The sequence below is a fragment of the Chiloscyllium plagiosum genome, unplaced genomic scaffold, assembly GCF_037043375.1.
Source record: "Chiloscyllium plagiosum isolate Xiang-an unplaced genomic scaffold, Cpla_swu_hap1 HiC_scaffold_16, whole genome shotgun sequence".
Lineage (NCBI taxonomy): Eukaryota > Metazoa > Chordata > Chondrichthyes > Orectolobiformes > Hemiscylliidae > Chiloscyllium > Chiloscyllium plagiosum.
In genome coordinates this window covers 2,021,678-2,093,766 of record NW_028270154.1, presented here as the reverse complement: position 1 = coordinate 2,093,766, position 72,089 = coordinate 2,021,678, and positions in this window count along the sequence as shown.

The window sequence follows — 72,089 nt, the reverse complement described above, 5'->3', positions numbered from 1 at the left end:
CTATATTTCTACCTTTGTTAGGAGGCCTATAGTCAATTCACATTATTATTCTGCCCTTTATTGCATTTTAACTTCATCCACACTAATTCCATATCGAGAATTCCCGCACCAAAACCCTTCCTCACTGTCACACTACTTCCATCTTTCAATAACAACGCCACCTTTTATCTTTTGCCTGTCCCTCCTATCGATTGACTACCCCTTGGTATTCAGTTCACGGCCTTGGTTTCTAACTCCCCTTGTTTTTGAATAAAGATGTCACAGTAACGCTGCAATCTGCTGAGACCCTTTCAAAATCAAAGGAAATTTCAAATGTTATGATGCCTACATTTATGAGGGGCATAGAGAGGGTAGACAGCAATAAACGTTTCCTCTTGATGATGGGATCAATGACCAAGGTTGGGGGGGGGGGGAAGGGTTAGAGGGGATGTGGGAATCTGATCTCACTGTCTGTAAGGGTGGGAAAGGAAGAAATCCTCAGAACTTACGGAAGTATTTAGGTATACATTGTGATGCCAAAATATACATAACTCTGGGTGACATATTTGAAAATGGGATTAGAATGTCTAGGTTGCTGTTTTTGATTGGCGGAGACTCAATGGGCTGAAGGCCTTTATTTGTGCTGTAGACCTTTATGACCCTAATGGAATGGCAAGTGCGTTGACTATCTGTACCATCATTTCCTTCAAAATCCTTGGAAGCAAGTCGTTTGGTCCTGGGAATGTGTCAGCCTTTAGGCCCAGTAATGTTTCCCTCATAATGGTGACTGTTGTGAGCTCAACCTTGGTTTTTAAAAGTATTTTTAAGACCTTTTTAAGTCTTCTATAGGAAAGTCAGTCACAAAATGCCTGTTCGATGCCTTCACCATTTTTTTTGTTTTCCATTATCCACACAGTGTCCCCAGAGGATCACTGGAGCTGAAATTGGAGCCAGGTCCCTGTTCCAGGTTCATCACCAATACCAAAAGCAATAAAGGGCAGAATATTAATGTGAGCTGACTATAGGCCTTCGAACACATGTAGAGATGTAGGGGATAATATTGGCCAAAGCATGTTATTTCTCTTAATCTTTGAAGTATATTACAAGTACTGTTTATTCCAGATCAGGCGAGATATGTGTCTGTTGGGTTCTCAGCTTTTAGGTTTCATTTTCCTGCAGTGCATCGTGCACTCCGCTGCATGCAGAGAAAGCAAAGCAATGTCCAATAAACAAACTTTAATGTCATTCACTTTGAATTGAATTTGCTGCTACTGTATTATAATTCATAATCACATTTCCAATTAGGGTCAAACAGTGAAACGATCAAACAATTCCAATGCAAATGAAAAGAAGAAGCATTTTTAATAGAGATTCTGATGAAGAGTGACCAGACTTGAAACATTAACTCTTCTTTCTTCCCACAGATGCTGCCAGACCAGCTGAGTTTCTCCAGCAATTTCTATTTTTGTTTCATATCGCCAGCGACCACAGTTCTTTGTTTTATTTTAATAAAAAGGACTTGCTTATAAAGGACCAATTATGCAAACGTTAGTACAGCTGTCACAAAGGCTGAACTGATATTGTGCTGACACTCTCATAGGAGACTTACTCCAGATATTGAAATGTTCAAGTGAAAGAATCAGGAGAGTGGTTATAGGAATAAGATGTTTCAGTTATGAAGATAAATTAGTGTTCACCCTGACTGCAACAGGAAAGGTTAATTGGAGAAACCAATTTATAAATGATGAAAGATTTTGAGACAGTAAATGATGAAAGATTATTTCCATTGGTCAGAAAATCAATAATGAGGGGGCATGGGCTCAAGGTAATCACCAGGAGTACAAAGGGAGAAGATTAGAAACCATTTTTCACACGGCAGAGCTCGGGAACATTGGATGTTGATCACATAGTTATTGAGGTAAAAAGTGCAGACAACATTTAACAAGAGTGGAAAATAACTGTGAATCAAATATAAAAGGTACAGAGACAGTGAATGAACATGGGAATAGTATGGATTGTTACACTGTAGTCATGTGAGCACACATTGGCTGCAATGTTCCCTCTTGTGTTGTCACTAATGTAGAGACAATGTTCACATTAAGCACCTATTGATGGCACTTCATCACGTCACTCTAGCGTGTGTGTGGCAACCTTCATGGCCAAAGCTCCAGAAACTGGGCACGATGTCAGCGGGAAATGTGCTCTCTCGAGGTGACACTGATGCGGAATGTGATGGGGCCAGGATGATGAACTAGGCCGTCTGTTCAGTGAGCGGGTGGGGGTTTCTTGAACACCTACAGTAGCAATTTAACGAGGACCTTATATTCCCCTGGATTGGGTGGAGTGGGGAACTAGCAGATGGAATGGTCAATGATCAATGACATTGAATTGCAGCAGCAAAGCAACCCCAGGGTCAGTGACACGAACCCAAAGATTCTGACTTAACAAACAGTTAACGAGCAACACGCTCACAGTTACCCCAGCGATCAAGAAAAATCAATTGGTCAGCATGGAGGTGTAGAAAACGCAAAAATCATTGTCAGTGTTGGGAGAAACAAGTTTTAGTGTCAAAAAAATCAAGTGAATGGAGTGATCAGCATTGACAAGCTTCTTCACTAATCCTAGAGCCACAGCAACCTAACTGGCTCAGTAACGTCAATCCTTCCCTGACCTCCTGCCATTGCTCTCTCTCATCTAGACAGTACACATCTCTCTCTCTCACATCTACAGAGTACACATCTCTCTCTCACATCTAAACATTGCACATCTCTCTCTCACACATCAAAACATTACACATCTCTCTCTCTCTCTCACATTTAAACATTACACATATCTCTCTCACATCTACACAGGATACATCTCTCTCTCACACACACATCTACACAGCACATATCTCTCTCACATCTACACAGTACACATCTCTCTCTCTCACAGATCTACACATTACACATCTCTCTCTCACACCTACACAGTACACATCTCTCTCTCTCACAGATCTACACATTACACATCTCTCTCTCTCACAGATCTACACATTACACATCTCTCTCTCACATCTACACAGTACACATCTCTCTCTCTCACAGATCTACACATTACACATCTCTCTCTCTCACAGATCTACACATTACACATCTCTCTCTCACATCTACACAGTACACATCTCTCTCTCTCACAGATCTACACATTACACATCTCTCTCTCTCACAGATCTACACATTACACATCTCTCTCTCACATCTACACAGTACACATCTCTCTCTCTCACAGATCTACACATTACACATCTCTCTCTCTCACAGATCTACACATTACACATCTCTCTCTCACATCTACACAGTACACATCTCTCTCTCTCACAGATCTACACATTACACATCTCTCTCTCTCACAGATCTACACAGTACACATCACACATCTCTCTCTCACATCTACACTGCGTTCACAAAGATGTCTGTGTTTGTGTAAGTTTGTCAGTTTCATAGGTCAACATCTGTATTCCACTACTATTTATTTGATTTGGAATGTAATGAAGACCAGATAATCCAGTTTTATGTTGCTGATTCAGGGTCAAATATTGATCTGGATAAAAGGTACAATTTCCATGCTCTTCCCTGAAACAATGCCGTGAGAGCTTTAACACTTGTCTAAATGGATGAGATTTCACTTTCTTGTTTTATCTAAAAGATTGCGACTCCATCAGTGTGGCACTCCCTCAGCACTGATCCTCCGACAGTGTGGCACTCCCTCAGCACTGACCCTCCGACAGTGTGGCACTCCCTCAGCACTGATCCTCCGACAGTGCGGCACTCCCTCAGCACTGATCCTCCGACAGTGTGGCACTCCCTCAGCACTGACCCTCCGACAGTGCGGCACTCCCTCAGCACTGATCCTCCGACAGTGTGGCACTCCCTCAGCACTGACCCTCCGACAGTGTTCACTCCCTCAGCACTGACCCTCTGACAGTGTGGCACTCCCTCAGCACTGACCCTCCGACAGTGTAGCACTCCCTCAGCACTGACCCTCCGACAGTGCGGCACTCGCTCAGCACTGACCCTCCGACAGTGCGGCACTCCCTCAGCACTGACCCTCCGACAGTGCGGCACTCGCTCAGCACTGACCCTCCGACAGTGCGGCACTCCCTCAGCACTGACCCTCTGACAGTGTGGCACTCCCTCAGCACTGACACTCCGACAGTGCAGCACTCCCTCAGCACAGACCCTCTGACAGTGCGGCACTCCCTCAGCACTGACCCTCTGACAGTGCGGCACTCCCTCAGCACTGAGCCTCCGACAGTGCGGCACTCCCTCAGCACTGACCCTCTGACAGTGTGGCACTCCCTCAGCACTGATCCTTCGACAGTGCGGCACTCTCTCAGCACTGACCCTCCGACAGTGTAGCACTCCCTCAGCACTGACCCTCCGACAGTGCGGCACTCGCTCAGCACTGACCCTCCGACAGTGCGGCACTCCCTCAGCACTGACCCTCCGACAGTGCGGCACTCCCTCAGCACTGACCCTCCGACAGTGCGGCACTCCCTCAGCACTGATCCTCCGACAGTGTGGCACTCCCTCAGCACTGACCCTCCGACAGTGTTCACTCCCTCAGCACTGACCCTCTGACAGTGTGGCACTCCCTCAGCACTGACCCTCCGACAGTGCGGCACTCCCTCAGCACTGACCCTCTGATAGTGTGGCTCTCCCTCAGTACTAACCCTCCAACAGTGCAACACTCCCTCAGCATTGACCCTCTGACAGTGTGGCACTCCCTCAGTACTGACTTTCCAACAGTACAGGGCTCCCTCAGCACTGACCCTCCAACAGCACAGCACTCCCTCAGTACTAACCCTCTGACAGTGCAGCTCTCCCTCAGTACTAACCCTCTGACAGAGCCCACTCCCTTAGCATTGACCCTCTGACAGTGCAACGCTCCCTCAGTGCTGATCCTCTGACAGTTCAGCGGTCCCTTGTATTGTGAGCTAAGGCACTAACCGTGCATCACAGATGGAACAGCAGAGAAACTGGTCATTCAGCTGGTCCTCTCTGTGCTGCTTATGCCTCATGCATTATTCTTAGAAGGACATGGATATTTGTTTGTGCATCTCTAACTTTCCTTGTTCTGAGTTTGTCTCCAGGGAACTTCTCATGGTATTTAAGCATCACCCACAGTGCTCTGGGTGTAGAGTGATCGATAGGCCAGGTAACGATGGCAGATCTCCTTAAGGAGATCAGTGAACCAGGAAGAATTGTTACAATTAAATAAAAATCAAAAGAACAGCAGGTGCTGTAAATCAGAAACAAAAACAGAAATTGCTGAAAAAACTCAGCAGGTCTGGCAGCATCTGTGAAGAGAAATGAGAGTTAAAATTCCAGGTCGAAGGACCCTTCCTCAGGTTCTACGACAGTTGACAGTAGGTTTGTGTTTGCTGTTTGAGCAGGTTTAATTCCAGATTTTTTTAAAATTCAAATTTCACCGTTCGCCACGGTGGGATTTGAACTATTTAACTTGGAGACTGGATTAATGGGTGACAGTGCCACTATTCACCATCTCACCACTTAAAATGCTGACAGTACCTGCTTCCAAATGTTATCAGGTCCACTATGACAATCCACTCGGTGTCTTTTAAAGGACCTTAAACATTTATTCAATTTCAATCCTGTTGCAGGAGAAGCTGGTACCAAGCAGGAGAAGGGGGTACTGATGGATGTCCTGCCACTCAATGGCAAAGTCAATAAACCCCCTCCCTCTCTGTGGTATCACTGCAGAAAGAGAAAGGGTAAGGCTATGATGGGATGCATCCCAGGCAAAGAAGGAGCTGTAGAGACAGTGGATGCACTGGTAGTCATCTTCCAGGGGTTTCTTGATTCTGGAAAAGTCCCAAAGGATTAGAAAAGTACCGAAGCAGCCCCTTATTGCAATGGGAAGGAGTTTAAAGCAGGTCACTAAAGACTAAATGTTAGAGTCTATTTAAATTAATGTAATAGCAGAGCATTTACACAATTAAGCAGAGTCAGCACAGCCTAATGAAGGGGAAATCATACCTGACAAAAATATATAATTATTGAAGAAGGTTAGATCTGCTGTGCTTTTGCTCCACTTTTTATCTACACTTATGGGTACTGAGTATGGCAAGATCCCAAGGTGTTGCAGGTAGTTCACTGATACAGATAGAGGATAGGCTAACTAATCCAAAACAGAGGGTGTGGGACAAGCTTCTGGGTTTTCAGGATGGAACACTGTAACGAGTGGAGTGTCACTGAGGTCAGTGCTGGGGCCACAATAATTCATTGCTGGGGCCACAATAATTCAGTCCTGAAGAAGAGCTTATGCCCGAAACATCGATTCTCCTGTTCCTTGGATGCTGCCTGACCTGCTGCGCTTTTCCAGCAACACATTTTCAGCTCTGATCTCCAGCATCTGCAGTCCTCACTTTCTCCACAATAATTCATGATGTGGAGGTGTCATGGACTGGCGGGGACTAAGCTCAGAAGTCGCACGACGCTAGGTTATAGTCCAATAGACGTGTTTGAATTTGAAAACTTTTGGAGCGCTGTTGCTTCATCAGGTGAAGTGTATAATTACTTGTAACATATATTAGTGACTTAAATGAGGAAAATGAATGTACGTTTGATAAGTTTGCAGTTGACACAAAAGTAGGTGGGAAGGGAAATACTGAGTCTGCAGAGCGATATAGGCAGATGAAGCAATTGGGTAAAAACCTGGCAGATGGAGCATACTGTGGAAGTCACTATCAAACGTGTGTTCCTTAATAAACCCCGCGGTTGAAGTCTCTGTCATGGCATCTCTTTGGGAAGCTTGTCTTTGGCTCAAATATCTCCTTTACCTTAGACAGCCTTAAACAACTGGTGAATTGGGTTTATAATTTCGCTACAAAAGTCTGAAAAGGGAAAAGAACATAATGCCAACTCTTTCAAAAAGAGCCGATCTTGATGTCTTGGAGCAATGTCAGTCATCTGAGCTCCAGGACATCTCTGTAGGAGCTCCGCAAAGGAGTGTCCTCAGCCCAGTCATCTTCAGCTGCTTTATCAATGACCTTCCCTCCATCATAGGTTAGACGTGCGGATGTCAACTGACAGCTGGACAGTTTTCAGCACTATTTGCGATAACCCAGATTTTGAAGCAGTCCATGTCCAGGTGTAGCAAATGCAGGTTTAAGCTAACCAGTGGGAGGTAATGTACATCCTGCAGAACTGCTAAGCAATGACCATCTCCAGTAAGAGAGATTCTAGCCATCTCCTCTTGACATCATTGAATCCCTGACAGTCATTATTCCAGCAATTACCATTGACCAGAAACTGAACAGGACTAGCAATGTACATACAGTAGATACAAGAGCAGGCCAGAGATTAGCAAGCTTGCAGCACGTCATGACCTGTGTGTCTAATGGCAAGTCTGCCAGTGAGATAGGATGAACTAATGTGGCTGCCTGGATTTGAATTTCCTCATTCAGTAATGTGTTTGTAGCTGTGTTTGTAATTATCCTATCCAAAATACAATCTCCAAATGCTGTGTTGTTTTTAATTTGTACTGAATACAAGTCATATACAATCAGTGTTAACTGGTTGGACTCAAATTAGTGAAAAAAGGCTTCGCTACAGCACAGATTAATGCAGTTCATATATAATTTGCAACAAGTTCAATTTAGGTCAGACCTCACATGTCATTAAATGTCCACAGTGTCTGACAGGTGTGCTATCAAACAAATCTGACAAAGTATAACAGAGGATATTCTGGAGCAGGCAACCAGCAGCTTGGTTAAAGTGATAGGTTTTAAGGAGTGTCTTTGAAAGGAGAAATGACGTGGCAAAGAGTTGAAGGGAGTGAGTTACAGAGTTTTGGATGTAGACAAACAATGATGGGATCACAGGTCCCTGGTCAATTAGAATTGGGCAAGAGGCCAAGACTGAAGAAGGGTGGTTACCAAAGAGGGAATGTCACTGGAGGAGTCTTGCAGAGTTCAGTGTGAATTTGGTTGAATGTCTCCCACTTTGTTGGAGGTGCCCATGACTGCCTCAAGTTGGCCCAGAATGGCTTTCCACTCGTTTGGACTGTTGACAATACCTGTTCATGCTTGAATCTAATGAACCTGCAGCTTCACAGTCCGTACTGATGTAGTACACAAAAACAACAGCAAAGAGATTAAAGCACAGAATATCGGGAACACATTTGCAGATGCTGTTTCTGATCTGTCCGTTTTACAATCGAATGGACAGAAAGGTCAGATATACACGACACAATGCAAATATGCCCCTGAGATCACATGGGGAACAATGATTTATTTTGCAACTTTCTATATGGCAATCAAAAATTCAACATCTGGAATTCCTAATTAGCTCCATGTGGTTAATTTATCTGTCAACCTTCTATTTCAGTAGTGATTATAACATTGCTGCATCATACTGATCTTTGTCACAATTATTTTTTTTAAAAGTCTACTTAACTGAGTACTGGTTGGCATCCATTAGTGCTTGTGATGTTGCTCGCAGCCTAACCACTCAGGTACCATGCTGGTGCAGTAATTGTCGATGTTCACTATAATACATTATTCTGAATCACAACCTAATTGCCCCAGTTCACCATCACTGCAACAAAGACAGGAACAAAACTACTACTTGCAGAAAACTGCTGTTGACAGCTATACTCTGTCCTCCGTTATACATGACACAGTGATGGAATGATCGATTGCAATAAATGTACAACTCGAATCATTAAACTTTCAATGCCACGACATCAGTCAATCAGCTGGGCCTGAGTGTAGAACAGAGTCATCAGCAACCAGAAAGCCAGGTAGCTTCATTAGTGAGATACCCCAGGGGAAAATAAAAATGATTGTCATTTAATTATTGAAGGAGGCAGTCAGTGTACTGAACTTCACTTTGTAAATAATAGTGTGATCCTCAGCTGCTCAGACTGACATCAGAGATTATATGCACCTTTTGTCTGAACATGTGCTGTGACTGCAGCAATAATTTATTGTAATAAATGCATAGTTTTATTAAGCCTCCAACACAAATGTGACATCAAGATCACAGGACGCTCTGCTGTAGAAGCTGCATTGTCGCTCATCTCCCTCGAAAAGATATTTTCCCAGTCTAACTGACCAATAAGGTGAGCATATGAGAAATGGAGGTCATGAAGTGCAGCACAATGAGCACACTGATTGTTTGTAACTTTTTGCCCTTTAATCATTCAGTTAAAAATAGCAGGAGCACTCCTTATCCGTATTGCAATGTAACCCTTCATTATTTTTATGTTTCTGTCAATACGTCACAATTCAGTCTTCAGGTAGTGGTCATTGTGTGGACATTGTGTAAAAGAGATAGATACATGCTTCAAACAATATTTATCTCTGTCCTCTACTGTTAAGGAGAATGTTGACCCTTTTCAAACTGGCTTTAGGGAACGGAATTCCTCAAAATGAGTTTTTCCTTTCTTTAAAAGCAGAGGTGATTGTCTGCAGGGTGAATTGCTAGAGGACGTCTTGGGCATGTTTCCTAATAAGACCATAAGACATGGAAGAAGAAGTAGAGGGGAAATAGAACATAGAACATAGAACACAGAACAGGCCCTTCAGCCCACGATGTTGTGCCGACGACTATAGCAAATGATAGCATATTCATGCAGAGATCCAGCTAATGTCCTGGGGACTAGTGTTCAAATCCCACCATGGCAGATGGTGAAATTCAATCATTAGAAAATATCTGGAATTATGAGTCAATTGATGATCATGGTTCCATTTCAGAAAAGCCCATCTGGTTCACTAATCCCTTAAAGGGAAGGGAACTGTTATCCTTACCTGATCTGGCCTAAATGTGACTCCAAACACTTAACTGCTGTCTGGGTAATTAGGGATGGGCAATAAATGTGGCCGAGATAGTGAACACAAACATCCCGTGAATGAATAAACACAAACAGAAGTAGACCATTCAGCCCATTAAATCTGCTCTGCAATTTAATGAGGTCATGGCTGATCTGATAATCCTTCCACTTTCCTGCCTTTTCCCCATAACCCTTGATTCCCTCACTGATTAAAAACCTAAAATGTGAATCTAATGCTAAAATATCGAATGTAAAAGATATGAGATTATGTACTTTGACAGGAATAATAGAGAAGCTTAATATTATTGAAGTGGGGAAAGACTGCAGAAAGCCTGAGAACGCTGACTGATTTGGGAATCCTCGTTACCACAGAGAGCTGCTGAGGAAGTGTGTTTGCATTTCCATTGGTGGACACAGGATTTAAACTGCTGGACATTAGAGGAAGCGTCTGCATTGGCTTTAATTAGACAAGAGCTGAAAATATGTTGCTGGAAAAGCACAGCAGGTCAGGCAGCATCCAGGGAACAGGAGAATCGACGTTTCGGGCATAAGCCCTTCTTCAGGAAGAAGGGCTTATGCCCGAAACGTCGATTCTCTTGTTCCCTGGATGCTGCCTGACCTGCTGCGCTTTTCCAGCAACACATTTTCAGCTCTGATCTCCAGCATCTGCAGACCTCACTTTCTCCTTTAATTAGACAAGTCAGCCTGCGTTATTCAGTGACAAACTGAGGAGAAACAGTTAAGAACATAACAATGCTCATCTCTCTTACTTCACATTTTAACAATGACACTTTGATTCTCTGCAACTTGTATCATACCATACCAGAAGAGAGCAGATGATGAGGAAGGCAGAGAGGAGACAGGTGCAAGAGACCCCGGGAGAAGTACCTGTCAGGAACAAGTTGAAGCTTTTGGAAACAGCAGAGACTGATGACACTGCCAGTCCACAAGGCGGCCAGGTCTGTCAATCAAAAGTTGGCGCAGAGGCAGAGCGGAAGAGTCGGACATCGCACAGAGCCGTGGTAATAGGGGACTCCATCGTGAGAGGAACTGACCGGGGTTTTTGTGGCAGCAGACGGGATTTAAGGATGGTGTGTTGCCTTCCTGGTGCCAGGGTGAAAGACATCGCGGACAGAGTGCAGGAAATCCTCAAGGATGAGGGTGAAGAGCCAGAGGTGGTGGTACATGTCGGCACAAATGATGTTGGGAAGAAGAGGAGGAACATACTACAGCGAGACTTCGGAGAACTAGGAAGAAGGCTGAAAAGCAGGACGTCCAAGGTGGTTATCTCCGGTTTGATTCCAGTTCCTCGGGCTGGTGAGGCCAGAAACAGAGAGATAATAGACTTGAACGTGTGGTTGGGAACTGGTGCAGGAAGCAAGGATTTAAGTTCTTGGATCACTGGGGTATGTTTTGTGATAAGCATAAATTATACAAGAGAGACGGCTTGCACCTTAATAGGTTAGGGACCAGCATTCTGGCAGGCAGGTTTTCTACTGCAACACCGCTACATTTGAACTAAGTAGCGGGGGGGAGGGGACAAACTGGATGTTTAAAAAGGAAATTGAAGGGAAAGTTAGAATAAGAGAAGTCAAGAAAGACAACTGTATCAACGAGGCAGAAAACTCGGAAAGGCATCATGCTGTAAGGCTGACTGAAATAAGGGTTGATGGGAAGGGTGAGGCAATAACAAATTAAAAATACTATACATGAATGCACGAAGCATTAGACATAAGATGGATGAGCTTGAGGCTCTTTTGGAAATTGGCAGATACGATATTGTGGGGATAACTGAGACATGGCTTCAAGTAGACAGGGCCTGGGAAATGAATATTCAAGGATACACGTGCTATCGTAAGGACAGACTGACGGGCAGAGGGGGAGGGGTGGCCTTGTTGGTAAGGGACGATATTCAGTCCCTTGCGCGGGGGGACCTAGAGTCAGGAGATGTAGAGTCAGTGTGGATAGAGCTTCGAAATACTAAGGGTAAAAAGACCCTCTTGGGAGTTATCTACAGGCCCCCAAACAGTAGTCTGGATGTCGGATGTAAGTTGAATCAGGAGCTGAAATTGGCCTGTCGCAAAGATGTCACTACAGTTGTTATGGGGGATTTCAACATGCAGGTAGACTGGGAGAATCAGGATAGTATTGGGCCACAAGAAAGAGACTTTGTGGAGTGCCTCAGAGATGGATTCTTAGAGCAGCTGGTGCTGGAGCCGACCAGGGAGAAGGCAATTCTGGATCTGGTATTGTGCAACGAACCAGAATTGATCAGGGACCTCGAAGTGAAGGAGCCATTGGGAAGTAGTGACCATAATACAATAAGCTTCAATCTGCAATTTGAGAGGGAGAGGGTACAATCGGAAGTGACAATATTTCTGTTGAATAAAGGGAACTATGGAGCTATGAGGGAGGAGCTGGCCAAAGTTCAATGGTGCAATACCTTAGCAGGGATGACCGTGGAGGAACAATGGCAGATATTTCTGTGTATAATGCAGAAGTTGCAGGATCAGTTCATTCTAAAAAGGAAGAAAGATCCCAGGAAAAGGCACGGGTGGCCGTGGCTGACGAGGGAGGTTAAGAAAAATATAAAGTTAAAAGAGAAAAAGTATAACATAGCAAAGATAAGTGGGAAAACGGAGGACTGGGAAGCTTTTAAAGAACAACAGGGGATTACTAAGAAGAAAATATGCAGAGAGAACATGAGGTACGAAGGTAAACTGGCCAAGAATATTAAGGAGGATAGTAAAAGCTTTTTTAGGTATGTGCAAGGCAAAAAAATGGTTAGGACAAAAATTGGGCCCTTGAAGACAGAAACAGGGGAATATATTACTAGGAACAAAGAAATGGAGAAGAATTGAATTGGTACTTCAGATCTGTGTTCACTGGGGAAGACACAAGCAATCTCCCTGAGGTAACAGTGGCTGAAGGATCTGAACTGAAGGGAATTTATATTTGCCAGGAATTGGTGTTGGTGAGATTGTTAGGTCTGAATGTTGATAAGTCCCCGGGGCCTGATGGTCTACATCCCAGGGTACTGAAGGAGGTGGCTTGGGAAATCGTGGATGCGTTGGTGATTATTTTCCAGAGTTCAATAGATTCAGGATCAGTTCCTGCGGATTGGAGGGTGGCTAATGTCACTTTTAAAGACAGGTGGGAGAGAGAAAGCAGGAAATTATAGACCAGTTAGTCTGACCTCAGTGGTGGGAAAGATGCTGGAGTCTATTATAAAGGATGAAATTACTGCACATCTGGATAGTAGTAACAGGATAGGACAGAGTCAGCATGGATTTATGAAGGGGAAATCATGCTTGACTAATCTTCTGGAATTTTTTGAGGATGTAACTCTGAAGATGGACGAGGGAGATCCAGTAGGTGTAATATACCTGGACTTTCAGAAAGCTTTTGATAAAGTCCCACATAGGAGGTTAGTGAGCAAAATTAGGGTGCATGGTATTGGGGGCAAAGTACTAACTTGGATTGAAAGTTGGTTGGCTGATAGGAAACAAAGAGTAGTGATAAACGGCTCCATTTCGGAATGGCAGGCAGTGACCAGTGGGGTACCGCAGGGATCAGTGCTGGGACCGCAGCTTTTTACAATATATATTAATGATATAGAAGATGGTATTAGTAATAACATTAGCAAATTTGCTGATGATACTAAGCTGGGTGGCAGAGTGAAATGTGAGGAGGATGTTAGGAGATTACAGGGTGACCTGGACAGGTTAGGTGAATGGTCAGATGCATGGCAGATGCAGTTTAATGTGGATAAATGTATGGTTATCCACTTTGGTGGCAAGAACAGGAAGGCAGATTACTACCTAAATGGAGTCAATTTATGTAAAGGGGCAGTACAAATAGATCTGGGTGTTCTTGTACACCAGTCAATGAAGAAAATGTGAGGACTGCAGATGCTGGAGATCAGAGCTGAAAATGTGTTGCTGGAAAAGCGCAGCAGGTCAGGCAGCATCCAAGGAACAGGAGAATCGACGTTTCGGGCATAAGCCCTTCTTCAGGTAGAAGGGCTTATGCCCGAAACGTCGATTCTCCTGTTCCTTGGATGCTGCCTGACCTGCTGCGCTTTTCCAGCAACACATTTTCAGCACCAGTCAATGAAGGTAAGCATGCAGGTAAAGCAGGTAGTGAAGAAGGCTAATAGCATGCTGGCCTTCATAACAAGAGGGATTGAGTATAGAAGCAAAGAGGTTCTTCTGCAGCTGTACAGGGCCCTGATGAGACCATACCTGGAGTATTGTGTGCAGTTCTGGTCTCCAAATTTGAGGAAAGACACTCTGGCTATTGAGGGAGTGCAGCGTAGGTTCACGAGGTCAATTCCTGGAATGGCGGGACTACCTTACGCTGAAAGACTGGAGCGACTGGGCTTGTGTACCCTTGAGTTTAGAAGACTGAGAGGGGACCTGATTGAGACGTATAAGATTATTAAAGGATTGGACACGCTGGAGGCAGGAAACATGTTTCCGCTGATGGGTGAGTGCCGAACCAAAGGACACAGCTTAAAAATACGGGGTAGACCATTTAGGACAGAGATGAGGAGAAACTTCTTCACCCAGAGAGAGGTGGGTGTGTGGAATGCTCAGCCCCAGAGGGCAGTGGAGGCCCAGTCTCTGGATTCATTTAAGAAAGAGTTGGATAGAGCTTCCAAGGATAGTGGAATCAAGGATTATGGAGATAAGGCAGGAACGGGATACTGATTGAGGATGATCAGCCATAATCATATTGAATGGTGGTGCAGACTCAAAGGGCAGAATGGCCTACTCCTGCACCTATTGTCTATTGTCTATTGTCTATTGGGATACAATTCCCCATGCACTACTCCGGGATACGCATTCCCATGCACTGCTCTGGGACACACTTCCTGACAAATTGCTCTGGGACAAACTTTCCGACAAACTGCTCCGGCACATGCACCTCCACACACTGCTCCAGGATACACTTTCCAACGCACGGCTCCGGGATACACTTCCCCACGCACTGCTCCGGGTCACCCTTCCCCATGCACTGCTTAAGGATGATCAGCCATGATCATATTGAATGGTGGTGCAGGCTCGAAGGGCAGAATGGCCTACTCCTGCACTTATTGTCTATTGTATCGAGCTATGAGCAGATAACTAGAGCAGGTAACTAGAGCAGATAACTAGAGCAGATAACTAGAGCAGGTAACTAGAGCAGATAACTAGAGCAGGTAACTAGAGCAGATAACTAGCAGTCAATGTTGAAAGTGTCACTAAGCAAAACAAATTTCAGGTTGGAATGCCATGCTTCTAGAAATTCTCGTGCGTGTCTTTGTTAGGTTTGTCCTAGGATGGATGTGTTGTCTCAATCGAAGCCGTGTCCTTCCTTATCCATATGTAAGGATACTAGTGAGAGAGTGCCATGTCGTTTTGTGATTAGTTGATGTTCATGTATCCTGGTGGCTAGTTTTCTGCCTGTTTGTCCAATATAGTGTTTGTTACAGTCCTTGCACGGTATTTTGTAAATAACATTAGGTTTGCTGGTTGTCTGTATAGGGTCTTTCAAATTCATTCACGAATGAAGTTGCATCAGGACATTATTCCAATGAGCCACCACAGACTGCAGCTCAGAGGAACTACACAGAGCAGAGGAATATCACCTATATCGTGTATTCAAAAAGAACGGTTACCCAATGAACACAGTCCACAGATTTCTCAGCAACAAACCCAAACAAGCAGACAAAACACATCCAGAAACCCTAGCCCCTCTCCCCAACATCAAAGACCTCTCGGAAATGACTGCCAGACTACTCAGATCCCTTGACATCATGGTAGCCCACAAACCCACCAACACACTAAAGCAGCAACTAATCAACTTGAAAGACCCTATACAGACAAGCTGGACTTCAAAGATGGTGTTGTGCGAGGAATATCAGCACTCGATTATTCTGCCTTTAGCAAGTGGAACAATACAATGAACAGGTTGCCATAGGCACCATGGGTAATGAGGCCACTTTGGGAAGAAGGTCTGAGAAACCCTTATTCAGGCTCACAGTTAATGCCTTCCATGAAACTCCCCAAAATTGACACTTGACAATTTGATTTTCCGTGTGATGGGGTTTTAAAGGCCTTTGAATTTAAAGAATACAGTTCTGCAAATACTCTGCCACCTTAGAAGCTGCTGTTTTAATTCAATGAACTGGTGTTCTAAACAAAAACTCAACTAGAGTTTTCAGCCCAATAAGTCAGTAAATGATTTTCAATAGAGAGCATGAATGTTATAAGTGAGAATCTGGTCCACATGTACAATTTCCTATTGCCAGTCAACATGCCAACACTGCTTATTCTCTGGGCGATTGCCCAGGAGACAGGATCAGGATTAAATAAGTTGCTTGTACATTGTCATCTCCCATGGTGGCCATGAGATCGATAGCTACAAATACACAATCTCAACAATTTGGAGCATGAGATCACCCCTCAGCCCCGAGAGACTGCTCTGCCATTCACTAAGAGCGTAGCTGACCTGATTGTGTTCTCCACTCCAACTTCCTGTCCACCTTATGATAAACTCTCACTCCTTTTTCAGTCAAGAATCTGTCTATCATAGTCTTAAAATTATTATCAATGAGCGTGCCTTCACAACTCTCTGAAGAGAGCTCCACAGAAACATAATCCCTTGAGAGGAAGACAATTCTGCTCGTTTTCTGTCTTAAATGGAGGGGCCACTTACTGTTTAAATGATGTTCCTTGTTCTGGTCTAACTCAGTGGGAACAGTCACTCTGGTGGGAATGAAAGCCCTCTCCTACTGTCAATGCAGGGGAATGGTTATAGCTGTGACCACAGGCTTATACCACCAGGAGGACAGATACCCACAATCACAGGCTGCCAGCTGTGTCCATTTTAATCTTCAAAACATTTTGAGGCCTCCCGTTATCCACATCGACAGGTGACCACTAGCTCCGGCTGTGGGTAATTTCTCAGCTGTCCTGAATCAGGAACCCACCCATCACCCTTAATTGGACAGCATGTGAGTTTCTGTTGGCTATTAAATTAACCATCTTGCAAAACTTTGTTAGTGATTATTTTTGACACGGTGTGGAGAGGAGGGGGATGGGTGTTGGGATTCACTTTTAATCCAACATTGGGATCTGAACTCACAAACAAAAGTCCTGCCCTTTGTCTCTTACTGTGTCAGGGCAGTTATAGTCAGCACAATGGTCTTCTAGTTACAGCTCTCTGTATTTTAGCTCCTGGAATTAATTCCCCAGTATGGTGAATCTTACTGCATTATTGGATGTGGCTCTTTATATACCAAATAAATTCCTTCTTTTCTGAAAGTGTTTTAATCCTAATGGAAGGAAGTCAGTGATTCTGTCGTCCAATTAGTCCCTCTGTATTTGTCAGCACAGGCAGTGATTATCGAAAGCAATTTGACCGTGTTGTACGTTGCAGTTCCACTTGATGCTATTATCATCAAAACATTCAGACATGCACTTTCCAGACAGAGTCACTGAGCAATTGTGTCTTCTTTGTTTTTAATGCAGGAACATTGGGAATAGTTATTGCCAATGAAGAGCGAGACACATTGAGAGCTGCTAATGAAGCAAGAGCCACAAACTGAACCTGGCAACATTTCTCACGTGCGAGGCCTGTTCTACCACACAGGTTAAACATTGACCAATGTCAGCAGCTCTAAGAGAAATGTTAGAGCTGAATATAAAACTGGTGCTCAACCAAAACATCACATCAGGACTTGTACTTTTTTTTATTTTCAATCATTATGATTCATTTTATTTTATTCGTTCATTGCATGTGGACATCACTGACTAGGAAAGCACTTACAGCCCATGCATAGTTACTCAAAGAGTCAAGCTCACTATTGTGGCTCTAGAGTCACATCTAGGCCAGACAAGATAAGGACAGCAGTTCCCTTCCCAAAAGGTTATGAGTGAACCAGCTGAGTTTTTCTGACAATGTTGTCAATTGTCATCAGTAGACTCCTAATTCCAGATTTGTACTGAATTTAAATTCCACAAGCTGGCGTGACAGGATTCAAACCCAGGTTCCCAAAACGTGACCTGGGTCTCTGGAGACCCTTTGCAAAACTCAAAACTGGGGCTAGACCAATGCCTTTTAGCAGGAGCTGAGGCATTCTTTTTTACAATAGATATTGATTAAATCACTCTTCAATACTGAAAAGAGTATAATTTTCAAAAATTTCACATTTTTTGCTCTGTTTATTAATGTGCATAATTCAGCAAAAAAAAATGAAAGGCAAATTGAAACATAACTTAAAGACAATGTCTTCCTTGTCATTTAAGAAATCATTCACATCAAAACATTTACAATCAAAAGGAGACTTGGTGAAACAGTTTAGAATCATCTTGTGCTTGGGGCAAGTTCCAATTAACACTGATCAATCGCTCAGATCTTGCAGCAATGAGGAGTCTAACTAAAGGCAGGAAAGTGACAAAAATATCTGACAGTTGAATTTATTCATCACTGTCGGGAATCAGCACTATTGCCTCAGTAAATCCTGCTTGATTTCTTCCACTCATATCTCTCTGTCACTTCGGGGAGCTGCGTTTTAATTACTAAATGTATCTGCTGGTTGTCTGGTCAAGCATAAATGCATCTGTTACTGTTGATTTTAATCCTAGTTATGCTAGTAAGGTGGTACGTGTCCTCGGCCCAACCATCTTCAGCTGTGTCATCAATGACCTTCCCTCCATCATAAGGTCAGAAGTGGAGATGTTCACTGATGATTGCACAATGTTCAGCAACATTTGCGACTCCTCAGATACTGAAGTAGTCCATGTTCAAATGCAGCAAGAACTGGACACTCTTCTTTCTTGGGTATGATCCTCAGAGCTGCAACAAAATAAAAGGTTGATTTGAGGAGTTTTTTTCATCATCCCTAATTGTTCTTGAGAATATAGCATTGGATAATCTTTTGAATCTGATGCACTCTGTTTGGAGTAGGTAAACTCACTCTCTGGCTAAAAAGGGAGTCCAGATCTTAACCCAGTGAAGGAACATCAGTGGAGTTTCAATTCAGATTATATTTCCATCTCACAAGGACAACAGTCTAATTTAAAACTAATTTGATGAAAATTAGATTAGATATTTGTACTTTTCGATGAAGAATCTGATTGCTGTCCCAGTTAATTCAAGTTATACGGGGAAATAGTATCAGGTGAGATTTCAAGCTTTGAGCAATCCATCCATTACAACCAGATACAGCACCAGGGAACCCACAAGCCCAAATGAAGGTTTCCTTTCCATGGTGCAGATGTCATTGTACACACTAAGCCAAGGTTTAAGGGAGGTTTTTGAGATGAAATTGGTATGCTTTGCTTGTACATGAGACGATCTCTGCATTTCAAGATGCAGTAGTTCCATTTTGAAATGTTTGAGTGACCAAACACAGCAGCCAGTATACACAACGTGGGACCACAGACCAAGGAGGGACAATGAGAAGGTGATCACTGACACTTCAACAGAAACAAATCTTACGATAAACTTCAGCAATTAAAATTTGACTTTGCAGGAATAATTCAGCACAACAGTACTCTCAGAGAGAAATCTTGTTAACTGGGTTAGAGAATGTGCTACTGCCCTGAACAATTATCCCGCAGCCTATGCTTTCACATGGTGAGGTCCTGCTTTGGCAACAGCATACCCTTATATCCTTCTCATTCAAGCAAAGTTCCAAACAAATTTCCCCGATCAAATAATGGATAAAACCATCACATGGGATGGTAAAGAATGTAGGCGAGAAACATCCTGGAATCAGAAAGCCATAAAATTACACAACAGGGGAACAGACCCTTCAGTCCAACTCATCCATGCTGACCAGATATCCTAAATTAATCTAGTCCCATTTGCCAGCACTTGGCCCATATCCCTCCAAACCCTTCCTATTCATGTACTCATCCAGTTGCCTTTTAAATGCTGTAATTGTACCAGCGTCCACCACTTCCCCTGGCAGTTCATTCCATCCATGCACCAGCCTCTGCAGGAAAAGGTTGCCCCTTGGGTCCCTTTTAAACCTTCTCCTCTCATCTTGAACCTGTGCCCTTCAATTTTGGATGTACCAGGGAAAATACCCCCACACCAGTGAAAACAGCTCCAGCCTATTCAGCCTCTCCCTATCATTCAAACCCTCCAATCCCATCAAATCTTTGTAAATCTTTTCTGAACCCTTTCAAGTTCAACAACACCATTCCTACAGGAGGGAGACCAGGATTGCACACAGTATCCTTCTTGGCCGATTAACCTTCGTTCCTCTTGTGTTGGAACTCTTCCCTGAAATCAACCAACTGCATCCTTTTGTTAGCAGATTATTTTAATCATTTATCACTTCTCTACTCTTCTTGATACTGACTGATGTTTTTACTCATTTCTATTTGTGGCCGCCAGTTCTACTTTTATGTTTTTTCTTTGAAGTATTAATTTGCACACAGTTTATTTAACATCAGTCATTTCTCTATCTGCTTACACTCAGTTAATCTCCTCATATGATTCTCTCCTGGTTATGATTTAGACTTACAGGATCAAGATTCTATTCAGCACAGTTGCTGATCTCAATTCAACAGACAGAAGAAGTGACTTGCATTTATATAGCAACCTGTATTTTCTGCTGTCCTGGCCTTTAACACTTCTCCTGACATCTTGAACCTGTCGCACTACCTTCCTGCTGCATGATTCAACAGGATCACGGCTGTTCTGACATTCCTCATATCCATTTTCCCAGAACCCTTGGTTCCTTAATCGATCAAGGATCTAACAATCTCAGCAAAAATGCACAACCACTCTGCTCCCACAATTGTCTGTGGTAAGGAGTTCCAAAGATTCACAACCCTCTGACAGATGAAATTCCTCTTCATCTTAATCCTAACTTGACCCCCCCCCCCCCCCCCCCAACCTCTTTATTCTGGTAATCTCCTCTCTGGTCTGAGATTCTCCCATGAGGGGAACCATCCTCTCAGCTTTAACCCTGTGAAGCCCCTTAAGAATCCAATATGTTTCAATGAGATCACCTCTCTTTCTTCTACACTCCAACTAGTCCCAAACTGTTCTGCTGTTCTTCATAAGACAATCTCCTTATACCAGGGATCATTCTGGTTAATGTTTTCTGGTCTATCTCTTATGGAACAGTATCTTTTCCTTCAATCATGGGATCAAAATTTCTCACAGTGCTCCAGATATGGTCTCACCAGCACCTTGGACAGTTGCAGTAAAACGTCCTTCCCCTCGTACTCCAGCCCCCTTAAAATAAGGGCCAACATTCCATTGGCCTTCGAATACCCATTAGAATTTAAAAGTGGGATTCCAAGATGGAGGACGGGAAACATTTCTGGCTGTAACAGCTGCTTCTTTTTTGAGGTATTTTAGGTGCTGGAGGTGATTTCCTCGAAATGCAGGAGCAGCAATTACTGTTTTATATGCTGTTGCATTGCTTTGGAATTTTGGTGAAAAAAAAGTCAAAACAACAGCAGTTTTAAAAGGGAGAAGAACAGACAAAGGAAGCACATGGTGAGGACAGTGCAGGAGAGAGAGGGAGAGAGAACCTGCACAATTACTGCCTTTGCTGTTTGAATTCATGTATCACTGGACATCAGAGCGCAACTGGGAAAATTATCAAACAGTGAAATTAACAACTGATCTTGCAGGAACTGTTGGGTGAAGTTCACAGCACAGAATCAGATAAGTTAATCATTGTTTTAAGTGTGGCCCACAGAGAATCTGCAGTAGTGAGTAGAGTGGGTTCTTTCTTGATTACATGTTTTGAAGATATGTCTCTTGATTAAACTTAAAATGTAAGCCATAGCTATTAATTTAACCTGGGGCAGTGTTTGTAGAGGAATAAGACAGTGTTATTTTCTGGGTCTGTAGATTGTGAAGGAGCAAAAATGGCCTTTAATAGAGTGATATATACTTCTTGTCAGGTGTGGGAGTTTAAAGAGAGTTCAAGGGTTACTGCGGATTATATCTGCCATTAAAGCTGCTGGCTGCGAATCTTATCAGATCGAGTAGATCGGTTGGAGAGACAGTTAGAAGCAATGAGGAATTTGCAACAGCAACTGTGTGTGATGGATGGCAGTTATAGGAAGGGGGGAAAGTCTCAGACACAGTCACATAGATGGGTTAACTCCAGGAAAGATAAGAGAGGTAGGCAGCTAGTGCAGGAGTCTTTTGTGAATATACCCATTTCAAACAGGTATGCTGTTTTGGAAAACGTAGGGGGTGATGGATTCTCAGGGGAACTTTGCATGAACAGCCAAGTTTCTGGTATTGAGACTGGCTCTAATGCAACGAGAGGTACGTCAGCTTCTAAGAGATCAATTGTGTTAGGGGATCCTGTATTCCGAGGTACAGACAGACGTTTCTGTGGCTAGCAGAGAAAAAGCAGAATGGTGTGTTGTTTCCCTGGTGCCAGGATCAAGGATGTCTCAGAGAGGGTGCAGAATGTTCTCACGGGGGAGAGGGGCCAGCAAGAGGTCATTGTCCACATGGGAACCATTGATATAGGAAGGGAAAAGGTTGAGATTGTGAAGGGAGATTTAGAAAGTTAGATAGAAATGTAAAAAGGAAGTCCTCGAGAGTAGTAATATCTGGATTACTCCCAGGGCTATGAGCTAGTGAGGGCAGGATTGGGAGGATAGAGTAGAGTTGAAACTTTATTGCTGGAACAGCACAGCAGGTCAGGCAGCATCCAGGGAACAGGAGATTCGACGTTTCGGCCTGTGCCCGAAACGTCGAATCTCCTGTTCCCTGGATGCTGCCTGACCTGCTGTGCTGTTCCAGCAATAAAGTTTCAACTTTGATCTCCAGCATCTGCAGACCTCACTTTCTCCTCGAGGATAGAGTAGATGAATGCATTGCTGAGGAGCTGGTGTAGGGGAGAAGGATTCACATTTTTGGATCATTGGAATCTCTTTTGGGGTAGAAGTGACCTGTACAAGAAGGACGGATTGCACCTAAATTGGACGGGGACTAATATACTGGCAGGGAGATTTGCTAGAGCTGCTCGGGAGGATTTAAACTAGTAAGGTGGGGGGTGGAGGGGCGGGGGGGACCCAGGGAGATAGTGAGGAAAGAGATCAATCTGAGACTGGTACAGTTGAGAACAGAAACGAGTCAAACTATCAGGGCAGGCAGGGACAAGGTAGGACTAATGAATTAAACTGCATTTATTTCAATGCAAGGGGCCTAACAGGGAAGGCAGATGAACTCAGGACATGGTTAGGAACATGGGACTGGGGTATCATAGCAATTACAGAGCTGTGGCTCAGCACTGGCCAGGACTGGTAAGTTAATGTTCAATCATATAAATGCAACAAGAAGGATAGAAAGGGAGGCAAGAGAGGAGGGGGAGTGGCATTTTTGATAAGGGATAGCATTACAGCTGTGCTGAGGGAGGATATTCCTGGGAATACATCCAGGGAAGTTATTTGGTTGGAACTGAGAAATAAGAAAGGGATGATCACCTTATTGGGACTGTATTATAGACCCCCCCAATAGTCAGAGGGAAATTGAGAAACAAACTTGGAAGGAGATCTCAGCTATCTGTAAGAATAATAGGGTAGTTATGGTAGGGGATTTTAACTTTCCAAACATTGACTGGGACTGCCATAGTGTTAAGGGATTAGATGGAGAGGAATTTGTTAAGTGTGTACAAGACAATTTTCTGATTCAATATGTGGATGTAGCTACTAGAGAAGGTGCAAAACTTGACCTACTCTTGGGAAATAAGGCAGGGCAGGTGACTGAGGTGTCAGTGGGGGAGCACTTTGGGGCCAGCGACCATAATTCTATTAGATTTAAAATAATGATGGAAAAGGATAGACCATATCTAAAAGTTGAAGTTCTAAACTGGAGAGAGGCCAATTGCAATGGTATTAGGCAAGAACTTTCGAAAGCTGATTGGGGGCAGTTGTTCGCAGGTAAAGGGACGGCTGGAAAATGGGAAGCCTTTAGAAATGAGATAACAAGAATCCAGAGAAAGTATATTCCTGTCAGGGTGAAAGGGAAGGCTGGTAACTATAGGGAATGGTGGATGACTAAAAAAATTGAGGGTTTGGTTAAGAAAAAGGCGGAAGCATATATAAGGTATGGACAGGATAGATCGAGTGAATCCTTAGAAAAGTATAAAGGAAGTAGGAGTATACTTAAGAGAGAAATCAGGAGGGCAAAACAGGGACATGAGATATTTTTGGCAAATAGAATTAAGGAGAATCCAAAGTGTTTTTGCAAATATATTAAGGACAAAAGGGTAACTAGGGACAGAATAGGGTCCCTCAAAGATCATCGAGGAGAAAGTGAGGACTGCAAATGCTGGAGATCAGAGCTGAAAATGTGTTGCTGGAAAAGCGCAGCAGGTCAGGCAGCATCCAAGGAGCAGGAGAATCGACGTTTCGGGCATGAGCCCTTCTTCAGGAATCTTTTGGATACAGAACTGGCTCAAAGGTAGAAGACAGAGGGTGGTGGTGGAGGGTTGTTTTTCAGACTGGAGGCCTGTGACCAGTGGAGTGTCACAAGGACCGTTGCTGGGTCCTCTACTTTTTGTCATTTACATAAATGATTTGGATGCGAGCATAAGAGGTACAGTTAGTAAATTTGCAGATGACGTCAAAATTGGAGGTGTAGTGGACAGCGAAGAGGGTTACCTCAGATTACAACAGGATCTTGACCAGATGGGCCAATGGGCTGAGAAGTGGCAGATGGAGTTTAATTCAGATAAATGCAAGGTGCTGCATTTTGGGAAAGCAAATCTTAGCAGGACTTATACACTTAATGGTAAGGTCATAGGGAATATTGCTGAACAAAGGGATCTTGGAGTGCAGGTTCATAGCTCCTTGAAAATGGAGTCGCAGGTAGATAGGATAGCGAAGAAGGCGTTTGGTATGTTTCCCTTTATTGGTCAGAGTATTGAGTACAGGAGTTGGAAGGTCATGTTGCAGCTGTACAGGACATTGGACTGTTGGAATATTGCATGTGGTTCTGGTTTCCTTCCTATCGGAAAGATGTTGTAAAACTTGAAAGGGTTCAGAAAAGATTTACAAGGATGTTGCCAGGATTGGAGGATTCCTTATAGCTCGAATAGGCTGGGGCTGGGGCTGTTTTCCCTGGACCATCAGAGGCTGAGGGGTGACTTTATAGAGGTTTACAAAATTATGAGGGGCATGGATAGGGTAAATAGGCAAAGTCTTTTCCCTGGGGTCAGGGAGTCCAGAACTAGAGGGCATAGGTTTAGGGTGAGAGGGGAAAGATATAAAAGAGACCTAAGGGGCAACTTTCTCACACGGAGGGTGGAATGTGTATGGAATGAGATGCCAGAGGAAATGGTGGAGGCTGGTACAATTGCAACATCTAAGAGGCAATTGGATGGGTATATGAATAGGAAGGGTTTGGAGGGATATGGGCCAGGTGCTGGCAGATGGGACTAGATTGGGTTGGGATATCTGGTCGACATGGACGGGTTGGACTGAAGGGTCTGTTTCCATGCTGTACATCTCTATGACTCTATGAATCTATGACTGAGAGTTGTTCTTATTGAAAGGTCCTGATTTGGAGGAGCTGGTGATGGATTGTGTGTACAAAGTTAAAAATCACATAACACCAAGTTATAGTCCAACAGGTTTAATTGGGAGCAACCACCTGATGAAGAGGCAGTGCCTCGAAAGTTTGTGCAGCCAAATAAACCTGTTGGACTATACTCTGGTGTTGTGTGATTTGTAATATTATTGAAAGGTGTAAGTTTATGAACTGGCTCAGAAGACAGTTTGTGGAAAGATGTTTCCCTTCTTGAGGAAATCTGAAATTAATGGGATACAGTTTCAAAATAAGTCAGAATTGACAACTTGTTTTTCTCATGAGTTAGACAGACATTTGAGGGCCGTATTTACTGGGGACAGGTAGAAAGAGGAGTTAGGACTGCATCAGATTAGTCCTGATCTAATTGGATGTGGAGCATGATCAAGAATTGAATACCTTCATCCTGCTCCTACTTCTTATGATCCAGCACCAAGGTTCCGAATGGTCCATTCAGGTATCTGCTGTGGTGAGAGATAGATCATCATGCTGGAGTCTCAGTCTGGACTCTGTTCACAAATGGGATACAAACATCTGAGGACAAGCTGACGATGCTACAGATGAGCTATGTGTGTTCCAGGGATTGGTTTCATTTCGCAGAATCACAAAATTGTTACAGTGCAAAAAGAGGCCATTTGGCCCATCATTACTTCATTGCTTCTACTACCTCGTGCCCAACACTTGTTTTGTCCCAATATTCCTGTACATAATTTCTATCCAAATAATAATTCAATGTCCTCTTAAATACCTCAGTTGAACCTGCCTCCACCATATTTTAAAGCAAGCTATGCCCAGGTCTTTCCATGAAATGTAATGGTTGAGAAGTTGCCATTGGGATAGTGGGCATGAAATTATTTTTTTTCCTTTGTCACTGAGAATTATGAAATCTGAAATATTTTTCAAAAATCTTGCTATTATGTGAACCTTTAAATACAAGAACCTGCTTTCCTGAGCTCCTTTCTGATCTGCAAGATGTCTTCAATCAACAGAAGATAAAACAATTTTGGATGGGGGGTTGGAAGATGCTAACAATTCACAATTAGCTGTCCTGCACCAATGGTGAAGAGCTTACTCTCCTTGTTTTCAACAACTACAATTCATCTCACTGAGACCTTTAATACAGCAAAACATCTCAGGCATTTCGTAAGAGATATCAGACAGAATGTGTCAATGTACTATGTATATTCTTCTGATTTAATTTATGTAATGCCAATAGCAGCTTTTCTTATCCTTGAGCCACCTCCTCCAGGTTGTGTTTTTGAACACTGTGTGAATACAGCAGCTCCCTTTGATGACACTGTTTGGATTGACTGGGAACGTCCAGAGATGAAAGATCAGTCTCCAGATGCTGCTGTTAGGACACCGGGAGGGAAACTGAGCTGATTCCCTCTGATATGAGCATTGATGTACCATCTCCAAATGTTCACAAGAGATCTCCTGCTGCTCAAAATCTCTCTTGTGACAGACACAGCATTGAAACTGAGGCAGATATTCAACCACAATGGCACTGCATGTTTTACGGTAAATACATCAATATTTGCAAAAGCAGCTGAAGCTCCATATGATCTGCAGCTTCTTGTGCTGGTGTCATATGAACAGATGTTACATCATTGCTGTCATGTAATTGAACCTCTGGGAATATTCCCAGCATCCCTGAACTGCACAGCGATATGGGGATGGGAGTCAGCTACACTGTGCCTTTTCGTTTTGGGACAATGAGGTACAATAATTGATTCATGGTGAGCCATCAGCTGGGCTTCTGGGGAACGATGCAGCTTGACATCCAGGATATTGATTGTCTTTTTCACTGAGCACCTTGCAGTCTCAGACACTTGGCATTTTATACATTCAATCAACAGTTACACACAGATCACTGTTTCAGAAACCTGTTAATGCTGGGACCCTTGAGTGAAAAGTGAGCATCAAGCCTGAGAGCAGAGGTTTTAAGTTGTGTTTGGCGCGTTATTGTACAATCTTGATGATGCTTCTTCATATCAAGAAGCTTGGGACATCTTTCACTTAATAGTGTCAGAGTGAGTGCAGCAATTTGTAGCTCACTGTGCTGTCAATGTGCGTACTGCCATGTTTAAACACCCAACCATTGTCAAGTGTCTGTTTTCTCATACAATTTCCACTTTTCTCCACACATTTCACTGAAGTTGCTAGATCAAAGGGTGACATCACTGGAATTTCAGTGAACACTGCCTAACAAACATTAGTTAAAACACTCGATTTCAACACTCAGTGCAAAAGATGCTTCTGTTCAGAACCGAAGCTATAGACAGAGAGAACAAGAGAAAGAACGAGATAGGGAGAAAGAGAGCACAAACTGAAGTCTGTCTCATCGAACATTACAGCACAGTACATCGCAGTACCTTTGGCCCTCGATGTTGCACCGACCTGTGAAACCAATCTGAAGTCCATCTAACCTACACTATTCCATTCTCATCCATATGCCTATCCAATGGCCATTTAAATGCCCTTAAAGTTGGTGAGTCTACTACTGTCTACTACTTAACCCGATGCAGGTTAAGCCTGGTCTTATGAAGCCATTTCGACAAAGTTAGACATTAAACCACATGGTAGGATATCAGAACAAGTCGATCAATGAGATAGCATTTAAGATGAATCTTCATGAAGGAAAGATTTCCATTGAGACAGAGCTGAAGGCCTTTATAATGGAAAGAGCAACCACCAACTTTGCGACGAATAATTGTTTTTTTGTTCATTTTTATTCACTCATGGGGCATTGGTGTCACTGGCTGGGCCAGCATTTATTGCTCATCCCTAATTGCCCTTGAGAAGGTGATAGTGAGAAGGTGATAGTGAGCTGCCTTCTTGAACCGCTTCTGTCCATGTGCTGTAGGTAGACCCTGAGGGAGGGAATACCAGGAAGTTGACCCAGTAACAGTGAAGGAACGCAGTATATTTCCAAGTCAGGACGGTGAGTGGCTCAGAGGGGAAAGTACAGGGAGTGGTGTTCCCATGTATCTGCTGCTCTTGTCTTTCTAGATGGAAGTGGTCATGGGTATTGTGTGCAGTTGTGGTCTCCTAGTCTGAGGAAGGACATTCTTGCCAGTGAGAGAGTTCAATGAAGGTTCACCAGACTGATTCCCGGGATAGAAGGACTGATGTATGCGGAAAGTTGGATCGACTGGGCTTGTACTCACTGGAATTTAGAAGAATGAGGGGGTTCTCAAAGAAACATATGAAATCCTGATGGGACTGGGCAGGCTAGATGCAGGAAGAATGTTCCCAATTTCGGGTAAGTCCAGAACTAAAGGTCACAGTCCAAGAGTAGGGGGGGGAGCCATTCAGGACTAAGATGAGGCAGAATTTTTTTCACTTAGAAAGTTGTGAACATGTGGAATTCTCACCTACAGAAAGCCTTTGGATCCAGTTCATTCGATATATTCAAGCAGGAACTGGACATGGCCCTTGCGGCTAAAGGGATCTTTAGAAAGCGGGAGTGGGATACTGAGATAGCATGATCAGCCATGATCATATTAAATGGTGGGGTAGGCTCAAGGGGCTGAATGGCCTACTGCTGCTCCTGTTTCTATGGAAGATGTTTTTTGAGGATGTTTAGTGAATTTCTGCAGTGTATCTTGTACATAATACATGCTGATGCAATTGAGCATTGGTGATGGAGGGAGTGGATGCTTGTGGATGTGGTGCCAATCAAGTGGGGGGTGCTTTGTCCTGGATGGTGTTGAGCTTCTTGAGTTGTTGGAGCTGCCCCCATCCAGGGCAAGTGGGGAATATTCCATCACACTCCTGACTTGTGCCGTGTAGATGCTGGACAGGCTTTTGGGAGTCAGGAGATGTGTTACTCACTGAATTATTCCCAGCCTCTGGCCTGCTTTTGCAGTCCCTGTATTTATTTGGCAAGCTCAGTTTAGTTTCTGATCAATGGTAACCCTCAGGATGTTAACAGTGGGAGACTAACCAATGGTAACACCATTGCATGTGAAATGATGGCAGTAAATGTGTTTCTCATTGATGATGGTCAGAGCCTGCCATTTGTTTGGCATAGATCTTACTTATCACTTGCCAGCTTTATGGTAGGGTATTGCTGCTTTTGGACATGGACTGCATCACAGGATAGTGAAGCTGTCAAATGTTTTTTCTGCATGGGCTGTCGATGTTGGATCATGAAGTGTATTCAAGGCTGAGAAAGACAGATTTTTAATCAGTAAAACAATCAAAGGTTAGGAGTAAAATACAAAATGGAGTTGCAGATTTTCATGGACCAACCATGATCTTATTGAATGGTGAAACAGACTCAAAGGTGGAGAGGCCTTGCCTGCTCCTTTGTTTTACAGTCTTCGACAGTATCTCAAAACTTGAAAATGTCCCTGAACTTTTTGCAATTGTCAGTGACATCTCCACTTTGACCTTATGATGGAGGGAAGGTTTCTGATGAAGCAATTGAAAGTGATTGAGATTTGGACACTACCCTAAGGAGATGTCCTCGAGCTGAGATGACTGACCTGGAGACACGCAGGAATCATGATTGTAAAACACACAGAGACTGAGCAGATAGAGAGAATGGGAAGGGTGTGACCACGAGGGACTTGATTGCAAGAATGGAAATTTTTAAATCCAAAGATGTGCAGGTTAGGTGCATTGAACATGCTAAATTGCCCACGCTGTTCAGGTTAGGTGCATTAGTCAGGGGAAATGTAGGGGAATGGGTCTGAGTGGGATACTTTTTAGAGGGTCAGCGTGGACTTGTTAGGCTGAAGGGCCTATTGCCATACTGTGGGGATTCTATGATTCGATGAAGTTGGCTTTTTGTTGTTCAGGGAGCCAATGTGTCTCACCTAGCAGTTTATTGTCGATAAAACTAAAATATCATGGATGCTGGAAACTGTAAAGAAACACAGGGACTGCTGGAGAAAGTCAGCACATCTGACATCATCTGTGAAGAGAGAAACAGAGTTAACATTTTGAAAGAAAAGTCATATCACATTTAAAACATGAACTCTGTTTCTGTCTCTACAGGTGAGACAGACCTGCTGAGTTTCTTGAAAACTTGCTGTTTTTAGAAAACTGATTTCACAAATAGAAACATAAAACAGCTTTTAAAAGGTGTGAAAGGTAAATTATTTCAATTAAAAGTGAAGGACATAATTTCAATTGTTTGTTGAGAAAATTAAAAATAAACCTATTTGCATCTCAATCTCAACTACCAATCCCACATGGAGTCATTCGTTTGGTGTAGTGTGGGGTTTTGGTTGATGTAGAGGCAACTGAGCTTGGGGTGATGTGCTTGAGCAGTTTTTTGAGGAACTGAAGATGGGAAAGTCCTCTGTTCCCTAACATGAGGTTCTCTCAGCTCAAAAAAACCCACAGGATTCTCCTCAAAGAATAATTCAACCCCAAAGCTTTCTCTTCACTGTCAGCATCTGAGCAGTTTCAATCATGCAATGATTCCCATTCACTGAGCACAAACTTGCAGGAAGAAAACATTTGCAAAAAAAATTCAACTACAGTTGTCTGTTTTTCTGACTAGGAGAAAGTGAGGACTGCAGATGCTGGAGAGTGTGAGTTGAAAAGTTGGTGCTGGAAAAGCATAGCATGTCAGGCAGCATTCGCGGAGCAGGAGAGTTGCCGTTTTGGGATTGTCCTGATGTAGGGCTTATGCCCGAAAGTCTCCTGCTCCAAGGATGCTGCCTGACCTGCTGTGCTTGTCCAGCACCATGCTTTTTGAGTCTGTTTTTCTGATGACATTGACAGCAGAAAGATGTTGCCCATCTCTTAAGTGTGTGTTTAGTTCAGTGATTAATGTAACCATGCAAACCCCTTTTTGTGATTTCATGGTAGTTATTAACCCTGTTAGGATTGCACGATAGATTCCCGAGGAAGGGCAAGCATTAACAGAAGGTAAAGGAATGAATGGCCTTCTATGATGCAACTCTAATGCATTAACAACTGCATTCAGTCCATCACATATGGGTTGATTGTAAGAACATTAAAGATGCACTAAAAATAGCGAATGAAAGGGAGAACTAACCCACATTTATGTAGCACCTTTTACAGTTAAATCCAGGAGCAAAATATTGTAAAGAGCAAGGGCAGGAGCAGAACACAATTCTCTCTCTCTCTCTTAATCTCTCTCCTTCCCTCTCTCCCTCTCTCCATCTCTCTCTCTCTCTCTCACACACACACACACACTGAGAATCAATAAACAGAACATGGGGGAAAGGTAATTTCATTATGATATCACAGCACAGTCAATTACATGTTGGGAGGAATTTGCAGATAAAAAAATCATTTAATTTGATTATGTTTATAATGAAAGCTTGATCAATTAGCTTACATAAAACTAAAAGTAGATTCATTTGAAAAGACACAAATTTAAACTTATTATTTACATTACCCATCATATAATTTCTCATGTCATTATCATCAGTGTTTAATTCCTATGTTCCAGGGGATTAGTTACATTTAAATAGATACAGTGGCAATAAATGATTCCTAACTTCATTAAATTAAAATCAGAGATAGAGAATCAACATTTAAAACATCTAAGTTGGGTTAACATTTTGCATCCACTGACCCTTTTTTCGAACTGGGTTCTGACAAAGGCTGATTGGACTTGAAACATGAGCTCTCCTTTCTCTCTACACATGCTGCTGCCAGACCTGCTGAGTTTCTCCAGCAATTTCTGTTTTTGTTTCAGATTTCCAGCATCGGCAGTGCTTTATTTTTGTTTGAAAAAATTTCAAAGAATTGCTTCACCTAATAAAGTGACATCCGCACAAAGAAAGGAGACACCAGTGAGTGACTAGTGAGTGTTTAGTTTTAGATTTACCTTTATTGCTGTTAATGCAGTTAATAGGTTAGCTAATTACCCACACATACACACAAGAAAACACACATAAAGAGATGGACTTTAAGGAAGAGAAAACAGAACAATTCGATAATGCCAAACTGGATCCAGGATTTGATGAGTTGTTTTAATTCAGTGTCATCCAGTTTATTTTGATCTTTTCCTGTTCTTTACAGACATGAGGTTATTTGTACCAATGTTCAAACTTCCAGTTATTGGATGAGAATTGATCCTTTCATTGACATTTCTGAACCCTTTCAAGTTTCACAAAGATTAGCAAGGATGATGCCGAGATTGGAGGGTTTGTGTCATAGGGAGAGGCTGAACAGGCTGGGGCTGTTTTCCCTGGAGCGTCAGAGGCTGAGGGGTGACCTTATAAAGGTTTATAAAATCATGAGGGGCATGGATAGAATGAATAGACAAGGTATTTTTCCTTGGGTAATGTAAGAGCAGAACTAGAGGGCATAGGTTTACAATGTGAAGGGAAAGATTTAAAAGAGACCTAAGGGGCAATTTTTTCACGTAAAGGGTGCTGCATGTATAGAATGAGCTGCCAGAGGAAGTGGTGGAGGCTGGTACAATTACAACATTTAAAAGGCATCTGGACAGGTATATGAACAGGAAGGATTTAGACGGAAATGAGCCAGGTGCTGGCAAATGGGACTGAATTAATTTAGGATATCTGGTCGGAATGGACAAGTTGGACCATAGGGTCAATTTCCATGCTGTACATCTCTATGACTCTTTCAATAACCTTATAGGCTCTCTTTTCTCTTTCCTTTGAGAGGAGTATAAACAATTTACAGGAGATGCTGGGTCAGGGTTAGGCCAGTAGGGGATGGGTAAGGGATAGACAGAACTGTATACTGACCCTTTCCCTTTGAGGTGAGGTTCCCTCACCTGCATTCCTCACTCTCAAAATTTCATCACCTGCTCAGGGGATGTTTCTATCAAACAAGCTCGAGGAGTGAAATGATGTGTCATTGTCATTAATTTGATGCGGCCATGTCTGCAGGGATGAGAACTCTTGAGAAAGTACCACATCACACAAAGTGATCGCAGAGAATACAAAATCAGTGCATTTCTCTCTGGTGACTGTACACACAACATTTTGTCTAGGAACAGCAGGACATACTCAAAATTCATGGAGGAACAGAAAATTTAAATTACAATGAATGTGAAGAACAGGGTAGCCCTTAATATTATTCTGGAATGTTTTATGCTTCTCTTTATCTACTTTGCTCATTAATAATGAATTCTCCTGCTCTTTTTCTCCTGATGCATTTTCTGTTCATATGTCATACACAGAAATAGAAGGAGCATTTGGCTCTCTCACTGTTGAGACAGAGAATATTAATTTTACATTTCATCTGATATGCTGGACTCTACCACTGTTAAAACTGCAAGATCCACTTTTTTTAATAATCTGTCTGTCAGTCTAGGGTCAAGTTCACATGTTTAAAATTAATGAATGGATGAATTATGTGAAGATAGTAATCATTAGAAACCAGAGCAACAACAAAGTTTCTCCAGGCAAAAAGAATTTAAATAAATTTTACAAAAGAACAATGGACATGAGCAGTTGCCCGAGACAATACACTTGTATTCTTAGATGTGTCTGTAAATAGGTTTAATTAAAAAAAGGAACATTTTAAGATTGGTGTTGTCACCTCTTCCCCAATTTGCAGAGTCAAAAATTACTTTATTCCCACCAGCAAGAATTCCTGAATTATAGAATCATACAGAACAGGACAGGCCCTTTGATCCATTACGTTTGCGCTACTAAAAATACACTGCTACCTGCACTAGTCCCACTTTCCAGCGCTTGGCCCATAACCTTGAAAGTTATAATACTTCAACTGCTCATCCAAGTACTTTTTCAAAGGTTGTAAGGTTTCCTGTCTCAACTTCCCTCCCAGGCCGTACATTCCAGACCACCATCACCCTCTGGGTGCCACAATGTGGAGGTGCTGGTGTTGGACTGAGGTGGACAATGTCAAACGTCACATGACACCTGGTTATAGTCTAACAGGTTTATTTGAAATCACAAGCTTTCATAGCGCTGCCCCTTTGTCAGGTTAAAGAGCAGCGCTCTGAAAGCTTGTGATTTCAAATTAACCTCTTGGACTATAACCTGCTATCATGTGACCTCTGACGCTCTGGGTCAGAAGTGTTTTCCTCAAATCCCTTGAAACCTCCTGCCTTTCACTGTCAAATTATGTCTCCCCCCCCCCCCCCCCCCCTACCCCCCACCCCCCACCCCCCATTCTTACCTTCACTGCAGTGGAGGGCTACATTGTTACATTCAAGTGTAACTGGAGTTTAGTGAAACAGGGAGTTAGGTGAACAGGGGTTGTATTATTACTAAGAAATGAAATTAAATCTAGAGCAGGAATTAATAGAGTCAGAAAGTGTAGAACATGTTTTGATAGAGTTGAGGAACTGCAATGAGCAAAAGATCCTGATGGAAGTTGTGTACAGGCCTCCTAGCAGTAGTCAGGATGTGGGGAAGAAAATAAATCAGGAGATAGATAAGGCATGTAAGAAAGGCACTATCACAATATTCATGGGGGACTTCAATATGCAGGTGGAGTGAGAAAATCAGGTTGGTAGTGAATTTGTGGAATGTCTACAAGATGGATTTTTGGAGCAGCTTGTGGGTGAGCCCACGAGGGAACAGGCAATACTGGGTTTCGTGATGAGTCATGAGGCAAGATAAGGGATCTGAAGGTGAGGGAACTCTGCCGGGGGCAATGACGATAGTGTAATACACTTCACCCTGCAGTTCGAAAGAGAGAAGCTAGAATTAGATATAACTGTCCTACAGTTGAGTAAAGGGAACTACAAGGACAGGAGGGAGGATCTGGCCAGAGTTGATTGGACAGACAGTGAAGCAGCAACAATAGGAGTTGTGGGGGTAATTTAGGGGGGACAGTAGAAATTCATCCCAAGGAAGAAACATTTTAAGGGGACGATGAGGCAACCATGGCTGACAGGGAAGTCAGGGACAGTATAAAAAACAAAATAAAAAGCACACAATCTGGTGAAGATTAGTGGAAGCCACATGATTGAGAAGTCTTTAAAAAAATCAGCAGAGGACAGAGGGTAGATTAGGTAGTAATATAAAGGATGATGACGAAATGAGATTTTTTCAATGTCTCAAAGGTAAGAAAGACGCAAGAGTGGATATTGGCTGATTGGAACACAAGGCTGGAGAAACAGTAATGGGGAACAAAGAAATGGTGGAGGAGCTGAATAGGTACGTTGCATCATTTTTTACAGTCGAAGATAACAACATCAAAGAAGAACTTTGAGAAAATCAAAGGACAGCGGGCGGTGTATTGGCCATTTCTCAGGAGAAGGTGCTGGGGAAACTGAAAGTTCTGAAGATGAATAAATTACCTTATGGTCTTTGGGTCATATGCAACAGCTTCTCCACTCTCCCTCATTACTTCTTTTGTTGTCAATTGTTAGTGAGTCATCTCTTGTTAAAGTAAGTAAACTGACTTTATGTTTTTGGAACTGAAGGTTTAGAACTATTTGGAAGTGGATACTAAGTTGAGACCCTTAAGCCAAATTCTATCCCACTCAATATCAAGTGATGATGTCAGTTTGGCTTTTTTCCCATTGGTTGAGAAAGTGTTCTGATCCAAGTAGGAGTGGATTTCATTCAGCTTCAGAGGGTCAGTGTCAACTTGATGGGCCAAATGGCCTCTTTACCCTCTGTACAGATTCTATGATATAGATTATAAACAACAGATTTCTTAGCACTTATCATTACAGAACATTACTGATCATAGACCTTCAGTCGGTAAAAAACCCTTTCACAACTACCCTCTGCCTTTTGCGACCAAGTCAATTTTGTATCCAACCTGTCAACTCACTATGGATCCCATGTGACTAAATCTTCTGGACCAGCCTATCATGAGACACCTTGACAAATGCGTTAGTAAATTCCATGTAGACAACATCCACTGAGCTACCTCGCTTCCTCAAAAAACTCAAACAACTTATGAGACAAGACCTCCCCTGCACAAAGCCATGTTGACTGTCCCTAATCAGTCCATTCTACTCCAAATGTGAGCAAATCCTTTCCCTAACAATCTTCTGTATTAATTTGCCAACAAGTGATGTAAAGCTCACAGGCCTATGATTTCCTGATTTTTCTCTTTTGCCCTTCTTAAACAAAGGAACAACATTAACTATTCTTCAGTCTCTGGAACCTCTCCTGTGGCTAAAGAGGATACAAAGATCTCTGTCAAGGCCCCAGCAATCTCCTCTCTTGCCTCTGGGTTAGATCCCATCAGGCCTTGGCTTAAGTACTTTAACGTTGCTTCAAGACATCCTACACTTTCTGCTCCTTAATATCGACATGCCCCAGAATACCAATAAAGCCCCTCCATAATCTTACCATCATCCATCTCCTTATCCTTGATGAATACTGAGGCCAAGTATTCATCAAGAACCTCACCACCTTCCTGAGCTGCACACATAAATTCCCGCCATTGATTGTGAGTGGACCCACCCTTTCCCTTTCGACCCTTTTGTTCCTAATGTATGTGTGAAATGTTCCAAGATGCTGCCACTTCTGCCCTTCCCTCAGCCAGGTTTCTGTCATGAGATCAATATCGTAGTGTCATGTACTAATCCAAGCTCTGAGCTCATCTGCCTTTCTATTATACTTTTTGCATTGAAAGAAATACACTTCAGACCATCATTAACCTTGCCCTGCTACTGGCACCAAAGAGTTTCAGACTCTGCTGGTTTAAGGATGAGATTGTTCTGTTTGGTTGTTGTAATTTCCTCGCTAAGATCATTTTTTTGTTTTTCTGTGATTCCTGTTTTATTTTTGGTTTCCTTTAACTGATGGGTTCTGGACGGCATGGGAAGAATCTTTACCTCGATGCAACTGATCTTGATCGAAGGTAATTGTTAATCCTTGTACTGCACTCACTCATGGTATGTTTAAACTTTAATTTTAAAATCACTGGAGATATGGTCTGCACAGCCAAACTGAAATATGCCATGAATATGAATAGTGAACATGAATTAAAGCACATTGAATCTGCATTAGCATTCCCTGCAAAGGAATCTGTGAATATCATCTTCAAAGTTTTGTTTTATGTGTGGGGAGGAGGTACATTTATTCTAAAGCAATAAATTCCTCTGAGTTGTTAAAACAATATATACATTGAAAGTATTTTAACTGGAATATGAGCAGTTATAATTATAAATCAACTCATACAATATCTCCTTGTGTACATTCATATTCACTGACAGGAACCCATTCCTGCCTTAACCATGCCTCATTTCCTACACGCAAGTTTACTGATGACCATTCACATCTGAAGACGAAGCAAAATAGAAAAACATGCAAAGTGTTATAGCTCTGAAGAAGAGTCACAATGGATTCATTTCTCTCTGCACAAATACTGGAGTACTGGGATATTGCACGCACTGAGGATCAGGCAAAGCCCTACTTATCAGAGAGTTACGTTCATGTGATGTTATGCCATGTGACACTCTTGTATAAAGGGATCAGCTCCCTCTTCATTAGCTCCTGTTGTACTTTGTAATGCTTCAGGAGAGTTAGTTCATTAACCAAATTAAGGAAAGCTATCCCAATGACTGTGTGACATGATTAGTGAGTCTATGATAAATCTTCTAATAGTTGACCTCATTACGAGCCCATTCAGCAGACGTGTGTAAACGAGTGTGAGGTTATCCATTTTGGACTGCATGATGTGATTGCACCAGAGAAGGTGGCACAGGAGATTTACCATGTGTTTGCTGGGATGGAGTGGGTTGGCTATGAAGAGAGAGCAGTTCGGCTGGTGTAGGTCGCCTGAGAGCAGAGAAATCTGAGGGGGACCTGATTGAGAGGTTCAAGGTTCTGAGGGGCAGACACAGGGTGGATAGAGAGGGAAACATTTCCCCATTATTAGAGGTGCACAGTTTTCAGATAAGGAGCAACAGGAAAAGGTGGACTTCAGACAAGTTTTCTTAGCCAATGGGTGGTGGGAAACTGAAGGCTCATGACCTGAAATGGTGGTGAAAGGCAGAAGCAATTAAAGTGTCGAAGAATTATTTAAATTAATCCATGAAAAGAAATAATCCTAACCTTAACCCTAAACTTAACCATAACCCTAATTCCAACCCTAATCCTAACCTTAACCCTAAACTTAACCATAACCCTAATTCCAACCCTAATCCTAACCTTAACCCTAAACTTAACCATAACCCTAATTCCAACCCTAATCCTAACCTTAACCCTAAACTTAACCATAACCCTAATTCCAACCCTAATCCTAACCTTAACCCTAAACTTAACCATAACCCTAATTCCAACCCTAATCCTAACCTTAACCCTAAACTTAACCATAACCCTAATTCCAACCCTAATCCTAACCTTAACCCTAAACTTAACCATAACCCTAATTCCAACCCTAATCCTAACCTTAACCCTAAACTTAACCATAACCCTAATTCCAACCCTAATCCTAACCTTAACCCTAAACTTAACCATAACCCTAATTCCAACCCGAAACCTAACCATAGCCCCAGCCTGTTCAGCCTCTCCCTGTAGCTCAAATCCTCCAACCCTGGCAACATCCTTGTAAATCTTTTCTGAACCCTTTCAAGTTTCACAACATCCTTCCAATAGGAAGGAGACCAGAATTGCACGCAATATTCCAACAGTGGCTTAACCAATGTCCTGTACATTCACAACCTGACCTCCCAACTCCTGTACTCAATACTCTGACCAATAAAAGAAAACATAGCAACTGCCTTCTTCACTATCCTATCTACCTGCAACTCTACTTTCATGGAGCTGTGAGCCTGCACTCCAAGGTCTCTTTGTTCAGCAACACTCCTTACGACGTTGCCACTTTGGAGCAGTGAGAGGCAGGAGTCGGGAGGAGGTGACGTTGGTGCGAGGTGATTGTCGGGAAGGCCGGTAAGTATATATTTAAACTTCTTACCTTCAGGCCAGTGAGGGAGGAGCGAGCAAAGAACTTCTGGGAAGTGTAAGTAGAACTATTTATATTTGCGTGGTTGCGTTACCCGAGACACTACTCGGGTAGTGTCTCCCACCCATCCTCTTCCTCTAACCTAAAAAAATGTTGTGGGAGCCAGATTGACAAGGTAAGGTAACTAGTTTATTTCCTAATCCTTTTTTTTTAGTAGTCACTTCGGGAGTTAGAATAGTGGGAATGGAGTTTAGGGCAGCGGAATGTTCTTCCTGCAGAATGTGGGAAGTAAGGGTCACCACTAGCTGACTACATCTGTGGGAAGTGCATCCAACACCAGCTCCTCGAAAACCGTGTTAGGGAACTGGAGCTGGAGTTGGACGAACTTTGGATCATTCGGGAGGCAGAGGGGGTTATTGACAGGACTTACAGAGAGGTAGTCACTCCCCAGATAAAAGAAAAAGACAGATGGGTGACAGTTAGGGGACAGAAAGGGAACTGGCAGGCAGTGCAGGGATCCCCTGTGGCCATTCCCCTCAACAATAAATATACCGTTTTGGATACTGTTGGGGGAGATGACTTACCAGGGGAAAGCAGTGCTGCTCAGAAGGGAAGGGGGAAGAGGAGCAGAGCAGTAGTCATTGGGGACTCGATATTTAGGGCGACAGATAGGAGGTTCTGTGGGGACGAGAGAGACTCACGGTTAGTGTGCTGCCTCCCGGGTGCCAGGGTCCATGATGTCTCTGATCGTGTATTTGGGATCCTTCGAGGGGAGGGAGAGCAGCCCCAAGTCATGGTCCACATTGGCACCAACGACATAGGTCGGAAGAGAGATGGGGACTTGAGGCAGAAATTCAGGGAGCTAGGATGGAAGCTTAGCGCTAGGACAAACAGAGTTGTTTTTCTCTGGTTTGCTGCCCGTGCCACGTGCTAGTGAGGTGAGGAATAGGGAGAGAAAGGAGTTGAACACGTGGCTACAAGGATGGTGCAGGAGGGAGGGTTTCGGGTTTTTGGATAATTGGACCTCTTTCTGGGGTGGGTAGGACCTCTACAAACAGGATGGTCTTCATCTAAACCAGAGGGGTACCAATATCCTGGGTGGGAAATTCGCGAAAGCTATTAAGGTGGATTTAAACTAATACAGCAGGGGGATGGGAACCAAAATTGTAGGACAGGTACAGAAGAGGATGAGAGTAGGGAGCTCCAAAATCAAGTATCTGACACTGGCAAGCGAGAACCTGGTTTGAAGTGTGTGTTCTTCAACGCGAGGAGCATCCGCAATAAAGTGGGTGAACTGGCAGCGTGGGTTGGTACCTGGGACTTCGATGTTGTGGCCAATACGGAGACATGGATAGAGCAAGGACAGGAATGGTTCCGGGATTCAGATGTTTCAGTAAGAACAGAGAAGATGGTAAAAGAGGGGGAGGTGTGGCATTGTTGATCAGGGACAATATTACAGTTGTAGAAAGGATGTTTGGGGACTCGTTAACTGAGGTAGTATGGACTGAGGTTAGAAACAGGAAAGGAGAAGTCACCATGCTGGGAGTTTTCTCTAGGCCTCTGAATAGTGCCAGGGATGTAAAGGAAAGGATAGCAAAGATGATTCTCGCTAGGAGTGAGAGAGACAGGGTAGCTGTCATGGGGAATTCAACTATCCAAATATTGACTGGGATCACTACAGTACGAGTACTATAGATAGGTCAGTTTTTGTCCAGTGTGTGCAGGAGGGCTTCCTGACACAGTATGTAGACAGGCCTACAAGGGGCGAAGCCACTTTAGATTTAGTACTGGGCAACGAGCCCGGCCAGGTGTTAGATGTGGAAGTAGGTGAGCACTTTGGAGACAGCGATCACAACTCTGTCAGGTTTACTTTAGTGATGGAAAGGGATAGGTGTACTCCACCGAGCAAGAGTTACAGCTGGGGGAAGGGAAATTACGATGCAATTAGGAAAGATTTAGGAAGCGTAGAATGGGGGAGGAAACTGCGGGGGATGAGCACATTAAAAATGTGGAGCTTATTCAAGGAAAAGCTCCAGTGTGTCCTAGATAAGTATGTACCTGTTAGGGCGGAAGCTGTAGAGCATGGGAGCCGTGGTTTATGAAGGAAGTGGAATCTATGGTCAAGAAGAAGAAGGCGGCTTATGTTAGGACAAAATGTGAAAACTCAGATAGGACACTTGAGGGTTACAAGGAAGCCAGAAAGACCTAAAAAGAGAGCTCAGAAGAGCCAGGAGGAGACATGCGAAGTTGTTGGCGGATAGGATCAGGGTAAACCCTAAGGCTTTCCATAGGTATGTCAGGAATAAAAGAATGACGAGAGTTAAATTAGGGCCAATCAAGGATAATAGTGGGAAGTTCTGTGTGGAGTCAGAGGAGATAGGGGAAGCACTAAATAAATATTTTTCGACAGTGTTCACTATAGAAAATGACAATGTTGGCGAGGAAGATACAGATATACTTGCATCTAGACTAGAAGAGATTGAGGTTCATAAGGAAGAGGCATTAGAAATACTGCAGAGTGTGAAAATAGACAAGTCCCCTGGGCCGGATGGGATCTATCCTAGGATCCTCTGGGAAGCAAGGGAAGAGAATGCCGAGCATTTGGCATTGATCTTCAAATCATCATTGTCTACAGGAATAGTGCCTGAGGATTGGAGGATAGCAAATGGGGTTCCCTTGTTCAAAAAGGGTAGTAGAGCCAGCCCTGGTAATTACAGACCAGTGAGTCTCACTTCAGTTGTTGGTAAAGTGTTGGAAAAGATTATAAGAGATAGGATTTATAACCATCTAGAAAAGAATAATCTGATCAGGGACAGTCAGCATGGTTTTGTGAAGGGTAGGTCATGCCTAACAAATCTTATTGAGTTTTTTGACAAAGTGACCAAACAGGTAGTGATGAAGGATGTAGTAGGTTGCAGAGAGACATAGATAGGATGCAGAGCTGGGCTGAGAGGTGGCAAATGGAGTTTAATGTGGACAAGTGTGAGGTGATACACTTTGGATGGAGTAATCAGAATGCAAAGTACTGGGCTAATGTTAAGATTCTTGGGAGTGCAGATGAGCAGAGAGATCTCGGTGTCCATGTACACAGATCCCTGAAAGTTGCCACCCAGGTTGACAGGGTTGTTAAGAAGGCATACAGTGTTTTGGCCTTTATTAATAGAGGGATTGAGTTCCAGAACCAGGAGGTTATGCTGCAGCTGTACAAAGCTCTGGTACAGCCACACTTGGAGTACTGTGTACAGTTCTGGTCACCGCATTATAAGAAGGATGTGGAAGCTTTGGAAAGGGTGCAGAGGAGATTTACTAGGATGTTGCCTGGTATGGAGGGAAGGTCTTACAAGGAAAGGCTGAGGGACTTGAGGCTGTTCTCGTTAGAGAGAAGAAGGTTGAGAGGTGACATAATAAAGATGTACAAGATAATCAGAGGGTTAGATAGGGTGGACAGGGAGAGCCTTTTTCCAAGTATGGGGACGGCAAACACGAGGGGATACAACTTTAAAGTGAGGGGAGATAGGTATAGGACAGATGTCAGAGGTAGTTCCTCTACTCAGAGAGTAGTAAGGGTATGGAATGCTTTGCCTGCAACGGTAGTAGATTCGCCAAGTTTAAGTGTATTTAAGTCATCATTGGACAGGCATATGGACGTACATGGAATAGTGTACGTGGGATGGGCTTCAGATTAGTATGACAGGGCGGCGCAACATCGAGGGCCGAAGGGCCTGTACAGCGCTGTAATGTTCTATGTTCTATATTCTATAATTAAGTGTCTAAGTCCTGGTCTGATTTGCTTCCCCAAAATACAGTACCTCACATTTATCTAAATTAAACTCCATCTACCACTTCTCAGCCCATTGGCCCATCTGATCAAGATCCTGTTGTAGTCTGAGGTAACCTTCTTCGCTATCCACTACACCTCCAATTTTAGTGTCATCTGCAAACTTACTAACAAAAGCTCCTATATTCACATCCAAATCATTTATATAAATGACAAAAAGCAGTGGACCCAGCACCGATCCTTGTGGCACTCCACTGGTCACAGGCCTCCAGTCTGAAAAAAAAACCCTCCACCACCACCCTCTGTCTGACCTTGTTAATAACAGACTTTGTGGGATTTCAGACTGCGAGTGGCAGGTGCTCATGTCCTTTTTTTCAGGTTTGGTTGGGTAGACAAAGCTTCGGATAGTCATGGCTCTTTCTGTCACCAAATGTTTTCTGGACGTGAATGCGGTGACTTTGTAAGTTTTCGCAAAAGGTGAACAAGACCAAGTTGCAGGAATTAGTAGAGAAGCTGGGATTGGAGCTGCCTGGTTCTGTGAGGAAAGGAGAGATAATTACAGCAACATTCAGTATTTACACTTGCTGGAGAAACCATCAGAATATCTAGAGAAGCAAGAAATCAGTTGCAAAAGGAGCAGCTTGAGTTAGAGGTGAGAGATAAGGAAAGGGCAGCAGAAATGAAACAGTTTGAGTTACAATTAAAAGCAGAAGAGAGGGAAAAAGAGAGAGCATTTGAACTTCAAAAACTGACACTTAAAAAGAAAAGTGAGTGTAAAAGGCTGGAGATAAAGGCTGAGGGTAGGCTTAGGGAGGAAGAGAGCGAGGATGAGCAAGTCCCTGGTCATCAGAAGCCGAGTGAGAAACAGTTTAAGTCTGCTCAAGTATTGCCTAAATTTGATGAGAAGGATGTGGAAACCTTTTTCATCTCATTTGAAAAGGTGGCTAAACAAATGCAGTGGCCAGTGGCGATGGGGTTTTGTTAATCCAAACCAAACATGTCGGTAGGGCGAGTGAGGTATTTGCATCACTGTCAGAGGAGGGATCTGGGGAGGGTGAGGGGGTGAAAAAAGCCATTTTACATGCATATGAGCTCGTACTGGAAGCCTATGGACAATGTTTCAGGAATCTAAGGAGGAAGCCTGGTCAAACCTATCCTGACTTTGAAAGGATCAAACAGAGCAATTTCGATCAATGGATAAGAGCTTTAAAAATTGAGCAAATCTACAATGCCCTTTGAGAGGTAATTATTTTGGAAGAATTCAAAACTTCACTGCCTGAAGCAGCACAAACTCATGTGGAAGAGCAGAGAGTTAAAACAGCAAGGTTAGCAGCTGAAGGGGCTGATGGTTATGAGCTGGTCCATAAAATACGGTTTGGCTTCCAGAATCAATTTTAGTCCATGAGGGATCGAAACTGGGGCAAAGAGAAATCCTCACATGGAAAGGGAAAGGTAGATCTCAGTGAAGATCAGCAGGAGAACTTACCACAGGGTGAGAAAGAAACCCTTGAGGGGGACAAAGTACTTAAAAAGGCTCCGGTATTTTTATTGTAATAAAGTGGGCCACACCGAATCACAGTGTTGGTGGGCTAGGAGAAAGCCTGATGTAGGAAAACTGGACAAGCCTGGGAATTTTGTTGGACTGGTAACAGAAAGCACAAGGGAAGTTAGACAACTGCCTCAGACTATACAAGATGTTCAGAGGTTGGTTAAGGAGAAAGTGCCAGGTAAGCTTAATAAATATATATGCAAGGGTAAAGTTTATTCACATAGGCCAGGAACAATAGGTAAGGAGGTTACAATATTAAGGAACACAAGATCCTCTCAGTCTGCAATGCTGAAGGATGAGAAGATATGCACTCCAGAGGCAAAGAGACTTTAAGCTTGGTGTTGGCATTACAACCTTTCAGTGTTTATATTACCAGCAATGCAGCTGAGACAATCGTATACACGGATCACAACCCATTGACATTTGTGGAAAAACTTAAGGACAAAAACACCAGCCTGTTTAGATGGAGCTTCTTGTTGCAGACATTCCATTTGACAATTGTGCAGGTGGCAGGTCTCAAAAACATGATTGCCGATGCATTATCGAGACTCGAATGAGATACGGAGGCTTTTGGTGGCAGGTCTGCCTCAGCCTGAATTAGCATGTGATTGTGCACCCAAAAGAGAAAATGCTGGAAAATCTCAGCAGGTCTGGCAGCATTTGTAAGGAGATAAAAGGGCTGACGTTTTGTCCCTTTGTCAAAGCATGTTTGCATGTGTATAGTTAGTACAGTGTATCTGTGTGTTTTAGATAACTAAGCTGGTCCCTTTTTCATAAAAGCTGTTCCTTTTCTCAAGAATATTGTGTCTTTGATTTTCTTCAGAAGGATCATAAAACATTCTTGGCTCCAAGGTGGCTAGTTTGGTACAGATATTAAAAAAAGATTTTCAGAAGCCTTTTGTTTATAGATTAGAATTCAGGCCAAAAGTGGTGATGCTTTTGAAGTGACCCATATAATGAAAGAGGAATGGTTAGCCCTCGAGCTGAGCAGTTCAGTCCAGAACTAGTTAAGAGTTCAGCTGTGTGGAAACTTGCTCTCTCTGTCTCTATCTCTTTCTGCCCTTCTAACTTCAACCTGGAAGCATTTGTTTCATTTTTACTGTGATTCAGGGGCTTTGCTTATTTGGATTGTTGTGTATATTCAGAACAATGTAACGAAGTCTAGTTTGGAGAGACTGAGTTCTGTAGGGGTTCTTTATTCTGTTCATTGTGTTTCATTGTGTAATTTTATGAATAATTTTTTGTCTGTTTTAAAACCTGCTAGTCAACCTCGCTAGCTTAATCTAGGTAATTTTCACTATACACTTACCGAAACAAATTGCAAAGTTATGGTCTGCTTAAGAATGTTTTCAGTGGTCTGGCTTAGTCGATAACACCCATTGGTCACCTATTCCCTTCTCTCTTCCAGTTCCTAACGCTGCAGTGTGACTCCCTCTCTAAATATGCTATCCACATAACTCCGAGCCTCACAAGGCTTTCCTCCTTCCCTCGTTGTTATTTCTACGTGTCTCTGGATTTGATGATCCAGACAGTGCTCATGCACATGTGGCTCATGAGTCTCTGACATTGGGCTACCACCAGGCACAGCTTAATGGACAGAAATAACATTGATAATGTTCCCCTATAAGAGCAAAGCAAAACTAAAGTGATAATTCAGCACAGTTATCTCAACATCAGGAGCAACAGAATAGTGTGTGAATGGGGACTGTTTACAACAGCTCATTAATACCAGAGCAAATAGTGAGGAACATTTATCCTTCTCCAGCTCAGCACCACCTTCTTCCAACAAAGCGTCTGTCAGAATTGAAAACCACAGCCCACTGTCAGCAGCAAACTAGCTCACAGGTTCCTCATGCTTATGTTCACAGAGGGTAGAATGAAATTACAACCCATAAAGATTAACTCAACTTTGATGTCCAGATTATAGAGCCACTGGGGAAGATGCACATATCATTTACAAGAGCAATACTAGAACCTGATGAAGCAGATGTAGATGCAGGAATGTAAAGTTGAGGTTAAAATCAGATCAGCCACAATGGCATAGAATGGTGGAGCAGGCCCGAAGGCCTGAGAGGCCTCCTCCTGTCCCTTGTTTGAATGGTTTTGCATTTGTGTATTCATTAATATATCGAATAGGAAATTCTGTCAGAATTTCTTGATCTGAAGAGTGATTGGAATGTGGAAGGTGCTCCCAGCGAGGTGAACAGGTATTAACACATTTAAGGTTGAAGTGGATAACGATGAGGGGGGAAGATGGCAGAAGGATCAGTGTTTGGGTGAGTTGGGGAGCCGTGCCTGGAGTATACATACCAAGGTGGACCAGCTGGGCTGAATGGCCTTGTTCCATTCTCCAAATTCAATGTAATTTGATGAATCAAAACCAAAAGTGCAGATTCTACAGAAAAAGATGAAACCAGAGAGTTTCTCATGGATGGACTCCTCATGATGGTGATGAACTTTGTATTCCAGATGCTTGGATCTTATTTGTAGCTGCCACAACTTGTACATTTGACACTAGCCTCACACAAGAACAGAAATATATAATTCTTACAGCATAGATGTTCCACCCCTGAATATATTTTCAAACATTTCTTTCCAGATGGAGCAGAATTATGCAAGCACATCATTAACAAACCCTGTCAAGCCATACCAACTATAAAAGGCATGTAAACAGCCATCTGTCAGAGAGGAGAGGATGCTTCAATAATCTGGTGAATGCTAGTTATCTATTTTTAAGGAATATCTTTGTTTAAAAAATATGCACATGGTAATTTTCAAATGCAAACATATGATATTAGACCCTCTTCATAGAATAAGTTCAGAGCCAAAATGCTTTGTTTACTCTCTAGAGTAAATGTATCATTATAATGCAAATATAAAATTATGCCTTGTTGACCTGCTGGGAAATAGCAGTCTTGAAATATTATCAAAAGTGCTGCAGGTGGCTCCACGTTGACCTGGAGATGTGCTTCTCCATTGGACCACTGCCTGCAAGCTCAATGCTTAAGTTCCTTGTTGCAAACTTCTTTTGAAGTTGTCAGAGACAGTGAGAAACAACAGGTGGGATTAGTCCAAAGACTCAGAGACACAATTAGGAAAGACTTCAAAGAATCATAGAAGCAAACAGTGCAGATGAATCCCTTCAGACCACTGAATCTGCACTGACAGGTGAGAATTGCCTGATTTTCAACCTAATCACATTTACCGGCATATGGGTGCTTAGAACTGGCTGGAGGTCTTTATGAATGGAATAGCATCACTCTGTCACAGCTCCCCTGCTTCACCTTGAATTGATATCCAACCAATGACAGGAACCATGTCCAAGATATAGGAATGTGAAGCATGTGAAAGGTGTTGTCAAACTTGAAAAGGATGTTGCCAGGGTTGGAAGGTTTGAACTACAGGGAGAGGCTGAACAGGCTGGGGCTGTTTTCCCTGGAGCGTCGGAGGCTGAGGGGTGACCTTATAGAGGTTTATAAAATCATGAGGGGCATGGATAGGGTAAATAGTCAAGGTCTTTTTTACCAGAGTAGGGGAATCCAAAACTAAAGGGAATATGTTTAAGGTGAGAACGGCAAAATTTAAAAGGGACCTAAGTGACAAATATTTCTCAACAAGGTGGTGCATGTACGGAATGAGCTGCCAGGGCTGGTTCAATTACAACATTCAAAAAACATTTGGATGGGTACATGAATAAGAAGGATTTAGAGGGATATGGGCTGTGCTGGCAAGTGGGACTAGATTAATTTAGGGTATCTGGTCGGCATGGACAAGTTTGATTCCGTGTTGTACATCTCGATGAGGAAAAAGCGTGATTTGATGCAAAGAGCATGGTGGCTCAGTGGTTAGCACTACTGCCTCACAGCGCCAGGGACTTGGGTTCAATTCCCACCTCGGGCAACTGCCTGTGTGGAGTTTGCACGTTCTCCCCATGTCTGTGTGGGTTTCCTCCCACAGTCCAAAGATGTGCCGGTCAGGTGATTTGACCATGTTAATTTGCCTATAGTGTTAGGTGTAAGTATAGGGGAGGGGTCTGGGTGGGTTACTCTTTGGAGGGTCAGTGTGGACGTGTTGGGCTGACGGGCCTGTTTCCAGTATGTAGAGAATCTAATCTAACAATAATATTTGGATTAGTTACACATACATAATGAATGTAGGACTGACACTACATGTGACCCTCTTTGACCAGTAATTGGGGTTCTTGCCAGCATTAGGAAATATAGATCATATATGTACAGCAGCCATGCAGGGAGCACATGTATTTCAAGAACAAGACATTTCTGGCTATAACCAATTTGAAATTACACATCATCAAAGCACAAAGATCATTGCTACACATTTAGATCTGTTTTTCAGCGGCAGCAGCAACTCGAAGGGCGGGAGCTTGCACCAGGGGCCTGCCGGGAGCGGGGAGTCATTGATTTGAGCTTTTATATTTGGAATCAGAGAGCAGAGGTTTCTGGGAAAGGAGGGACTTGTTATTTTTATTTCCCTCCAGCTATATAAGTCAGTGTCTTCTCAACCTGAGACCCTACCTTTGTAGGGCCCCCCACCCAACCACTTCCTCTAACCTTAAAGACCAGGGACATATCAGGTAAGCGTTTCTCCTTTTTGACTTTGTGACTAGGGGACTAGCAGGGATGGCAGTGCAGGGAGAGCAATGTTCCTCCTGAATGATGTTTGAGGTGAGGGACGCCATTAATGTCCCATCCAATTACATCAGCAGGAAGTGCACCCAACTCTCACACCTCCAAGACCGTGTTAGGGAACTGGAACGGGAGCTGGATGAACTTCGGATCATTCGGGAGGCAGAGGCTGTGATAGATAAGAGTTACAGGGAATTAGTTACTCCTAGGCACGAAGAAAACTGGGTGACTGTTTGAAGGGGGAGAAAACAGTCAGTGGAGGGATCCCCTGTGGTCGTTCCCCTGAAAAGCATGTATGCCGTTTTGGATACTGTTGAGGGGGATGACTTACCAGGGGTATGCAGTGGGGCCCAGGTCTCTGACACGGAGCCTGTCCCTGTTGCACAGAAGGGAAGGAGGGAAAGGAGGACAGTGTTAATCATTGGGGACTCAATAGTTAGAGGCTCAGATAGAAGGTTTGTTGGGAATGAACGAGACTCACGGTTGGTGTGTTGCCTCCCAGGTGCCAGGATCCATGATGTCTCAGATCGTGTCTTTGGGGCCCTGAAGGGAGAGGGTGACCAACCTCAAGACATGGTCCATAATAGGGACCAAGAATGTAGGTAGAAAGAGGGATAGGGATGTAAGGCAGGATTTCAGGGAGCGAGGGTGGAAGCTGAGAGCTAGAACAAACAGAGTTGTTATCTCTGGATTGTTACCTGTGCCACGTGATAGCGAGGCAAGGAATAGGGAGAGATATCAGCTGAACATGTGGCTGCAGGGATGGTGCAGGAGGGAGGGTTTCAGGTACTTGGATAATTGGGGCTTATTCTGGGGAAGGTGGGATCTGTACAAACAGGACAGTCTTCACTTGAACCAGAGGGGTATTAATATCCTGGTGCTAGTTGGGTGGGTTTAAACTAGCTCAGCAGGGCGATGGGAACTGGAGGTGTAGTTGGAGTGCAGAGGGGGATGAGAGTAGGGAGGACAGGGACAGGATTTCAGGGACACAGGAATGTGCTGGCAGACAGCAAAGTGGTTTGAAGTGTGTCCAATTCAACGCCAGAAGTATCTGAAATAAGGTAGGTGAGCTTGCAGCTTGGATAGGTATCTGGGACTTCGATGTTGTAACCATTTCGGAGACATGGATAGAGCAGGGTGAGGAATGGATGTTGCAGGTTCCAGGGTTTCGATCTTTCAGTAAGAATAGGGGAGGAGGTAGAAGAGGGGGAGGTGTGGCCTTGTTAGTCAATGATTGTATAATGATGGCTGAAAGAACTTTTGATGAGGACTCGTCTACTGAGGTAGTGTGGGCTGAGGTTAGAAACAGGAGAGGAGAGGTCACACTGCTTGGAGTTTTTATAGGCCTCCGCAGAGTTCCATGGAGGTGGAGGAGAGGATTGGCAACATTATTCTGGGCAGGAGTGAAAGGAACAGGGTAGTCATTATCGGGGACTTTAACTCCCCCAACATTGACTGGAAATGCTATAACTCTAGTACGTTGGATGGATCAGTTTTTGTCCGTGTGTATAGGAAGGTTTCCTGACACAGTATGTCGAAGGGTCGACAAGAGGGGAGGCCACACTGGGTTTGGTGCTTGATAATGAACAGGCCAGGTGTATGATTTAGTTGTAGGTGAGCACTTTGGAGAGAGTGACCATAATTCAGTTACGTTTAGTTTAGCAATGGAAAGGGATAGGTACATGCCACGGGTCAAGAGTTACCAATGGGGCAAGGGCAATTATAATGTGATTAGGCAAGAATTAGGATGGATAGAATGGGGTAGAAAAACGTGGGGGCTGCAGACAATGGAAATGTGGAGCTGGTTTAAGGAACAGATATTGCGTGTCCTTGATAGGTATGTCCCTGTCAGGCTGGGAGGAAGTGATAAGGTAAGGGAATCGTGGTTTACTACAGAAATTGCATAAGAAGGAGGCTTATGTGTTGATGAGGCAAGATGGTACAGATGAGGCGATGGAGAGTTACAGATCAGGTAGGAAGGATTTAAAGAGAAAGTTAAGAAGAGCAAGGAGAGGACACGAGCAGTCTTTAGCAAATAGAATAAAGGAGAACGCTAAAGCTTTCTATAGGCATGTGAGGAATAAAAGGATGATTAGGGTAGGAATAGGGCCAGTCAAAGACAGAAGTGGGAAGTTGAATGTGGACCCTGTTGGAGAAGTGCAAAATGAAAATTTCTCATTGGTTTTCACTCAGGAAAAGGAGAATATTGTAGAGGAGAAGAATGAGGTACAAGATATTAGACTAGAAAGGATCGAGGTTAGTTACGAACAGGTGTTATCAATTCTGGAAGGAGTGAAAGTAGACAAGTCCCCTGGGCCGGATGGGATCTATCCGAGGATTCTCTGGGAAGCTAGGGAGGAGATAGCAGAGCCTTTGGCTTTGATATTTGAATCATCATTGTCTACAGGTTTAGTACCAGAGGACTGGAGGATTACAAATGTTGTGCCCTTGTTCAAAAAGGGCAGTAGAGATGACCCAGGGAATTATAGACCAGTGAGTCTTACTTCTGTTGTAGGAAAGATTTTGGAAAGGATTATAAGAGATAAGATTTATAATCATCCAGCAAGCAAAAATTTGATTTCAGATCGTCAACATGGTTTTGTCAAGGGCAGGTCATGCCTCACAAGCGGGCGGCACGGTGGCACAGTGGTTAGCACTGCTGCCTCACAGCGCCAGAGACCCGGGTTCAATTCCCGCCTCAGGCGACTGACTGTGTGGAGTTTGCACGTTCTCCCCGTGTCTGTGTGGGTTTCCTCCGGGTGCTCCGGTTTCCTCCCACAGTCCAAAGATGTGCAGGTCAGGTGAATTGGCCATGCTAAATTGCCCGTAGTGTTAGGTAAGGGGTAAATGTAGGGGTATGGGTGGGTTGCGCTTCAGCGGGGCGGTGTGGACTTGTTGGGCCGAAGGGCCTGTTTCCACACTGTAAGTAATCTAATCTAATCTAAAACCTCTTTGAGTTTTTTGAGAAGGTGACCAAGCATGTAGATCAGGGTAGGGCAGTTGACATGGTATACATGGACTTCAGTAAAGCCTTTGATAAGGTTCCACATGGTAGGCTGTTGGAGAAAATGCAGAGGCATGGAATTGAGGGTGATTTAGCAGTTTGGATTAGAAACAGGCTTTCTGAAAGAAGGCAGCGAGTGGTGGTTGATGGAAAATATTTCGCCTGGAGTCCGGTTACTAGTGGTGTGCCACAAGAATCTGTTTTGGGACCACTGCTGTTTGTCATTTTTATAAATGATTTAGGCGCAGGCATAGGTCGATAGGTTAGTAAATTTGCAGATGATACTAAAGTCGGTGGAGTAGTGGACAGTGTGGAAGAATGTTACAGGTTGCAGGGGGACTTGGATAAACTGCAGAGTTGGGCTGAGAGGTGGCAAATAGAGTTCAATGCAGCTAAATGTGAGGTGATTCATTTTGGGAAGAATAACAGGAAGGTCTGGAGGGAAGGTCTTATGAGGAAAGGCTGAGAGACTTGAACCTGTTCTCATTGGAAAGAAAACTAAGAGGGGATTTGATAGAGACATACAAGATGATCAGAGGATTAGATAGGGTAGACAGTGAAAGTCTTTTTCCTAGGATGATGACGTCAGCTTGTACGAGGGGGCATAACTACAAATTGAGGGATGATAGATTTAAGACAAATGTCAGAGGCAGGTACTTTACTCAGAGAGCAGTAAGGGTGTGGAATGCCCTACCTGCTAATGTAGTTAACTCAGCCACATTAGGGAGATTTAAACAATCCTTAGATAAACACATAGATGATTTTGGGATAGTGTAGGGGGATGAGCTGAGAATAGTTCACAGGTCGGCGCAATATCAAGGGCTGAAGGGACTGTTTTGCACTGTATTGTTCTATGTTCTACGTTCTATGTTCTATAAATTTTCAAAATGACGGAGCTCCTCCCCGTCATTGTAAAAATGACTCTCATATGGTTTTATCAATGGAAGTGTTATCGTGAATGCTTCAATAGATCATTGATAATTTCATTTAACTTCATCTCTGCGTGGATCCTAAAGTCTGCACCAGATACAAGATACTAGATGAGTTGACATGGTAGATGAAAGCACAAAGGATGATCGATCGAAGGCAAAGATCCCACATATTAGCATCATGTAGGTATACAGACTATTAAAGGACATGAGGGTTGATGGAGGGGGCATGCTGGCATTCAAGGTCTGGGGTCCATTGAGGATGGGATGGGGCAAGAGTTGTTATGGTTTGGCAGGGGTGAGGCATGACATGTATGTGCATGTGTGAAAAGGTATGATGGGGAAAAGCTATCAATTGAACCAAACTCTAGTTAGACCCCACTTGGATTCCTGTGAGCAGCTCTGGACACCACACCTTAGCAAGGACAGGTTTGTTTTGGAGGGGCTACAATATAGGTTTATAAGAATGATGCCTAGACTTTAGGAGTGTGGTTATGTGAAAAAGATTCAACAAGTTAGAATTGAGAAGGTTAAAGAGTGATCTGAATAAAGTTGTCAGTGTATTCACAAGAAAAGACAGAATAGATAAAGATAAGCTATTTCTCACTGGTTGAGGATTCTAGAACTAATGGACATAGTCAGAGAATTGGAGAGATGTTAAGGAGCCCTTCTGCACATAAAGGGTAATAGATGTTTGGAACTCTTTTCCACAAACAGCAGTGGATGCTGGAGCAGTTGTTAATTTTAAATCTAAAGTAGATGTTGTTTTGTTAAGCAAAGGTATTAAGGGATACGGATCAAAGGTAAGCAAATGGAGTGTGCCCACAGATTGGCCGTGATCCTCATTGACCAGACTTGAGGGGCTGAATGGCCTACTCCTGTTTCTATTCTCCTATGGCTGAAGGATTATTTAATGTTTATTTTATTTCTATTTAAATTTCAAAACAGTCCCGACATTGATAGCTTCAGCATTGTCTCCAATGGTTACCCATCCTGACTCCCAGAAACCCATCCTCCACCATTCTCAGATCAGGACAGCTTCTCCTGGCCTGGCCTTGTGGAGTTGAGAACTCTGTTCCCCTAGGCCTCAGAGTGAAAGTGTCGATGAATCTTCAATTGTTTCGGCTAAACCTTTGGAACATTGGAAGATGAAAGCCATTGTGTTCTGTCCCACGTACCAGCTACATTCCCTCATCTTAAGGTTGAAAGCATGTCCTGCTCCAACATGCCTCCATTCCCCACTCCTCATGCACTATCTTATGACCAATCAGACCCTGAACTGGATATTCAACTCCACACACTGTCAATCTCAAAACCAACCTCAATCCGTCTCCACAACCTGCCCCACATTCAGTCAGACTCAGGCTCACCCGCTACTGACATTTTTATTCATGCCTTTCCCAGCCCTGAACTCAATTATTTAAATAATTATGCAAACAATTAAAACAGACTGACTTCTGTCCAAGGGCTTCAGGGCATTCAGAAATCCACACAAGAAGTTAATGTGAAATGGAAATCTAAACTTATCACTTTTAATTTAATTGCAGCATTTCAACTAAACCAATGCTGATTGCATTTGGTCTCTCTCAGTGAAAGTGGTGAAATCCCAGAACGGAGTATTACATTGCAAGGAGTTTCACATTGAAGTCAACAGCCAATGAAGGTATTACTCCAAAACAATTCACTTCGAGAAGCAAGTCTTTCAAGCCAACTGGTTCATTCTGTCTTTAGAATTCACACAAAGGTCTATCACAGCTATTTCACCACAGACTAACAGCATCTCCTTCAATTCCATTTGTTCCCATGTTCTTAAGCAGCTTCCCACAAATTTATCCAACAGGTGTTTTTCACATTAATGTATGGGATGTGACAGTACAGGCAAAGACTATATTTGTTGCCCTCCCTAGTTGCCCAGAGCGTGGTTAAGAGTTATGTGTAGATCAGACCAGATAAGGACAGTAGATTTCCTTCTCTTTCAGACATGAGTAACTCAGATGGGCTTTCATAATAATCAATAATATTGTGATGGCAACCAATTGGGCTTTTATTCCAGATCTATTATACATTTCACCAGTTGCTGCAGAGAGATCTGAACTTACATCCCCAGAGCATTAACCTGAGTTTCTGCAGCACCAGCTGCCTCACATTGCAGCGAAGGTTGCTGGGATGGAAGGAGCGAGCACTGCAATTCCCTCCTGCAGACTTGGGAGGGCTTGGCTGGTTGCTCGGGGATACATTTTGGCCTTGAGCATCCAGGACAGCTGAAAGGTATCACCCTTCCCATTTGAACGTAGGCAGGCTTTCGAATTACACACTTGGAAAAGGTGGGGGCTGAGGGAAAAAATATGGCAGGCCTGGCATCTCTGGGGTGTCAAAGGAACAGCTTCTGAGGGCAAAAATGCCATAATTCCTTCTCTGAAAGACATTACTGAGCCAGATGGGGTTTTACTTTCACCTCATGAACATCATGTTCCACATTCTAACATTCTCACGATTAAGACTTTGTTCCAGAATTTTCCAAGGAATTTATGGGTGAGCATTTTGCGTTTACGGTTTCTAGTTTTGATCTCTCTAATGAGATGAAATATCTTCTCTTGGTCCACTTGATTAATCTCTCTGAAAGACTCTTCTCAGATCATTGCTTATCCTATTTACCAGAGAAAACATCCACAGCCTGGTCAGTTTTTCTCCTTCATACATGCTTTCAGTTCTGGAAGTCTTGGTGGAAGTCTCTGTACCGTGTCCAGTGCCTGTACATCCTTAACAGCGCATGGTGATCAGATCTGCAGTGAATCTGGGACCTGAGTGTGTCGACAGCTCACAATCCAGCTGCATTTGATTCAAACTATGAAAGCAAGGGAGAGAGTTTCAATCACTGACTGACATCCTCAAAAGTTTAAATTTTATTCAAACAATAACAAGAAAAACACAGTAAACAATAGAAACAATAGCAACAGTAGAAGCGCCAATAACGTGCTCCAAAGGAGTTGAAATCTGAACAGTATTCTAGACAGGATAAAATTAACAATTGAGAAACAAACTGGAGGAACTATGGATGCTGGAAATCTGAAACAAAAAGAAAAATTGCTGGAAAATCTCAGCAGGTCTGGCAGCACCTGTGAAGAGAAATCAAGAGTTAATGTCTCGGGTCGAGTGACCCTGTTTCAGAACACCAGTATAAAATTAGTGGCATCAATTCTGTATGAGAGGAGATGCAGATCCCAGGGAGAACGTGCAGATTCCAACAGGCAGTTGCCCGAGGCTGGAATTGACCCCAGCTCCCTGGTGCTGTGAGGCAGCACTGCTCATCACTGAGCCACTATGCCAACTTTGCAGAATTTCTGTCAATCCATTTTAAATTGGTGAAAGGTAATTTCACTTTTTTCCAACCATATCATGGGGCTATTCTTTCACTAGAGAGAGAGAAGCACTTTCTCCCAGATGAGGGATAGACTGGGAAAACTTCTCATGGCAACCACAGCTGTTGTGGGAATTGAACTTGCACTTTGTCATCACCTTGCTTCATAAACCAGCCATTCAGTCAACAGAGGTAACCAACCTTAACTAGATAGAGGATCCATGACTACATTTCCAATACTTGGTCCCAGCCAGCAAAAGGAAGGCAATGCTGTTACATTAGCAGGCTACTTCCAGACCTGTCAGAGAGTATTCAGACACACCGATGGTACGGACAGTGAGGAATGTTTCTAGTTGTTCAGGGATGTTGTCAATGTTGTACAGCAAAAGAAAAATGAGATGATGGGGGTAGCATCCTCCATTTCTGGGTGATTTTCTGTTGAGCTGTCTTAGCAATGACTAATTCTGTCCACCAAGATACAAACCATCATGTAACAGATTCCAGTGCTAGCAGACTGCTTCCAAACTATGAATTACTTTATGATTACTGCTTGACTCTGTGAGTGTCTTTTGGTGTTTATACTCTGTTTCAAACTCAAAAGTCTGCCACCCATTCATGACAGGGTTTCTTTGAATCTATGAGTAACTCTTGGCTGGTTTGAAGTGGACAGATGCTTAATGCTTCCTGTTGTCATCCCCCTGTCTATTATTTAAATGTATTTGTTCATTATCTGCTCCTGCACCAGTCAGGAATGGCATTGACAAAAATCGCCAAGATTCATTGACAGAATTTAATGTTAATTATAAACATTTAGTTTACAATGATGAGACATAATAAATCACTTGACACCCACTATTTATTTATTTCCCCCAATTTTAAATTGACCCAATATCATCTCCCCCAATCCCTCCTGGAGTCAATTAGAGTCAGAGAGAGGACAGATGGCCCATCAAGTCTGTGTTGGTCAAAAAGAACTACCTAACTAATCTAATCTAATTCTAATTGGGCAATTGGCATCAGCTCAAATGACAAGAAAGGCTTAATCCCTTCCATCCCAATGCCTTCCCAATGTGGTTGGACAGTGAGCTGTGAGTTTGGGAATCGGGAAACTGCCAGTCATTGGCTAGACCATCCTCAAGAATGCCACTTAGTGCTTATTTATATCATCACTGGATCAGGCCTGAACAGAAGGGACAGTAACTCCTTCCCCCTCAGACCAGATCTGTCCAGAATTGGATGGCAGCCCAGGAGAGGCTGGGGATGTTTCTAATCATGCATTAGGGTTTCCTATGGTTCCAGAAGGAGGAGGAACCCTTCTCTGTGAGCCTCTGGCTTTCAATGAGCACTGTTGTGAGTGCTCTCACAGTACCTACCGTCTGCCCCAAGCCCCCGCCTCATCCTCCTCAAACTCCCCATTATCATCAGATGAGTTGACAAGAGAGACAGGGAATATTTAACACCTCTGCTGGGGTGGATGGATAAAAGGCTACATTTTGAAACTTTGAGCTGTACTGTTCTGGAAACCTGGAGCTCTCTCCCTCATACCCTAAGAAACATAGAAACAGAAAATCAAAGAAGGAGGAGGCCATTTGGCCCTTTGATCTTGCTTCTCCTTTCAATATGACCATGGCTGATTGTCCAACTCAGTCTCCCTGCTTCCACTTTCTCCCCATACACTTTGACCCCTTTAGCCCGAAGAATTGCATCTAACTCTGTCTTGAGAACATTTAATGTTTTGGACTCAACTGCTTTCTGTCGCAGAGAATTCAATCACTGTGTAGGTGAGGACATTTCTCCTCATTTCAATCATTACTGGTCTCTCTTTTATCCTTAACAGTGACCCCTGATTCTGGATGCCCTGGTCATCAGGAACATTCTTCCTGCATTTACCCTGTCTAGTCCCAACATCATTTTACAGGTTTCTATGAGTCTGAACACCCTGATTAAAAAAAAGTGTGGGGTGGGGGCAAACAAGTGGAAACTGTAGTCCATTTAGCCTGACATCAGTTGTTGGTGAGGTATTGGAATCAATTATTAAGTAAGTAATAACAGAACATTTGGAAAGTGATAATTTAATCAAGCAGAGTAAGTATGACTCCATGAAAGGGAAAACGTATCTGAGCAATTTATTAGAGATTTACGAGGATGTCTTAACCAGAGTGGATAGAGGGGCACCAATAGATGCATTTCCAGAAAGCATTTGACAAGGTACTTCACAAAACATTACATCATAAGATCCCTCAGTATTGGAGGTGGTATACTGGCGTGGGTAGACAGTTCGCTTATGTGCAGGAAACAACAGGGAGGGATAAGATTTTTTTCAGGTTGGCGATCAGTGACCAGTGGGGCTCCTCACAGATCAGTACTGGAGCCATAGCTATTTATTATATATTTATTTATCATATTTATTATATATTATTTATTATATTTGTTATATAAATATTAATGACTTGGAAGAAGGAAGTGATTGTATTGTACCAAATTTGCAGATGATCCAAAAATCAGTGGAAAGTCAAGGTGTGAGACAATTACAGTTTACAGAGAGCTATTGATGAGTTATGCGTGCAAGAAGTTGGCAAATGAAGTATAAAATTTATTTTGGAAGGGAGAATAAAAGGTCAGATTAGTATTAAATTGGAGAAAAGCTGTAAAAACTCAACACCAAGGAACTTGGGGGAAGTTGTGCACGAAACACAGAAAGCTAGCACACAGCGGCAGTAGGTAATCAGGAAGGCTGAAGGAATGTTGGCCCTTATTTCAAAGGGATTGGATTATAACAATAGGGAAGTCCTACTGCGATTGGACAAGGTGCTGGTGAGACCACATCTGGAGCACTGTGAGCAGGTCTGGTCCCCTAATTTAAGGAAAGATGTGATTTCATTGGAGAGAGTTCAGAGAAGGTTCACTAGGATGATCTCTGGTGTGGAGGATTATCTTCCAATTCTAAACATATTGGGAGCCTACTCACTGGTATTTAGAAGAGTGAGAGTGAGAGATTCCTACAGGATATGACGGGTAAACACAGAGGGTGCTTCCTCTCATGGGAGAGTCGAGGATTAGAAGGTATGGTTTCTAATAAAGCAGCAACAATTTAAGTGTGAGATGAGGAGGAATTTCTTCTCCCAGAAGGTTGTGAGTCTTTGAAACTTCTTGTCACAGAGAGCTGTGAGGGAGAGTCCATGTGTATATTTAAGGCTGAGATGGATAGATTCTCAGTCAGTCAGGGAATCAAAGGGAAAAAGCAGGAAAATGAATGTGAGGAGTGTTGGATCAGCCATGATCCTACTGTTTGATGGAGCAGGCTCGAGGGGCTGAATGGCCCCAATCTTGTTCCTATTTCTAATGGTTTTAGAGAATCCAGTGAATATCATACTAATCAATCTTATCTCTCTTCACATGTCAGTCTTGCAATCCCAGGAATCAGTCCGGTCAACACTTGCTGCACACCCTGGATAGGCAGAACCTCCTTCCACAGGTAATGAAAAGAAACAGCACCGTACGCAATGCTCCAGAGGTGGTCTAACCAAAGCCCTCTATAACTGCAGCAAGACATCCCTGATGATGCGTACAAGGGCTCCCAGATTAGATTAGATTACTTACAGTGTGGAAACAGGCCCTTCGGCCCAACAAGTCCACACCGACCCGCCGAAGCGTAACCCACCCAGACCCATTCTCCTACATTTACCCCTTCACCTAACACTACGGGCAATTTAGCACGGCCAATTCACCTAACCCCTGCACATTTTTGGATTGTGGGAGGAAACCGGAGCACCCGGAGGAAACCCACGCAGACACGGGGAGAATGTGCAAACTCCACACAGAGAGTCGCCTAAGGCGGGAATTGAACCCGGGTCTCTGGCGCTGTGAAGCAGCAGTGCTAACCACTGTGCTACCGTGCCGCCCGATCTTATTGCACCTCACCATTTCTCAATTTCTCATCATTCAGGTAATAATCTGCCTTGCTGTATTTGTTACCAAAGTTTATGATGTCATATTTATCCACGTGTATGGAATGAGCTGCCAGAGGAAGTGGTGGAGGCTGGTAAAATTGCAACATTTAAAAGGTATTTGGATGGGTATATGAATAGGAAGGGTTTGGAAGGATATGGGCCGAGTACATCTCTATGACTCTTTGACATCCAAATTGCCAATTCACTCAGCCTATCCATGTCACACTGAAGCATCTCTGTATCTCCTCCCAGCTTACCATCCCACGCAGGGTGTTGTGTTGTTGGCAACTCAGAGGTATTGCATTTTGTTCCTGCATCCAAATCCTTAATATATATTGTGGATAGCTGGGGTCTCAGCATCAATCCCTGTGGTACACCACTGATCACTGACTGCCACTCAGAAAATGGCCCATTTATTCTTACACTTTGTTTCTTGTCTACCTGCCAGTTTTCGATCAGTGTCAAACATTTCCACCAATCCCATTTCCACTGATCCCATTTTCACCTATCCCATGCACTTTCATTTTATGCACTAATCTTTTACTTAATAACAGAAGAACACTTCATATTGTTCCCATAATCCAATTGAGCCAGTGCTGGAGGTCAAGGGGTTCCATGTAAATGCAATTCTGTTGTAAGCCACTTGTGGAATCAACACAAAAAAGTTCAGTCTTATTGCTTTTTTTTGAATTTTTATTCAGAAATGAATGTCAAACAGCACATGATGAAGAAACTCTATAATCTTTAGAAAGCATCCTGCAGATCGCTAGAAAATGACAAATCTTGTTTCTGTAAGGCAAGTAATTTGTAGTACGGAGATTTTGTCTTTTGTTGGCACCTTGAGCACATTATATGACAGTTTGGCTGAGATGCTGCCTTACTCATCTCTGAAGAAAACACAATTATTTTCTTGAAAAACGAATGGAAAAATCTAACACTCAATGTATTTAGAAGTGACATATAATTCTTCAATATCCAGAATTACAGGAATGGAAAAATATAAAAGACCCAATTCCTGTTCCCTCAACTGTTATATTTATCAAAAACAGCAGTAACGCAGCTGCCCTTTCTTCATGTTTGAAACTGTATGGAAGGAATGTGAAGAGGTGAGACTGAAATTTAATCTAATCTTGTCTGCTGCTACAAGTAGCGAGATGTCAATAAATCTTTATAATCGCACAAAATTGTACTTATTATTTATTAATGATATACAGGCTTCTTTGGCTGGACCAACATTAATTGCCTGTCCCTAGTTGCCCTTTCAGAAGGTGTGAGTGAGCTGCCTTCTTGAACCGCTGCAGTCCATGTGCTATAGGTAGACCCACAAAGCCCTCAGGGAGGGAATTCCAGGATTTTCACTCAGCGGCAATAAAGGAATTGTGATATAGCTCCAAATCAGGAAAGTGAGATGATCTTTGAGGTAGTTGTGTTGCCTATATCTCTCGCATATCTTCCCATGTTCCCATGTTGTGGGACAGTAATCTGGAGTCCGGATACAAGTGGTTTGCCCCAAGGATCTGTTTTGGGACAACTGCTGTTTGTCATTTTTATAAATGACTTAGACGCAGGCATAAGTGGATGGATTAGTAAATTTGCAGATGACACTAAAGTCAGCGGAGTAGTGGACAGTGTGGAAGAATGTTACAGGTTGCTGGGGGACTTGGGTAAACTGCAGAATTGGGCTGAGAAGTGGCAAATAGATGTTGTGGTTCTGTTCGCCGAGCTGGGAATTTGTGTTGCAGACGGTTCGTCCCCTGTCTAGGTGACATCCTCAGTGCTTGGAAGCCTCCTGTGAAGCGCTTCTGTGATCTTTCCTCCGGCATTTATAGTGATTTGTATCTGCCGCTTCCGGTTGTCAGTTCCAGCTGTCCGCTGCAGTGGTCGGTATATTGGGTCCAGGTCGATGTGCTTATTGATTGAATCTGTGGATGAGTGCCATGCCTCTAGGAATTCCCTGGCTGTTCTCTGTTTGGCTTGTCCTATAATCATAGTGTTGTCCCAGTCGAATTCGTGTTGCTTGTCATCTGCGTGTGTGGCTACTAAGGATAGCTGGTCGTGTCGTTCCGTGACTAGTTGGTGCTCATGGATGCGGATCGTTAGCTGTCTTCCTGTTTGTCCTATATAGTGTTTTGTGCAGTCCTTGCGTGGGATTTTGTACACTACATTGGTTTTGCTCATGCTGGGTATCGGTCCTTCGTCCTGGTGAGTTGTTCAATGCAGCTAAATGTGAGGTGATGCACTTTGGGAAGAATAACAGGAAGGCAGAGTACTGGGTCGATGGAAAGATTCTTGGTAGTGTGGATGTGCAGAGGGAACTTGGAGTCCATGTACATAGATCCCTGAAAGTTGCCACCCAGGTGGATAGTGCTGTTAAGAAGGCATACAGTGTGTTAGGTTTCATTGGTAGAGGGATTGAGTTCTGGAGCCACAATATCATGCTGCAACTATACAAAACGCTGGTGCGGCCACACTTGGAATATTGTGTTCAGTTCTGGTTGCCATATTTCAGGAAGGATGTGGAAGCATTGGAAAAGGTGCAGAGGAGATTTACCAGGATGTTGCCTGGTCTGGAGGGAAGGTCTTATGAGGAAAGGCTGATAGACTTGGGTCTGGTCTCATTAGAAAGAATAAGGCAAAGAGGGGATTTGATAGAGACACACAAGATGACCAGAGGATTAGATAGGGTAGACAGTGAAAGTCTTTTTCCTAGGGTGATGATGTTAGTTTGTACGAGGGGGCATAGCTACAAATTGAGGGGTGATAGATTTAAGACAGATGTCAGAGGCAGGTTCTTTACTCAGAGAGTGGTAAGGGCATGGAATGCCCTACCTGCCAATGTAGTTAACTCAGCCACATGAGGGAGATTTAAACAATTCTTGGATAAGCGCATGGATGATGATGGGATAGTGTAGGGGGATGAGCTGAGAATAGTTCACATTTCGGCACAACATCGAGAGCCGAAGGGCCTGTTCTGCACTGTTTTGTTCCTTATTCTATGTTCTATATGTTCTAAACCTAGCTGATACACACACATGTCACTGTGGCAAAAGAAAATCCCACTCCTTAAACAGATTTGGAATCAAAGGTTAGGCACAGTAATGAAGGTAATGAAATCATTAAAGAACGAATATCTTTCAGGAAAGAAAATCCATCAACCTTATTCATTCTGGACAGATCCAAACCCATGCAACATGGAAATCACCTTCAAAGACCCAGAGAGTCATATCATTGTCAAGAGGGATGCTTAACACCAATTTCACCCGAGCCAGTTAGGTTGGGCTAGAAGTGTTGGTCAAACCGATGCCTCTCAGATCCATAAACAATGAAAAAAAGTAAAGTTACAGCAAGATAAGTGAGATGAACTGAATGGAATGTTCTGTAATGTATCATTCTCTGACTTTACATCCTGAAATGAAGTGTGATGCAGCATGAATGCATCAGATGAAAACAGATTTTATTTTTTTGAAACAGGTCAGTAGAAGAAGAATCAAATTCTGTGTGACTCCCTGATTAATATATGAAAGTGATTTTGATTGATTGTTTTGTTTTACATCTAACGAGGTGGATTTTGGTTGTCTTTATAGAAATATGAGGCAGTGGTTAGCACTTGGACCAGAGTTCAATTCCAGCCTCAGGTGACTCTGTGTGCATTTCCTCCGGGTGCTCAGGTTTCCTCCCACAGCCCAAAGATGTGCAGGTTCGGTGGATTTGTTGATGTTGCTTTGTTCCACAAATCCGGACGACACAAGTTTTCTGTTCAACAGCGGTAGCTTTATTATCAGACAGCTGGCGAGAGATTCAAAGCTTCACTAAATTAGCTGAGTGCCTACTTGTAGTGGCTCTTCTACCCGAATCTCTGCCTTACACCCAGAGACAGTATATTGTATAGGAATTGAACAAAGACTTATCAGTCACATGGATGATTGACATCACATAACTTAAAGTAGGCAACTATGATTTTACATAACCTGATGAATGTTGATGTCCTGTAATAATGTGTCAATGGACTATGGAAACCAATTATTGTATCTTCCATGACTACGTGTTAATGGAAAGGAATTAAAGCAGAAAGGATTCGTCTGCTACAAATGGGGAACTCACACACCTATGATCATATGGAAGGGAAGTACAGGGAAGTAGAGTTACAGGGAAGTAGTTACTCTTAGGCACGAAGAAAGCTGGGTAACTGTTCGAAGGGGGAGAAAACAGTCAGTGGAGGGATCCCTTGTGGTCGTTCCCCTGAAAAGCATGGATACTGTTGAGGGGGACGACTTACCAGGGGCATGCAGTGGTGCCCAGGTCTCTGGCACAGAGCCTGTCCCTGTTGCACAGAAGCGAAGGAAGGAAAGGAGGGACTCAATAGTTAGAGGCTCAGATAGAAGGTTTGTAGGGAATGAACGAGACTCATGGTTGGTGTGTTGCCTCCCAGGTGCCGGGGTCCGTGATGTCTCGGATCATGCCTTTAGGGTCCTGAAGGAAGAGGATGACCAGGCCCAAGTCATGGTTCATGTAGGTACCAACGACATAGGTAGAAAGAGGGATAGAGATGTAAGGCAGGATTTCAGGGAGCTAGGGTGGAAGCTGAGAGCTAAAACAAACAGAATTGTCATCTCTGGATTGTTACCCGTGCCACGTGATAGCAAGGCAAGGAATAGGGAGGGATATCAGCTGAACACCTGGCTGCAGGGATGGTGCAGGAGGGAGGGTTTCAGATACTTGGATAATTGGGGCTCATTCTGGGGAAGGTGGGATCTGCACAAACAGGACGATCTTCACTTGAACCAGAGGGGTATTAATATCCGGGATGGGAAATTTGCTGGTGCTATTCAGGTGGGTTTAAACTCGCTCAGCAGGGGGATGGGAACCGGAGGTGTAGTTGCAGTGCACAGGAGGATGAGAGTAGGGAGGACAGGGACAGGATTTCAGGGTCACAGGAATGTGCTGGCAGACAGCAAAGTGGTTTGAAGTGTGTCCACTTCAACGCTAAAGTATCTGAAATAAGGTAGGTGAGCTTGCAGCTTGGATAGGTACCTGGAACTTCGATGTTGTAACCATTTCGGAGACATGGATAGAGCAGGGTGAGGAATGGATGTTGCAGGTTCCAGGGTTTCGATCTTTCAGTAAGAATAGGGGAGGAGGTAAAAGAGGGGGAGGTGTGGCCTTGTTAGTCAAGGATTGTATAATGATGGCTGAAAGAACTTTTGATGAGGACTCGTCTACTGAGGTAGTGTGGGCTGAGGTTAGAAACAGGAGAGGAGATGTCACACTGCTTGAAGCTCTTTATAGGCCTCCATGGAATTCCAGGGAGGTGGAGGAGAGGATTGGCAACATTATTCTGGGTAGGAGTGAAAGGAACAGGGCGGTCATTATGGGGGACTTCCCCAACATTGACTGGAAATGCTATAACTCTAGTAAGTCGGATGGATCAGCTTTTGTCCAATGTGTACAGGAAGGTTTCCTGACACAGTATGTCGAAGGGCCAACAAGAGGGGAGGCCACACTGGGTTTGGTGCTTGATAATGAACCAGGCCAGGTGTTTGATTTAGTTGTAGGTGAGCACTTTGGAGGGAGTGACCATAATTCAGTTACATTTAGTTTAGCGATGGAAAGGGATAGATACTTGCCATAGGTCAAGAGTTATCGATGGGGCAAGGGCAATTATAATGCAATTAGGCAGGAATTAGGATGGATAGAATGGGGTGGAAAAATGCAGGGGCTGCAGACAATGGAAATGTGGAGCTGGTTTAAGGAACAGATATTGCGTGTCCTTGATAGGTATGTCCCTGTCAGGCAGGGAGGAAGTGATAAGGTAAGGGAACTGTGGTTTACTACAGAAATTGCATCTCTTGTTAAGCAGAAGAAGGAGGCTTATGTGTTGATGAGGCAAGATGGTTCAGATGAGGCGATGGAGTGTTACAGATCAGCTAGGAAGGATTTAAAGAGAAAGTTAAGAAGAGCAAGGAGAGGGCACGAGCAGTCTTTAGCAAATAGAATAAAGGAGAACGCTAAAGCTTTCTATAGGTATGTGAGGAATAAAAGGATGATTAGGGTAGGAATAGGGCCGGTCAAAGACAGAAGTGGGAAGTTGAATGTGGACCCTGTTGGAGAAGTGCAAAATGAAAATTTCTCATTGGTTTGCATTCAGGAAAAGGAGAATATTGTAGAGGAGAAGAATGAGGTACAAGATATTAGACTAGAAAGGATCGAGGTTAGTTACGAACAGGTGTTATCTATTCTGGAAGGAGTGAAAGTAGACAAGTTCCCTGGGCCGGATGGGATCTATCTGAGGATTCTCTGGGAAGCTAGGGAGGAGATAGCAGAGCCTTTGGCTTTGATATTTGAGTCGTCATTGTCTACGGGTTTAGTACCAGAGGACTAGAGGATTGCAAATGTTGTGCCCTTGTTCAAAAAGGGCAGTAGAGATGACCCAGGTAATTATAGACCAGTGAGTCTTACTTCTGTTGTAGGAAAGGTTTTGGAAAGGATTATAAGAGATAAGATTTATAATCATCCAGCAAGCAAAAATTTGATTTCAGATAGTCAACATGGTTTTGTCAAGGGCAGGTTGTGTCTCACAAACCTCATTGAGTTTTTTTCAGAAGGTGACCAAGCATGTAGATCAGGGTAGGGCAGTTGACACAGTGAACATGGACTTCAGTAAAGCCTTTGATAAGGTTCCACATGGTAGGCTGTTGGAGAAAATGCAAAGGTATGAAATTGAGGGTGATTTAGCAGTTTGGATTAGAAACATAATTTCTGAAAGAAGGCAGCGAGTGGTGGTTGATGGAAAATATTCAGCCTGTAGTCCGGTTAATAGTTGTGTGCCACAAGGATCTGTTTTGGGACCACTGCTGTTTGTCATTTTTATAAATGACTTAGATGCAGGCATGGGTAGATAGGTTTGTCAGTTTGCAGATGACACTAAAGTTGGTGGAGTAGTGGACAGTGTGGAAGAATGTTACAGGTTGCAGGGGGACTTGGATAAACTGCAGAATTGGGCTGAGAGGTGGCAAATGGAGTTCAACGCAGCTAACGGTGAGGTGATGCACTTTGGGAAGAATAACAGGAAGGTAGAGTATCGGATCAATGGAAAGACTCTTGGTAGTGTGGATGTGCAGAGGGATCTTGGAGTCCATGTACATAGATCCCTGAAAGTTGCCACCCAGGTGGATAGTGCTGTTGAGAAGGCTTACAGTGTGTTCGGTTTCATTCGTAGAGGGATTGAGTTCCGAATATCATGCTGCAACTACACAAAATGCTGGTGCGGCCACACTTGGAATATTGTGTACAGTTCTGGTCCCCATATTTCGGGAAGAATGTGGAAGGATTGGAAAAGGTGCAGAGGAGATTTACCAGGATGTTGCCTGGTCTGGAGGGAATGTCTTATGAGGAAAGGCTGAGAGACTTGAACCTGTTCTCATTGGCAAGAAGAAGGCTAAGAGGGGATTTGATAGAGACATACAAGATGATCAGAGGATTAGATAGGGTAGACAGTGAAAGTCTTTTTCCTAGGATGATGATGTCAGTGTGTATGAGGGGGCATAACTACAAATTGAGGGGTGATAGATTTAAGACAGGTGTCAGAGGCAGGTTCTTTACGCAGAGAGCGGTAAGGGCATGGAATGCCCTACCTGCTAATGTAGTTAACTCAGCCACATTAGGGAGATTTAAACAATCCTTAGATAAGCAGATGGATCACTTTGGGATCGTGTAGAATAGTGAGCTGAGAATAGTTAACAGGTCGGCACAATATTGAGGGCCGAAGGGCCTGTTCTGCACTGTATTGTTCTATGTTCTATGTTCTAAGTCAGACAATGGGTGAGGGAGGTAGCTAACTGGGTTGGGCCAGGGCGATTCGTCCTATGCGGAAAGGACAAAGGTCTTGTCTAGGCTTACTTGTGTGGAATGGAGGAAATCCACATGTGTGGATTGAAAGAGTACAGGCCTTCAGTTGCTGTTGCAGTTGCAGTAAGTTGTTTTGGTAGTGGGAGTTTTAACCCGAAAGTCCCCTGTGTGCCCTGGAAGAGAAGCAAAGCATGGAACTGACCCCCCATGACATTTTAACTTCCTCAGATTGGCCATAGGAAATGCAGGGAGAGGTCGAAGAGTGGATCGGGGTGGGATGCTCTTCAGATGGTTGGTGTGGACTCAATGGGCCGAATGGCCTGCTTCCACACTGTAGGTATTCTATAATGCTTTGATTCCATGAACCATTGGGCCAATCAGAATCCAAAGTACATCAGCTGGGAGTACTCAAAGCAACAGGAAAGCAGATAGAAGAATGATCACACAGAGGGCAGTGAATTTATAGAGTTCTTTACCAAAGGAATCAGCTGTTGAGGCTAGATCATTAAATATATTCAAGGCTGAGAGGCACAGGTTTTAACTCAGTAAGGGAATTGAGGGTTATGGGGGAAAGGCAAGAACATTGGGTTCAGGATGATCAAATCAGTCATGACCACATTGAATTACTGAACAGACTCGATGGACCAAATGGCCAACTTCCGCTGCTCCATCTTATGGTCTAATCAAATCTTTTTGCCATTTCAAATCCCTCAATCTGATTGCCCTCCACTTCCTCCTAGTACAAAGGAATACATCCTTCAGTTAAAAAAAAACTCTCATCATTTGGTTGATGGAATGAACAGAAATATTCAGAAACCTTCCATTCTAATTAAAGTAAGAACTCACATGGATAGCACAATTCCTGCAATCCATTCTCAGTAATACCTCTTAATCTGACATCTTCTATGGACCCATCTTGCCTCTTGAGTTTATCACAGAGCAGATTCAATCTTGAAGATTTTATGCTGATTTGTGAACTACATGCTTATTACTAAAGGCACTTAGAAACAGACTGAAACAAGTGTCTGTACAAATATAATTGAAAATAAAACCACACTAACGTCCCCCAGAATTACTTCCCAGGCTCCCACTTTTAGTATCACAAGTTGTAGGAGTTTGACTGTCTCATCTGTGAATATGACTCAGAGATTGCCTGAAGAACAAATATCAGGTTCTCATGGAGTTGCATTAAAATTGCTTTTTATCAGCAGTTTTTTTTAACATTTGATTGGTCACAATTTCTATGACGGTGATCAGAGGCCACACTGTGATTAATGGTTACCATGGGAACTATGGTTCTCTCATCTGAAAATGTGCTGATAGCAGACACCCGAAACATCACATGCTGGGTCATTACCACTTGAGTACAATATGCTCCATGTAAATTCTGTCGTTTTTGCAGATGGGATATTGTCCAACAACACTTCAGGAAAATGCACATTGATGCTTTTCATTTCAAACAGCTGTTCAGGCTCCTCAGACACTGAGTGACACCAAAGGCAGCTCTTCCAGGGCTCAGAAAGAGAGAGGCACACTGACAGTGATTCTGTTCAACATTAGCAAACTCCAGCTTCACTTCAAACCTCTCGCACAAATTGGCTCAGGGACAAAACTGATCTGTTAACTTGGATCACACACCCTCAGAATCAAAGAATTAAGAATTGTCCACTTTTTTAACAGCTTTGATGAGATAGAATCATAGAGTCATAGAGATGTTCAGACAGAAACAAACCTCTCCATACCAACCTGATATCCTAAATTAATCTAGTCCCATTTGCCAACACCTAATCCATTTCCCTCTGGATCCTTCCTATTCATATACCCATCCAAATGCCTTTTAAAAGTTGCAATTGTACCAGCCTCCACCACTTCCCCTGGCAGCTCATTCCATACACGTACCACCCTCTGAGTGAAACGTTTGCCCCTTAGGTCCCTTTTAAATCTTTCCCCGCTCACATTAAACCTATGCCCTATAGTTCTGGACTCCCCACCCCAGGGAAAAGACCTTGTCTATTTATGGTATCCATGCCCCTCATAATTTTATAAACCTCTATAAGGTCACCCCTCAGCCTCCGACGCTCCAGGGAAAACAGCCCCAGCCTGTTCAACCTGTCCTTATAACTCAAATCCTCCAATCCTGGCAACATCCTTGTAAATCTTTTCTGAACCCTTTCAAGTTTCACAACATCTTTCCGATAGGAAGGAGACCAGAATTGCATGCAATATTCCAACAGTGGCCTAACCAATGTCCTGTACAGCCGCAACATGACCTCCCAACTCCTGTACTCAATACTCTGACCATATAGTCCACAGGTGAGTTAAGAGTTAAGATGCTGGGTCTAGAGTTACATGTAGACCAGACTAGGTAAGGACAATCGATTTCCTTCCCAGAAGGGTATCAGTGAACGAGATGGGGTTTCTTTAATAACAAAGTTCTTACGCAGAGAGTTGTGAATGCATGGAATGCGTTGCCAGCTGTGGTGGTGGAAGCAGAGTCATTGGGGACATTTAAGTGACTGCTGGACATGCACATGGATAGCAGTGAGCTGAGGGGTGCGTAGGTTGTTACTATATTTTACATTAGGATTAAACCTCGGCACAACATCGTGGGCCAAAGGGCCTGTTCTGTGCTGTACGTTTCTATGTTGTATGTTCTAATTGAGAATGATTAATGGTCACTATTAGGTCAGCTTTTTAATTCCAGAATCCCCATTCCCCATCGATCATGGCAAGATTTGCAACTGTGTTCCCACAACAATTATCGATCGGGTCACTGGACTTGAAATGTTAACTCTGCTTTCTCTCCTCAGATGCTGCCAGACCTGCTGAGTTTCTCCAGCTATTTCTGTTTTTGTTCCCAGAACATGATTGTTCTGCAATGCTAACGCAGTGAGGTGATCACTGCGCCACGGACCGAAGGGCCTGTTTCCATTCTGTATGACCTGATGGTTGTACGATTACACAGCTATTTAGTCTGTTTAGTCTTCCCAACACATCATACCGTCTGCTGTTCAAATTACTTCCTTGCCATTGCTGAACAGTGCAGATATTCACCTTAGTTGGCCATTTCTAGAATGAAAAGGATGCGATTGCAGAAAACTTGGAAGTTCATGGCAAAATAGGACTGAGTCAACCCAGCTTCATCACAGGGGTGGCAGAGGTGGATTTTGATTTTTGGATCATTGGGACAGTTTCCAGGTTCGGTGGGACCTGTCCAATCTGGATGGGTTGCCCCTGACCTGGAATGGGTCCAATATTCTTGCTGGGAGGTTTGCTCATGCTGCTGGGGAGATTTTAAACTGATTTCACAGGGGGATGGGGCACGGAGTAGGTGTAAAGTCAGGAGCAATATTCAATCAGATACAGAAGGAATACTAGGACAGACCAGTCAGCAGAGAACACGTGGCCAGGATAAGGCATGTGGGAGGATCAGAAACCTAAACTGTATTGATTTTAATGCAAGGAGCTCGACTGGTAAGGTTGATGAACATAGAGCATCGATCAGAATGTAGGAATGTGATATTGTTGCAGTCACTGAGACATAGTGAAGGAAGGACAGGACTGAGAGCTCAACAATTCAGGGTATAGATATTTCAGACGCAATGTGGGGGGAGGGGAAGTAAGAAAGATGGGGGCATGATGTTATTAATAAAGGAGACCATGACTGCAGCAATGAGTGAGGACATTGTGGAGGGCTCTTCAAATGAGGTCACCTGGGTAGTGCGATTACTTTTGCTGGGGTAATACTACAGGCCTCCCAAAAGTCAAAGGGAAAAACAGGAGCAGATATGTAAGCAAATCACCAAAGCATGAGACAAACGGGGTTACAGTT